Genomic DNA, 55,543 nt, shown 5'->3' on the forward strand with positions numbered 1-55,543 from the left:
GAGACAAACACCAGTATTGTTTTCGTCCAGTCAAAACAATAAGGGGGCAGCCATATTCATTATAATCGGTGCGTCGAATTAACAGTGAGTCTCCTTTTTGGGGAATTATTAATTGTCAGATTTTTGACTTTCTAAATTCGAAATATTGTTTTCACACCATTGATTTTTTTTTGTCATTATACGAGTTCTTTCATGGTCTCGACATAAATTCTTATAATTAAATCATCAAAATTTAAAAAATGACTTGTAATTTTCCTGATTCTCGCCTCTCCGCTTTTTCCTTACTAAATTGAGCTAGCATATCATTTTAGAGTTAACCTACACTGAAAATCAGCAGAATTACCCACAGTTGCCTTAATTAATGTGTTTTAACTTAAAAAATATTCTGAAGAAAAAAAAATTTCTAAGTCCGAAAGACGTCTGAAAGGAAACCAAATATCTTTTAGACTTCTTTTTCGGATGTATTTTAGACGTCTTCTGGACAGACATAGAATGTCTTAAAGAAGTCCTTTGTATGTCTTTATGATGTCTTCGAGACATTATATTTAAAGTCCCAGGATGTCCGCGGACAAAAAAGACGTCTTCAAGACGTCTTTTAAATGTCCCGGTGCCCACTGGGTCGCAATTGCTTTTATTTGTTTTAATCAACCTCTTCTTGCCGGGTTTTTATAATTACTAAAAAAATTTCTTATTTTCTAAAGGTATTATTACCAAAATATGTATGAATTATAATTTGAAAAAAGAAGTAAAAGTTGGTGATACAAAAAAATAAATCAACATTGAAAAACACTACACAAATAATCAATAAAAGGCACTTAATGATGGAGAAGGAAAATAAGTATCAACATAAGTGAATGTTTAGTTTAAAAAAATATTTATTTAAAAAAAAAATTCTCTCTTGAGGTTAAAATATGAAACCTTGAAAATTTCTTTACTCGTTTTAAAATATTTTCTATAAGCTCAGTCCTGTCGAATTTGTCAGAGAGTGCAGTTTGTGTAATGCTAAAATATTATTTCTAATATTTTAAATTGTCATTTGTCACTTTGATTTTCAATTTACGTGAAAATGTCGATAAAATTAATTATCAGTATTGTATTAATAATTTTTAATAATCCGACAATAGAAGCTGGTAATATAAAATGGATAGAGGACATTACTAAAATTATTCAGAATGATCGAAACATTTATCAGGTAATTTTTCTCATCAACGATAATACCACAATATCTAATGAAAATTTTAACAGACTAATTACAAAATTATCCAAATATACATTACTCCTAGAAATTGCTATACCAAACTATGAGAAACCTTCAAAATTGGATTTGATTAATTATAATCCTCGGATTTCGTTATTTATTCTGATGAATTCAGAAAATGATCGTGAATTTTCTCGATCATTTGATTTCTTGTCCGTACTGTCAGAATCAAAACGTCGACCAAAATGTTTACTTCTTCTTTATCATGACCTTCCAAATTATCGACAATTTTTTGAAACTCTCTGGATTCAACAATTTTTGGATGTTACTGTCATTGAAGTTGGAAAATTTATCTTCAAAATTGATTTAAATTCTCATAAGGAGAATTATTGTCCTGATTTTAAGGTCATTCATTATAATCCTTTCTTAAAATTGATTACAAATGAAAGTACTTCTGATAAAACAGTTTGGTTTCCTGACAAGCTCAAAAATATGTACGGTTATCCACTGGTAGCATCATTACTTCATGCTCCTCCGTTTGTTTTTATTCCAAATAATCCATCAGAAGAAATGTTTGGAATAGGCGTCTCAAAAATAAAGGTCCTACAAGAAATTATGAATTTTACGTTAGTGGAATCATCAATTACATCTTGGGGACAATTGACATGTTCAAAGGCAGGAAGTTCTGGACTTGGTTATGCCATCTACAGCAATGAAATTCAAATAATGGGTATGGAAGTATCTGTAGCGTTTTGTAATCAAAATCCAATTGAGCTTAGCAAAAGTTTGCGATCAAGACAAATTGGAATGGCTGTGCCCCTAATTAAAGAAAATGTCGAATCTTCTAAATTCCAATGGCATATGAAGAACATTATCATAGTAATGATTTTACCAATCTTTTTTTGGATTATTTCGCGAATTTTGGGCTTTTGTCCACAAAAATGGAAAATATTATACATGTTACAAATAACTTTGGGTAATGTCATACCAGAAGAACCGACAGCATCAGTGGAGAGAATACTTTTCCATTCATTTCTTTTTGGATGCTTCATGTTCTCTTCGGACATTTACACATCAATAACCCAAGTCCAATTGGAAACGGAATCATCCTTTAAATTTGAAAGTTTGAACGATGTTCTTGCCTCGAATATACAGATTTTAATTAATGAAAACTATTTTTACATGATGAACAATACTGACGACGTTATTCTGCAACAAGTTTTGAAGAAATCCAAGTGGATGCTTTTCTCACAAGATGAATGCGTGGAGCGCTTAATAAAATATAAGAATTTATCTTGTATTCTTGAAGTTCCAAGAGCAGAATTGATGCTTCGTAATAGAAAAGATAAATGTGGACAGCCGCTTGTAAAATTTCTTAATGAGAAATTTCCATTTGATTCAGGAGCTACTCAACTTGCTGCAGGTGTTCCTTACGCTAAACGCATCGATCAAGTGACTCAGAGAATTATTGATTCGGGCATCAAAGAGAAATGGTTGGAACCATATTCACCGAGTAAAGTTTCTTATATCCAAATGGACAAATCTTGCACTTCTGAACAGGCGGAATCTGTTATGATGATACAACAATTAGTTGCTATTCTTTACGCTGGATTCGGCTGTTCGACTTTTATTTTTATTTTGGAATTAATAATGTATTATGTTTTTAAAAAATAATAAAGTTTGATTGTAAAAACAATGTGTCGTTGATGTCAATAATATTATTGGATAATTTTGAAATTTATTACCGAAAATTTGGACATTTTATTATAAAATTTGGATTCTTGAATTATTATTATTGAAATTAAAGATGTCGACGAATAAAACTTTAAGTAGATTCTTTAATAAAAACATTAATTAGACGCTCATTGTGCTGAGTTGGACTAATTTTAACCCCCCATTTGAGATTAAAATTTCTATTAAATAAATAATTAATAATGTAGAATAAAAGAGACTATCAATTTTTTCTCACATAATTACCATATTTTCTTATAATAAATAAATACTTTGACCTCCTGTCGACTGACAAATTTTTCATAAAATTCGTTACAGACGAGGAGGCCTATTAATAAGTATCAAGAATCAGATTTTTATTTTATTATTTTTTTAAATATCAATTCTTCAAAACAATAAACATTCAATTGTTTATACATATAAATAAAAGAATCAGAGATAATAAAGGTTAAATACTCAAACTCATTGAATTCATTGAAACTAAGTATGATATAAAGTTGAAAACAAATTAAGACAGTAAGAGTAAAGTACCAATATAGACAAAAATCACCGATCATTACACGGAGAGAAATAGATGATAAAAACTTATGATCTTAAAATGGTAAAAAGTAGATGTTATCCGGTACTATTATTATGCTACTTGGTATATTATACGCACTACAATCAATATGTTACTTTGTACAATCTGGATAGTGACTGATATAATCTAGATTGCCGACTAATAGTTTTCCTGTTTTACCATCATTCGGTAATGTAGATTTCTATGTCGGTAATTTTTTATATCATCATTTTCCTGCTTTTATCATCAGTCGATAATGTTATTAATGTCTTTGTTATCAAGTACCTTAAAAACTTTGTGGGATCGATTTTTATTTAAGAAAATGTTTCGATCTTGTATTTAAAAAAAATATTACTTTTTTCGATAATATTGAAGTTTTTTTTAACATTTGTGGTCTCCCATGTTTAATATTTAAAAAGTGCCATACTGCATCAAAAAATAGACAAAATTTGCTGTAATTGTAACAATTGTTACAAACAAAAAAAAATTGTTTTGGTAGACTTTAACTAAGAAAGATTACATTTTACCTTCTGTTGCTTAGTTTTTTTTTGCGATGAACAAATAACTATACACTTTCGGTAGAGTGACTATTATAGAACTGAAAATTACTGTGCAGCTAAAGTTTACAAATGTTTCACTGTATCACAAAATTTTTATTGATTATTTTATGTTGGCAGAGTTGTTAAATGATAACTTTCTTTTACTGTTACACACTAACCAATATAATTTCAAGGACTTTTTTAAACAAAAAAAATAAAATAAAAAATAATATTGAACAAAAATAAAGAAAATAAAAACGTTAGAACATAATTAAATTTACAATTTAAAAAATATCAATTTCTCATAATTATCAAAAGGAAACTAATAATAACACAGAAAAACTCGTAAACTGAAATTAAGAATATATATTCTTGGCGCATATTTTAAGAATATTTTATACTTAAATTGGCTCCAAGAATATATTTTTAATTTCAGTTTACGGATTTTTTGGTGAAATATTTTCATTTGTCAATTTTATCTTAAAAATTGGACAATTAAAAATTTATTTTGAAATTTTTATTTAAATTATTTTTTAAAATGTTAATTATGTATATCATATTAAGTAAAATTCTAAAAAATTGACAAAATAACTTTTAAGAAAACTTAAAAATTTTATTTGCAGAAAAATTGCATTTTAGATTTTCTGAAAATTTTCCGCGTGACTTTTCAGTGAATTGTTTTTGAAAATTTGTAGAAACATTATTTAGCATTTTTGGAGAAAGTTTGCAGTGCACAATTAAAAAAGGGTGTACATATGGCTATTTGACACAATTTTGCAGCAAACATTTCTTCTATCTGGGTAATATCTATTTTCTAATATATTATTTTTGTCTAAAATAACAAACCTATACATAAGACATAAAAATTTTTGAATAAAAGATTCTTAAATTTTAAAGCAATTACATGTAACTTTTAAAGCTATCGATTATTTTTAATTAAAACTTGGGTATCATTTTTTTTGCTAAATTATATACAAAGGAACTATGTACAGTATTAGAACAAAATATTTATTTGACAATTAGTTTTATAAGTTAAAAAGTGAAAAAATGCTCAAATTTCATTTGAATTTCTTGAAAAAGTTTATATTCCTAACCTTTTTTATTTTTGCGGCGTGTAAAATATCACTTCAGCTACTATGGAAATATCTAACAGACATATTTTGTCAAAAAATTTACACTATCCCATTAGTGTGCCACTACTAAAACTAAAAATACGAAGGTTTGATTGAGTGATAGCACTTTTTTAAAAATTCAATTGAACGTCTTCTTATGAAAATATTTATTACGGCGTTGGAAAAAAATAAAAGTTCAATGCATTTCTTAAAAGGTGATAAAAAAACAAAAATTTTAAGACCTTTTTCAATGATGTGCCTCTAATTGTATTCCTGTGGCAACAATTTAAAGATGATAATAAAAATCGTGATTTCATTTAAAATTATACATTTTTGAAAGGCACAAATGCATTTTTGCTTTAAACAGGTCAATCTATGGTGTGATCGAAACATTTTCATACATATATTTGAACACAAAAACGCCGCTTAAGGATTTTAAGTGAAATAAATTTTATTAAGTTAAGAATATGCTGAAAACACTTTTTTGGAGTCTTTACCCTCTCTTTTCTCAAAATCCTGACATCCTAAGCAAATTTGGGTGCCAGAATTGTGTTCAGAGGACGAAATTACTTTGGAAACCACTCCGATATCAAAAATAATGATTTTTTGAAATTTAACGTCAACGAAGAAAGTGTGTTTTTGGAACATTTTTTAATCTATTGTACTAAGGAATTCAAAATTATGCTATATATGAAATTTGTTTATTTTTTCTCAAATTTTTCAAATATGTGCTCAAAAATAACGTACCTATAACAGAAGCAACAAAAAAGTTGAAATTAAACTTATAAAGTGAGTTTCCTTAACAGAGACACTTTCGATTTTTAATTTTTTTTTTTGCATTACAATCTCTGATGACTGAAGAATTTTTTCCCCTATCTGCGAAAGTGGTACTTTTAGTTTTTAAATTACTATTTACAATTTTTAAGCTTGACGTAACGATTTTTAGTATGTTTTTATGAAAATTAAAAAAAACAAATGAATGTTAATGTAAAAAGGTTATATTTAATAATATTATAAATAGTAATTTAAAAACTAAAAATACCACTTTAGCAGATAAGGGAAAAAATTCTCCAATCATCGGAGATTGTAATGCAAAAAAAAAAATTAAAAATCGAAAGTGTCTCTTTTAAGAAAACTCACTTTATAAGTTTAATTTCAACTTTTTTGTTGTTTCTGTTATAGGTACCTTATTTTTGAGCACATATTTGAAAAATTTGAGAAAAAATGAACAAATTTCATATATAGCATAATTTTTAATTTATTAGTACAATAGATTAAAAAAAAGTTTCAAAAACACACTTTCTTCGTTGACGTTAAATTTCAAAAAATCATAACTTCCTTCATTTTCATCAAATAAAAAAATACGTATTTTCTTATTTTTCATATAGATTTCGAAAAAAAATGTTTCGGACAAATAAAAATTTTCAGTGAAAATTTCCCATAAAATGCCCCATGTAATTTATTAACATTAAAGAGTTTAAAGAGTTAAACATTGACGGCGTGAGCTAAAAATGAATCACACATATGAATTTGTAGTTCTAAAATGTACTTGAACGTGTATACAAAGTGACATCAATGTGCCTGCAAATTAAAAAAAGAAATTTCTTTTTTTCTTGAAAGTTAAAAGTTTTGTGGATTTGCCCATATACCTTCTAAATGATATAAAAGCAAACTGCAATCTTTTATTTTTAGTATAAAAAATGTTATGGTACTATATTTCAGGTTCGTTGATAATTAAATCAGTTTCACGAAATTACAAAAAAATTGAAAAGATACTAAATATAATTTTTTGAAAACTATACATATATTTAAATAATATTTAATATGTTACTAAAATATTTAATAATATTGTTTCTGGAGATCTGCATTTTCGGGTATAAAACGTCCTAAATTGTACCTATTAACTTTTTTTTTATTTTAGTACACAATTTATTTATTTTTTTTATTTTCGGTATTAATCTTAAAAAAAGATTCTATCGGTAGAAATTTCTGTATGGAATAATCAAACATTGGATGGAATAATATAGTTGTAAAATTTTGTAAAAAAATATTTAATAACACCGTTCGACAAAATTCAACTTTTTTTTTGACCCACAAAAAAATACAACATTTTTGGAAACTAGGACCAAAAAAAAATTACCCGTGTCTGGCCGTTTTGCTAGATCAAGTTGTTTGTTGTTTTTTGGGGTGAAAACAACTCCTAAATGAAAAGTAACAAGATATCTTTTAAAAATTTTTAATTTTTTATAAAACTTGGTATCTGGGGGTTTTTGGCGTCGCTGATTATTAATCTAATGTCAGATTTTCAAAATTTAAAATGGCGGATCTAATATGGTGGTCAATTTTGAAAACATAACATCTGATTCCACATCAGCGTCCCCAAAAACCCCCAGATACCAAATTTTATAAAAAATTAATAACTTCTTAAAATTTTGACCGCCATATTGGATCCGCCATTTTGAATTTTGAAAATCTGACATCAGATTAATAATCAGCGACCTCGAAAACCCCAAGATACCATGTTTTATAAAATATTAATAATTTTTAAAATATATCTTGTCACTTTTCATTTAGGGGTTGTTAAAAAACCCCTAAAAACCACAAAAGACTTGATCTAGCAAAACGGCCAGACACGGATATTTTTTTTGGGTCCTAGTTTCCAAAAATGTTGGATTTTTTTGTGGGTCAAAAATCGTGTCGGACGGTGTAATATTTTTTCAAAGTTCGTAAAACCCTAAAAATCTTTAAAGTTTGAAAAATTAAAAATCTTTTCAAATTAAGAGTTAAACAATATAAACATTTATTTATTTATTTATCATGATACATTATTTATAATTAAAAGAAAAAGTCACTCATATATATTGCAATATATTTATTTAAAGTATGTATTTATAACCGGGGCATGTCTAATCAGTAATTGTATTGCACATTATCGTAAAAATGATTTTCCACGTGTTCTAAAAAAAATTCTATATAAATACAAATAAAAAAATTAAAAATAATTCACCGTATTCTTAATACAAATTGTTTTTAAATTTAAATTAAATTTTTATTTTTTAAATAAATTTTTATTGAATTTAATTTCAAAAATTGATTTTTTATTTAATTTGTAGTTTCATTAGAATTCAACAAAATTTCATAGTCATATAATAAATAAAATTACATTGTCATTATTTAAATCAATTTTATTTAAATGCAAATAAAATTATTTTTAATAATTTTTATCAGGAATCTAAATAAATATAATTTATTTTATTTACATGAAGCAGTTTTATTTTTTATAAATAAAATGAAACGTAATTTGACATCTAATTTTTATTGAAATTTTCGATACACCTATAAGAACTTCAACATTTTTTTTTTTTACTTTTATCTAAGAAGACCTCTAAAGAAGTACATTAAGGTGTTTGAAAATTTGTTAAATCTCTTTTATATTGAAGATACGCGATTAAAGTGTAATCTTTGTAAATAATATTTTTATTTGTTCAAATTTGTTGAAAGCTTTTTTAATTTCACAGTTTACTGAGGCTCTCAAATTGAGACCATAAACAGCATTAAAACGTTGCATTATCAACAATTTGATACACTTTATGGTCTCAATTTGATATTCTCAGAAAAACTGTGTTCATAAAGTCTTTATAATTAAATATATATACTTGATCCTTATTGGTGTTGCGAATTGAGCGTCGCAAGATAAATCCATTAGATGTAAATTTGGAGAACAAATCTTTTTTTTTCAATTTTTATTCACATGAAATATGTGTATCGATGTTGATTTTAATTTTTTTTTTAAATTAAATTTCGCATATATTATATAATATATTTAAGATTGAGCCAATCTATTATTTTAATTACGCTCGACCATTTGGTGATCTTCCTCGAGAAGGTGAAACGGACGGAGATGGTTCAGGACTTCCACCGTTACTACTTCCTCGACGACTTCCGGCTCCTCCAGTTTTTAATCTTACCATTGTATCCAAATGGCGAAACCTTGAAAATCATTGTTAAATGATAATTTTTGTTTCATTATAAAATTTGTCAAAAGTTTAAAAGGATTTTTTATTTAAATTGTTACATATATTTTATATGTATGCAAATAATTATTATTAGAATGAAAATAATAAAAAATTTCATCAATACTTTACTTTTCGAAAATCCCCCACCTGAGAGATAGTTCACTGGTATCGGCAGCATCCTTTGCTTGCATCAAATAGGCTAATGGCCAGGATATCCACGAACGTCTGAAAAATACAATCGTATCTAAACTTTTTTTTTTTAATTCTTGAATTTGGAATTGATTTTTTTACATTACACCTTCATAAAACATATTTGCTTATCACGGCACACAATTTTTTGTGATAATTAGAGATAGTGTAAAAACACTTCTGAATGTGTAATAAATTACCACATGCATAATTAAATTCGCTAATTTTATTTCCTGAACATTTTCATTTTATTACTATTTGTTTTAGTAATAATGATTTTATAATTACAGAGCCACCCAGAGTGTGTCACTGTTACTTGACTGGTAATAGAGTGTTCGTCCGAGCGTCGGTCGAGTTATTTGATCGGGACCCTCAATTAATTTCATATTATTAATCAATTATCACATATTCAGTTACTATAGATAAAGTCTAGCGTATTTTAGCTTAGAAAACAAATAACTTTATATTTAACTAGAATATTCGCTGGTTTTAGTGGAAATAGAGGACACGTGCAATTTTCGTTGAAAAAGAAGACACGTGCATTTAACTAAAACACGTGTGTTCTCTTTTTCAAAGAAAATTTCACGTGTCCTTTTTTTCTACTATAACCAGTGATTATATAAAGCAAATTTGATAGCCAATTAAAGCCGAATTTCAGCATAATTAATCAATTTGTTTCAGCATAATTTTGACCCCTCGAAAAAGCAGAAAGTTCCTATCTCTATATTGATAATTATCTTTTTCATATCTTTATAATATTATCACAGAAAATTAAAAGGCATTAAAATAAGCTGCAACGCTTCTTATTTTAATCCAATTTTGCTTATTTTAATACCAAAATGGATTAAAATAAGCAAAATTGGATTAAAATAATAAGCGTTGCAGCTTATTTTAATGCCTTTTAATTTTCTGTGATATTACTAAATAGAGAAACAATTTCCGCTCATAGATTTAAGCGTAAACACAGAGTTGAATTAAAACAAATCAAAAATACATTTATTCAATAAAACACAAAAAGATTTCAAATATTTCTCCCATAATTAACTTTTCAATAAATAAATGGTTCGACAATTTATGTGAATTGAGATTTAAATATGAAAATAGCTTTACAAGACATTTCTACAAACAAATAGAAAAAGTTAAGCTCCTTGATCGGGATCAAGTCTCACAATAATAATTCCAACCAGAAAAATGAGAATAATTATATAAAGAGAAATCTTTAATAATTATATTAAACAAGATTTTTATACCAATTACAGTATGCGAAAATTTTCAGGTGATCAAAATCAAACTGCACTGGACAATTATTTTCAAAAAATATACCTCCCCAGAAGTAAACCCCATTTTGAATTTTGTAAAAGTTAGCTCAAAAATTTTTTTTATGGTCATTTGAATTTTATGAGCATAAGACTATTTTCTGATCTTTCATATACCCAATTTTTGACCTATAGCTTGATTTTTCAGACATATATTCGATTTATATTATCATAATTATTTTGCAGAAATGTCAATATACAAATAGACTCATTTTGTGTACATCCTATATTTTAAAAACGCAATTTTTTAAACCAAATGTTTGGAACACGTCTATTTTTCAATTTTTTCACTATAATTTTTAAAGTATTTAAAATTTTTTGCTACTTCTTCTAAAAAAATTGTAATAAACTATAGACTCAAAAATGAAATTTCTAAAATAAAAACAATAAATTGAATTTAAAGTTTGCTTGTTTGTATTTTATTTGGAAACATAACGGGACATGCGCCCTTTCGTACAAAAGTACTCCTAAATCTAAAAATTACATTACTTTATTTGACTAAATCTATAGGTTGCCACTTTAGTAATAATGTTTTAGTTCGAATTAAATATAATATTTTGTAATGATGATGTGAACCTTGTGGCATTACTGTCAAAAAAATCTATTTCATTAAAAATTATATTAGCCACTTTGCTAAGCCGAACAATTAAAGAATTATTACCATAATTAGTTCTGTGGTATGCTACTGAAAACAATTTTTATCGCCTGGAAAACATTTTAGGGACAGATATAAATACAATATTTTAAAGGTTTATTAAAAAATTATAAACAAAGGTTCGATTAACGAGTACCCACATGACTTAATAATGAAAAGAAAAATTCTATCGGGGCCTGGCTCCGTATTAACATCCAAGTCCTTAATTTGTTGCCGAAAAACAAAAAATTGGACAAGTGCGAGTTACACTCGCACTGAAATCGAGGGTTCCGTACACGAAGCGAACTTATTTGGTATAAAAACATATGTTTAAAAAATATAAGTTTTATATGTCAAATAATGTAAGTGATACAAAACTTATATTTTTTAAACATACATATGTTTTTATACCAAATAAGTTCGCTTCGTGTACGGAACCCTCGATTTCAGTGCGAGTGTAACTCGCACTTGTTCGATTTTATTTTCAATTAAAATAAACATTTAAAAAAAAAAAAATGTGAAAAGAATATCGAATTAAAAAAGGAAGAATAGGAGGAAGAGAAAAAAATTGGAAAAAAATAAATAGAACAGAGAAACGAATAAAAAACTTATGGGAAAAGTACACAGAAAATTAAAAGGTATTAAAATAAGCTGCAACGTTTATTATTTTAATACAATTTTGCTTATTTTAATACCAAAATTAATTTCCAGTATATTTTATTACAATTTTTTTTTAGAAGATATAGCAGAAAATTTCAAATACTTTAAACATTCTAGTGAAAAAATTTGAAAAATTGCCATTTTTCAAACATTTGCTTTCAGAATGTAGGATGTTCACAAAATGAATTTATTTTCACATTGGCGACATTTCAGCAAAGAATTATGATGATAAGAATCGAATACACGGAGAGAAATAGATGGTACGGGGTACTATCTAGATAGTACCAGGTACCATATTTGATCTTACATATACGGACAGCTATCTAGATTATATTAGTTGCTATCCAGTTTGTAAGTTGTAACATCTTGATTGTAGTGGGTAACATAACCATACTTTCTGTAACATCTTTGATAGTACCGAGTAGCATAATGATGATACCGGATAACATCTACTTTTTATCATCTTAAGATCATAAGTTCTTACCATCTATTTCTCTCCGTGTATATATCTAAAAAATCAAGTTATATATATATATAATCCAAAAATTGATATATATGAAAAATCAGAAAATAGTCTTGTGCTCAAAAAATTCAAATGACCATTAAAAAAAAATTCCGAGCTAACTTTTAAAAAACTCAAAAACCTCCATGAATTTGGCGTCGACGCTCAGCGCCGAAAATTATTTTTCACAGGACCAAAAATGTCAAATTATTTTTTTTTAAGATTTTCGATCCAAATAATGCCTTGAGAAATACTTTTTAAGGTAATATGTGAATCCAAAACTTTTTTAAAAATGATTTGATATTTTTGGTCCCGTGAAAAATAATTTTTGACGCTGAGCGTCGACGCCAACTTCATGGACGTTATTTTAAATTGTGTGCATTGCTATTTATTTTAATCCTGCCTAAGGATATTGTAAAGAATATTATTTTTTTTTAAACATTTTAATATTTTAAAAAGAAATATACTTATGTATATTTACTTATATTTATTTATGTTCATTTTATAATTATAAAATATATCAAGGATTTCATCTGTAGTGACCCAGATCCAAGAATAAAATATGCTGCAACTTGCATAAACTTTATTTCTATATAAAGGTAGAACTTTCAATACAAAGAATTATTGATAAATTTAATAAGAAATATAAGAATAAAAATTAATGTTTGGTTAAATAGCATTTTTTAATAATCTGTAGTTTTTTTTAATAAAGAAAAACTTGTATACCCTAAAAAAAGTAATCTTGATTCTAGCGAATACCTCTTAATTTTATGCATATTTTCCTCTTATAAAGGGTGTTCCAAAAGTATGGTATCTTGCAAATATCTCGAAAAGTACGAATTTTTGTAAAAAATGTTCAAGATAAAAGTTGTTTCAAACAAAAAGATGTACATCTTTGAAACCAAAAAATTTGGCCCAGAGCCCAATGTTGGGCCCTATAATGAAAAAAGTGGTTTTCTTAAATGAGACTACTAATTTTCAGTATCGAATTCGTAATCCCCATGAAATTCTGCGTTCAGACATGTGGTATAAGTGCCCAAAATATTGGGCCCAATCCAAGATATTGGGTCTAAAATTTATCAACAGATAAATAAATTTAAAAAAATCGCATCTTGGAGGGATTTTGAGATCACAGGATTAGAATTTGAAAGCTTATTTTCAAATTGAGCATAGAGCCCAATGTAAGAGCCCACGGTAAAAAAAATTAGTTGTCTTAAATAATCCAATTCGTAATCCCCATGAATTTCTTAGGTCAGACTTGTAGTAAAAATGACAAAAATATTGGGTCCAATGTCTGGGATTAAGCCCAACATTTTTGGTTAAATAAATAAATTTAAAAAATCGCATCTTTAGGCGTTTTTGGGGTCACAAGATTGGGCCCAATTTTTTGATTTCAAAGATGTACATCTTTTTGTTTGGAACAACTTTTATCTTGAACATTTTTTACAAAAATTCGTACTTTTCGAGATATTTGCAAGTTTCCATACTTTTGGAACACCCTGTATATTGTATCAAAAGTAATAGTCTTTACTTGAGAGGATTTTCCTCTCGCATATAATTTGACAATTATGGTTATAAACTGATAAAGAAAAGCTATTATCATGCACTAAATTAAATATCTTTAATTAAATATTAAATATAATTAATGATTTATAGTTAATTACTTACATTAATTAATAGATTTGTTTATTTATTTAACTTTAATTCAATGTTTTTGGCTTCAGAACCTCAAAAAAATTGTTTTGTTTTATTATTAGTCACCAAAGAATAAAAATATTCTACATTCAAGTGGAATACTTTTGTTTTAAGAGGAAAAATTGAAAGGATATTAGAAGAGGATTTTTCCTCTAAATATGAGATTACTTTTTTCAGGGTGTAGAATATGATTCTAATAAGATTTTCACTTGTTTTACGTAATTTGTTTATTTTAGAAAAATTGATATTTTTCATTAAATTATATGAAAATCTAATAAATTTTGACATTTTGTTGGAAACAGATTTATAAGATAGAAATTTTTTAGTCTTTCGTTTTCCACTTTTCTTACAGTGAGAGTTTTAGTAAAGTGCGATCAGGTCAAGAGAGACTAACGGAAGTATTCTATATTTCTAAATATTTTCGGAAGTATTTTTATATTTAAAGTCCTACATATGACTTTCGATTCTGTTTAAGAGCATTTGAACCTTCGTGACGTCACAAATCATGGCGCATGACACGCAAACTTCTCAGGTATGTGAAAAGCACAATTTTGAATATTTTTTAAAAAAACCTTTTGGAAAATGTTCAGAGAAACATTGACTATGTCTGTTATGTGCGAAAAATTCAAAATTTTGCGTATAAAACGTTTTTTAAACAATGTTTAAGTTGGTTGTCACAAGTAAGGAAAAATACACGAATTGCTTATATGTAGGCATTGTTTAAAAAACGTTTTAAACGCAAAATTTTGAATTTTTCGCACATAACAGACAGAGTCTGTGTTATTCTGAATATTTTCCAAAAGGTTTTTTTAAAAAATATTCAAAATTGTGTTTTTCACATACTTGAGAAGTTTGCGTGTCATGCGCCATGATTTGTGACGTCACGAAGGTTCAAATGCTCTTAAAGATTTTAAAAATGAATTTAAAAATTAAGTTTCAGAAATTTCCTTCAAAAATTACATTTTTTCCTTTATAGGAGGACTATTGCTATAAACAATAGATCAAAGAACTAAAACACGACCAACATCAATGAAACTACGTCATTAAATTTTTTTTTTGGCGAAATAAAGTTCGCTCAAGCTAAAATTAATATGTACGAAATTAAGCAATCTAATTGCACAAATTAGAGTATGCGGTGCATCCAACTCACTGAATTCGAATCACGTCACTGGTTAAAAATGCAAGTTTGCATAAATGCAATTAGCAATAACAAAGTTCATTAAACTTAATATAAGTTTTCCCGCACCATTTATGTCTATTAATAAAATCAATCGACAGAGGTATTTTTGGTATAGTCTCCGCGAGTGAGACAGGTGAAACAACCCTTTAGACTAGAGGTTGTTTACCGAGTAAAATGAAGGAGTTGTTGAAGTGGTTAAAGTGATATAGTAAAGACAAAGATAAAAGTTAATTAAATTGAGAACTGATTTGATAGAAGATTAAAATAATGATTTGAAATATTGTTAATATTTGAAGATTGCAAGAATAGAAATGTAGGGGAGACACACACCGCTGAATATTTAAAAATCATCATTCGGTTAAATTTTTTGAATAGGATTGTTATTGGTGTCTATTAATGTGTAAATTTCATATAATCAACTTCATTTTATTAATATTTAACGAAATTTTCAGATAACCGCGCCACCTAACCCCGAATGTACTTTTGAAATATTTATTAATTTTTTATAAAAACTGTTAATATAAATGAAAAAGTTTTGTTTGTTTCTTAATAACAAATGTATAGAGCTCAAAACTTAATATTTGAAGTCTTCTAAAATTAATTTTTTAAAGAGATATCACAAAAAAATGAAGAGGTTAAAAAATTACTTTGGAGTGCCAAAAACAGTTATTTTAATCTATACTCCACAATAATTAATGAATATTAATGAAATTTTGTACAAACTTACAGTTCATCAAGTACTTTAAGCAGAATAAAGAGAAAAATTAATGTAACTTAACACTTTTGAATAAACTCAAGTGCACCAAGCAACCCCTGTGCCAAACAGCCTCGGTCTCCCCTATTAATGATTTTGAAAAAGAAGATAAAGATTTGTGATTGAATTAAAAAATTTTAAGACGTTTTTTTTAATTATTTGAGAATTATTTTTTTCCTTTTCCATAGTTGTACTTTCTAAATTTGAAGCAGTGAGTTTGCAATTATGAAATAGTTGGAATTTATCAATATTGCAAATAAAACAAATATACTTGTAAATAAACAATTATTTATAAATATTAAATATGAAAACAAATAATTATGTATAAAATAAATGTTAATAACAATTAATCATATAATTAATATTGTAATGTAATATAAATGAATGTTTAAACATATAATGTCAATGAATGAGAAAATCATGATTAGTTCATATAATCAATATGTAAAAAATAGATAATTTTCTTAAATTATATAAGAATGTTATATTCTTGATCGTTAATGTTGTGAAAAACAATCTTCAAATGCGGAAATTAAAATACGTGAGTCATTACTACTAAGAAGAGGGTCTTCAGCACTTTTTACGTCTGTGAGGTCCCGTCCTAGAAAAAAAAAAACCTTCATAGACTAGCTGGTACCGCCGAAAGATTCACATACAAAAAATGTTTCTATATAAAGGGAAACCTTTCACATTGAAGGCATTTCGGGACGTTCTTTGTCAACCGGACTACCCCATTTCTCCATAATTGGTTTAATTTAAAAAAATTTTATCATTTTGGAAAAATTAGCTTGGAATGTATTGAGCTGAAGAACATAACCTTAATTGTTTAACGGTTACAAAAACCAATTTATTAAAGTTTGTTCAAATTTTAATCATTACCAATCGAAAGAGCATAAAAAAATGTGTCAGAATCCATGAGTTTTAATCCAAATTTGATGTCGGAAAGATATGAAAAATCAAAATTTAATAAGCACCCGATAACGCAATCCTTAACGTTTGAGAAAGGTTAAATTAATTTTGATTTTTCATATCTTTCCGACATCAAATTTGGAATAAAACTCATGGATTCTGACACATTTTTTTATGCTCTTTCGATTGGTAATGATTAAAATGTGAACAAACTTTAATAAATTGGTTTTTGTAGCTGTTAAACAATTAACGATACGTTCTTCAGCTCAATTTGGAATGTCTACTTTATAATCCCGTTGGGCGCTTTTTGAAATTCAAAATGGCGACTTAAATATGGCGCCTAAACGACATAAAAAACACAAAAAATCCACTAATATGATCTATATTATTGTTTAAAGCTTCACATATGACGATAATAATAACCACAACATAGTTTACAAACAAACTGATAACGTATCTCCATTTAAAATTCAAAAATTCAAAATGGCGAATTAAATATGGCGGATAAAATTAAAAATTGAGCTAGACTCGTAAAAATTACTACTTGGGGGTTTTCGAGGTCGCTGGTTACAAATTTGATGTCAGTTTTTAAAAATAATAAATGGCGGATTCAAAATTGCGGACTCAAAAATTTAAAAAATTGAGCTAATTTCGTAAAAATGTCTACATAGGTATTTTTTTCGTCGCTGATTACAAATCCGATGTCAGTTTTAAAAAAATTTTAAATGGTTAATGACAAATCTCTATTTAAAATTCAAAATGGCGCATCCAATATGGTGGACCATCGAAAAAACAACTTTTACGAGCGGTCGTAAAGTTTCTATAGAAGAGCCAATCTTAGGAGACCAGGTGTTATAAGAAGATAAAATTAGAGACCCATCAATACACGTATTAAGGTAATAATACAACACCTTATAAAAAAAAGGATTATATGATTGTTCTTTTAAACAATTATTAATAAATCAAGAAAATATCATTCTTATAATAAATAAATAATCTTTTGTTTAATTATCATTTTGTTCATTCATTTAATAACATCTCCCCAACTTAGTTTCTTTAACTAAATTAAATTGAGGGATTAGAGTAGGCAATAATTATAAGTTCTAAGATTAGGGAAAATTAATAGTAATTAAAATTTTGAATTAAATAATTCGATATAACAATACAGACGTGACAATATATCGATTTTATAATAAATACTGTGTCAAGTGTTCTTCTCTGTGCGTGAAACTATATTTGTTGGACTTACAAGTAACACTACCCAAGTGCCACGTTCAGATTGATTTTTAACCATATACGTCTTAAAGATATTTTTTTAGTGACTGCGATGTTGATTTAAGGGATGAAAGTAGGGGTTGAAATATTCAATTTTTATTAATCTAATAAGACGAACTGACATGCTTAGTGGAATAATTCATGAAAATGAATTTCCAGTCGATTTTTCTGTAATTTTGGAATTTTATAGTTTTTGATATTCTGAACGACTTTTCCCCTTTGTCAATTTCGTAAAACACTGTCATTTATTTCTTCATCATCATTTTTTATTTAAAAATTTTTAAATGGTCAAACTAAAATGACGATAAAAATGTAAAGCACAAAGTTGTATTTGGTAATGTTTTAAGATGAAAAATTTGTTGGATTTGAAGTCCTAGCTGATTCTGTTTTCGAATTATTATAAAAATATACGGTTTTAAGAAGCTTATGCAATAAAATACAATATTTAATATCCTAATACACAGTGGTCTTAAAAACAGAGGCAGGTTTTATGAAAATGGATGAAAGATTTTCCAACGAAGAGTTTTCCCAGAAAAGTTCTAGATTTTCAATCTTTGAAATTTTACCTGATTCTATTTTAAAGATAGAGTGATTTTATGTAATTAAGATCTAGTTAAAAGTATTAAATTACTTATTTTGACTTTGAAGGTGCTTATGTTATTTAAGACAAAAGAGTTAAGCTAATTTTTATTAAATTATGAATAAGAAAATTTTCATAGACACTTTCATAAAGTTGTTGATTCGTTAATGACATCTATAGAAGGTCATTCAACCAATAAAAGGTCATTGTTTCAGTCAATGTAACTTTTGATAAAAAAAAACAAATGAATCAAATCTGTCAACTATTAAGTTTTTTTTATAAAGACACCCGTACTTTGTGCTGTGAAAAATTTAGTTTTTTCATACGAGTAGATTGGCACAAAAGTTTTTTTTATCATTCTTCAAATGCCATCAGCATTGTCATACGGCTATAATGTTTTTTTAATGGACAATACCAAATCTTGTTCTCACAAAAACATCAGACATTTTATGAAGCAGGTGCGAAGCAAAAAAAGTGTCACTCGTGCCTTTAAATTTCCTTAAAATAAGTAGCAAACGTAAAAAATAATCTTTATAAATTTATGTATTCGAAAGGCAAGCGAATATACATACTATAAAGTCATAAAGTACTTTTTTTCTGATTATTTAATAATGTATTTATATTTTTTAATTTTCTCACTGATACAATTGAATATGCTCTTTTTTTTCTAAAATTTGTCTTTAACATGCACAAATTGACATTTATACATTTCGTGCAGGTATGACAAGAAATAATTTACATACGTAGGAGTTTGATTAGAACCTATTCCACCAATTGTAGCCTGTGTGTCAAGTTTAGGTGTTCTATTTGGTGTTTTAGTAAATCCTGGTTGAATTGCAGGATCAGAAACCATTCGTACAAAGAAGGCTCTTCTCTGTTCTAAAGTTGCTTTCCTCTTCTTTTCTCTAATATCAGCTAATTCATCCATAACGTCCTATAAAAAAGTATAATGTTTAATATTCACAATATATTTAAATTAGAAGTTATAAAAAAAAATTTCTTCTATAAATTCGGCTAAATGGAAATTTAATTAAATAAAAAAGTTGATTCAATATAATTATAATAATCCCTTAGACCTTATAAAATTTTGATAAATTCAAACTAACTAACCCCCTTTTTTGCTAAAAGAATTCGCTTATGGATTGCATTAATTTTCTGCAATTTTTTTTAGTGGAATAAAAAAGAGAAAAATAAATATAATTAGAGTAGTATCCAAATTAAAAATATTATCCTCTTAATCCATAATGTTAAAAATTTCCATCTGTTGTTAAAAAGTTTTATTTTAATATCCTCCTCCCAAAACCAATCCGCCACCAATAATTAGTTTTCGGTTAAATGTTTACTAATCATTAAATCGCTTACCAAATTGATGTAAACGAAAAATCCAAGATCAAGAGTTGTTCAATTAGTGAACATTATGTCAGATTTACAATAAAGTTGAATTTTTAAATTGTTGAAATTATTTTATATTTATTATTTGAAATTTTAATTATAGCAATTAATTTGTAACATTATTGAATTAGCTATGTAAGTAACAATTCAATATAGTACTAAATTAATTATACCTAAACTAATTAATTTTAATTGGTTTCAATAATATTCACGGATCAAATCGAATATGAAATATTTAATCTAATATTTAAAATTAATGACTGTGAAGAATGTCAATTATATAGTTATTCTTCTTTTTAATAAAGCAGTGCTGTCAGCTTTTTAATACTAATTTAAAATTGATTTATTAATTGAAAATAGTTCAATATTTAACTTAACGATATCCTGCATTTATTACTAGATTGACGAATTCTTATATTAATTAACTACTTGATGCTTTGTCCTATTAATAATAGAAGTCTGACTGTTTCATAAATCCCCACAGATGGTTCTCTTTCATATAAAACAATATAGCGTGCCTATAAAGTAATGCAAAAAATAATAATTTTCATAAATTTCTTCGCTTTCTTCTGTTTTATTTTATTTTATTTTTTAATTTTACAGTAAACAGTCTCCTTCCTCCTAAATTTGCACAATTTTTTTTTAGTGCTTTTATATACAAAACACATTTTTTGTATTGAATTGGAATTTAAAATTGTTGAATTATGATTATAATTTAAAAGATGTGATATTGTAAAAAATAATAGTTACATAAGTAAAATTGTAAATTACCTTAGATTCTAGAAGTTCTGATAAGTAGTCCGTGATTACGCCCCACGCAATATCTATTAAAAGTAAATTCCTTTAATGACGATACAATATAATTATTTATAAAACGAAATATTATTCATTCGAGATGAATCGTTTTTTATGTACATATTTCAATAAAAAAAAAAGTTTAGATAAAAACTTTTCATTTGTAATTATTTTGATTTTTAATCAAGAATATTTCAGAATTACAATCGACTTACTGATTATCTAAAAATCATCTCCGAATGATTGTATTAATTAAAATTTATAATTTTAAATATTCTTTTGAACTGCGGACAATTTTTTTCTGCTTTGAATATGATATTTTTAAATACAGAGAATTATATTAATTATAAATTGAATCTTTAACGTTCCATGATTAGAAATTCAAAGAAAAATAATGAAACGAAAACGAGACATTTTTTGAATTCTATTATACTAATAATTGTTTGCAATTATTTAACAAATGCATTAGCAAATAATTACCAACATCCTCGTTTGTAGCATTTGGAGCAGCTAGAGCAAATCGTATCGTATATCTTTGGTTAACTTTTGCTGGAATCATGTGTATTTTTCCAGAGTCATTAATTGCACTCAATAATTTTTGATTTAATTTATCAGATCCCTTCGCTCGAAAACATACCAGACCCAACTGTAAAATATTTTAGTAATATTTCTTTTTTCGAATATGAACTTTATTACTTAATTCTGAATTTTAAATTTACTCACTACAACTTCGTTGCAAACTTCAAACCTCGAGTCTTTTTTAACATGTGACTCAAAACGTTTTGCAAGCTGAACATGATTCCGAATATACGCTTGTAATCCAGAAATTCCATAGCTTCTAATGACAAACCATAATTTTAATGATCTAAATCGCCTACTCAGTGGTATACTCCAATGCCTGTGAATAATTATTTTTTTGTTCAAATTTAGTTACTAATACAATGATTTTCAAAAAAAATTTTGATTAAAATAATAAAGGAGTCACTTTCCTTTAATTTTATTTGCTTTAATTAAAAGCGAATACTTCAATTTTTTAAACTAAATATAGAAAAATTGATTTTAATGAAATTTTTTCTGTAGAATAAGAAAAATTTTTGATTTTAAAAAAATAATTGCAGTACAATTGAATTGCAATTGAATTAATTTAAGAATTAACAACAATCTTTAATTATAATTAAATTACCTATAATCAATTGCTGTGTCAGCGTGAGTATGCTGAAGATAAAGAGGGTCTACAACTAGAGCACTTGTTAGTTTAAACCTGTCTCGAACCCAGAGACAAGAGCAATCGAAATTAGTTAGCAGGAACTTATTAGGATTGGTGTTAACTGAATCTGCGTAGTCGATACCTTCCATAAGGTATTTTAATTCAGGACAAATGAATGCATTACCAGCATAGGCTGCATCGACGTGCAACCAAATCTAGAATTTTAAATTTAAAGTCATTTTATTCTTGATAAAATTTAAAAAAAAAATAATTTTATTTTTAAATAATAAAAAAATGTTTAATTAAGAAGAAAACATTTTCTTAAAATATATACATTTTTAACCATTTCTTAGATATAGAAAATAATTTTGGCTATATTAACAACAAAAGTGAATAAATCTGAAAATTATCAAAAATTTCAAAATTTCAATTTAGTTATTTTTGCTTTAAATTTTTATTGCTCTAAACAAAAAAGTTAAAAAAAAACCTTGTAAAAAGCTTAATAAAAATTGATAGAAAACAACTCAATTCGAATATACATATTCGAGTTGTTTTCTATCTAACATAATATATTGGAGTACCTATTAAATTTAAAAACGATTCTAATTGGATTTCTCTCTTTTAAGTATGGTGTCTATAATTAAATTAATTAGGTTAATTAGGTTTCAAATATATTATACGCATATATGTCCTTTGAATATTCCTGCTAAAACTTTTTGCCTTAAGAATTCTTAAGAATGTTTCTAAATTATATTTTTAAAATAATTACAACAAGCTTTTTTGGGTTAACAGATACAAAATTAAATATAATAAATAAATTAAATAACTTTTTAAAAAAAAAAGATTTTATAATTGTTTGGGTTTATGTTCTTTTCAATATTTTGATGCTAACGACTTCGAGACCAAATTTTCAATATCAGACTTGTTGATAGTTCGTATTATGGTAAAAATAAAAGTGGGGGACCAAATTAACTTCGTGTTATGTATAAAGTGAGATTTTCGTGCTAATGAGGAGTTTATAAGAGCCCATTTCCATTCATCCATGCACTGAGAGAACAAAGTAGTTGAGGCAACGAATAAAATGGTTACGAATACCATTTTAGTTTGTAAACTATACTGCTGCTAATTCGATAGTCAAGAATACCATTTATAGTAGTAAAAAGTTAAATAGTTGTCGTTACCATTTTATTAGTAAGGAGAACTTTTTTTAGTTAGTACCAATAACTAATAAATATTGTAACAGATAACATTTAATTAGTTAACCTTACTAATCAAATAGGTAATTTGATATAATATAATACAGCCGCAATTATTTTATTTAATATTATTCACATTCAAAAAAATATGTTTATTATAAGGTTAATATAACTTTCTTGCTGTACTAAGTAAGATATAAATCTTATATTAAACATATTTTTTGTATGATCCGAATAATAATAAATAAATTTTATAGGTTAGGTTTCTTGGTTAAATTGTCACTTACATTCAAAACGATCTACATAAACTTTGAACCCCTTTGAGATTAATAACTCTCGCAAATCCACGGCACTTTTTTAACACTTAATAAAAGAATTTAGAAATTATATATAAAAAATGTATAAGAACACAAACACAAATTACCACTTTTTCTCACGACATTGCTTCACGAGCATGAGTGTGCTTCATAGTGTTGCCAACCGAATTGCTAACCGCGTTTACTAAAAAAAAAAAAAATGGTAAACCCAACTACTCTGTTAGTTAAACTTTTTCATGGAATTATTTTTGTAGGTGTGGTTATTATTTCTTGTTTACCAATTCTAAATAGTTGCGCTTGACATCGAAAATATTAAAATTCACTAAAAGCGTTACTGAATTTTACTAACTAAATAAACAGGAGAATAAATACCTCCTTTACTAATAAAAAAGTAGTAGTCCCAACCATTCATTTTTCTCAGTGTGTAAATTTAGGATGGATCAAAACAAGCAAATAGTAAGAATTATTTTTTATTTATCGAGTGCACGTTTTCATGTGTGCAGTCTCTTAAGTGCAAGCTACAGCGTTAGTGCTGTAAGCCTAGTGACATCAGACATAGACACAAAAGTGATAAACAAAAGGCTCGAAAGCTCCGTTAAGTAGAGAGCAGAGGATGTAGCAATACTGCTCTCTAAATTTGAATCAGTGAAAAAGTCACTGGTCTCAAATCAGTCGCTAAATTCTAGTTATTTGAATCAGTGGTTTTCTACTGACAGTTAATGATATTTCACTGGAGAATCAATTACTTTGACTGAAAATCAGTGAAATGTTAGGATGGAGGAAGACGTTCTGAAGATGTTTAAAAATTTAGACATTTACAAGAACGTGAACCTAACGATAAAGTATAGGTTAAAAGCCCTTAAAGCCATGATTGAGGCGGCAAAAACTAAACATCAAGAAGCAGATTACAAGAAAAGACGAAGGCTCAAAAGAAGAAGAAAAAAAACACCTCCAGAAAAGAAAAACACAAAGGTAACATAGGCACAGAAGCTACACTGAAAAAAGGGTTTAGTATTAATAATCAAACGTTTTGTTGGTATTTAAGCAACCAAAATTTTTTTGTTCAATCAACAAAATTTTGGTTGTCCCAATCAAACTTTAGTTAGGACAACAAAAATCCTTTTTTCTAATTTTAGTTGTGTCAAACAAATTTTGATTGAGAAAATTAAAATTTTGTTGATTCAACAAAAAAATTTTGGTTGCTTAAATACCAACCAAACGTTTGGTTGTCAATACCAAACCCTTTTTTCAGTGTACAACATTCTGTACAAAAGAAGTAAAAATGCGGCAGCAACGATGATTATCCGAGTAGCATAAGGATTTTTGTATGCTGACGTTTCGGGTTAGCTTCGTAAAGACGTCATTCTGAACATCAATTACAATAGCTGCTAGAGCTACGGAAAAGGAAAGAATTTTCTCCAAATTTCAAATGGCCTAACACCTTATAAACCTAAATTCAATTGGTCTAAAAGTCATACGAACTAATTATTACTTTGCCTAACCTGTATATGAAATAATTCTTATTTGGCCTAATCTTGTTTCAGTCTAATTGTAATTTAAACTAATCATCATTTTTGCTAATTCTCATTATTTGGTCTAATTTTAATGTAAACTAATTCTTATTTGACATAATATTTACATGCTCTAATTCTACCTTGGTCTAAATTTTCTGTAACCTAATACTTTTTTTGCCTCATCTTTATCTGACATAATTATTGGTTGGTCTAAACATTATTTGCTATAATTCATATTTGAAATAACTTTCAACTAGCCTAATTATCATTTGGACTAAACGCTGCTTAAGGTAGTTTTTATTTGATCTATTCTTTACATCACCTAATTCTCATTTGGTATAAACATTTTATAACCTAATTGTTCTTTGTTCTAATATTTAAGTGACCTAATTTTTATCTGTTCCATTCTTTTTTTGTCCTAATTCTTATGAGGTCTAAATTTAATATCGCCTAATTCTTATTTGGCCTAATCTTACTATATCCTAATTGTTACTTGTTCTAATATTAATCTAACTTATTCCCAATTGGCCTAATTATTGACATGGTTAATTTTATTAGTGATGCCTTCAACATTTTGTTTGATTACTTATTCGATTTTTGACAAACATTAGGTATTTTTGGATTTAAATTTTATTTAATTTTTAAACTCACTCCAGGATATTTTTTACAAACAGGTCCTATTTCCTTTAAATTATCAAATGAAACACATGCCGTTGTGCCAAGAGTTGTGGAAACGAAAAATGGCACATATCCTTCTGCGACGTCAGCTTCGATTGCCTAAAATAAAAACAACAATAAAAACTGATAATTTATAATATAAATATTTGAAAATCTATTTTCTGTAATTGTTACTAAATTTTGGCAAAGGCTCACGTCATCAACAACTGCTTATAATTATATTCAAAAATAATTGATGGTAAATGAACTGATTAAAAAGAAAATTTACTTTTATTTAAATATCCCTAATTGTAAAAGTTTTAGAAATCACTTTAAAATTGTCGAAGCGTGGTATATTATATATAGTGGGGAATAAAATTTAATTCGTTTTAAAAGGGGGTAATTTTATTTTTTTTTATAACCTGTCGTAAAGTTTCACCCCTTAGCACACTTTTTTCATCGGGTTCCAAAATTCTTAATTTTACGAAGCATATCATTGCGTCTTTTTCAACACAACTATGACTCTCACGACTACAGTAGGCCATTAACTTTCCAAGTAGAGCAGTTTCATCTAAATGTGAATGAGCTGGAGATTCCTTAAGCCTAGCAATCGCCTGTGCTCTTGCAGCCAACATACAAACTAATATACACTCTGATGCTGAACCCTGAAAGAATAATTTATGTTCTTTATTTTATGGATATTTTGTTTATAAATATATTAAATTTAAAAACATAAACCCAATTTCTATTGGAAATATTAATACTCGTATTAATATATAGTTGGCAATTTTCTTTAATCCCTAGGAACTTAAATGCAACACCGTCCGACACCATTTGTACACATAAAAAAATCTATAATTTTCTTAAAGTAGGGATAAAAAGAAATACCCGTGTCTTGCTAGATCAAGTTGTTTACGGGTTTTAGCGGAAAACAGAACCCATAAATGGAAGGTGATAGAATATTTTTTTTTAAAATTGTTGATTTTTTATTAAATTTGGTACATAGAGGTTTTCAAGGGCGTCGATTACGAATCTGATGTTAGATTTTCAAAATTCAAAATGGCGGACCCAAAAATGAGGTCAAGAGTTTTTCAATTTTTTATAAAACTCGGTTTATGGAGGTTTTTTGGTTCGCTAATTACGTACCTGATTATCGGCTACTTTTGGATCTCGGCACATGCGGTCTTCACACGTTACACAACGCATTTAAAACATGAGTAAAGGCTACAGATTGGAAAATTGTTGAATTCTTAAGAACCATATATAATGTTTTTAAAAACTCGACATCTCGAAAGGCTGATTTCACTTACTATACAAGTTCAACTTCTTTTCCACTGAAATTTTGTTCCGTTCGCTGGTTAAGCAATGGACCAGCTGCAAGCAGAGCTCAAGAAGTTTTACCGAAGCTTCAAACGTTCGTAGAAGAGTATGCCAAAGACAAGAAGAAAAATATTTCTTCTGCTAGTTTTAAGAAAATGTCTTCATTCATTACTGATAAATTAATAGGCCCTAAATTGGCATTTTTACAAGCCATCGCTAATGAAATCGAACCATTTTTAAACAGACTATCCGATGGCTCCTTTTCTGCATATACAGATTTAAAAATAATTCTAATAAATTTAATGGAAAAATTTATTAAAAAATAAATTCTTGAAGCAAAATCATTGACTGAAATTGATGTAATGAAATCTGAGAATACTGTTGGAGCTAAAAATCTAAATCTTGGTTACGGAACATGAGAAGCTTTGCGAAAAAGTAAAAATTTCAGAGAAAGAAATGTTGATGTTTAAGCAAGAATGCTTAAGTTTATTGCAAAATATGACAAGTAAACTTTTAGTAAAATCACCTCTAAAATACAAATTTGCCAAAGTCATAACATTCTGTGATCTCTTTATTATTGTAACAAATAAAAAGGCTAGTCTTTTTAGAATTAAGACTCATTTAGAAACTCTCGTCATAAGAAAACGACTCAGCGCAATGAGTGCTGATAAAGCTGAAAAGCAGTTTCAAAATATTATTTCTCAGCCAGTTGCTGTAGATATGATGAAAACTTTTTCAAAAAAGACTGATCGTATAGACACATTTTGGTGTTGCGTTTTGGAAAGGTGCAAAATACAGTAGAATCGGATGTTCTTCTGCAATGTTTAAAAATAATTTTTGTCCTCTTCCATGGAAATGCTAGTGTTGAACATGGATTTTCTCTGAATAAGGAATGTATCGTGGAAAATCAAAATGATGCATCTTTAGTTGCTCAAAGACGTATATATGGGATGCAGTGCAAAATGTGGGAGGAATCGAAAAAGTGCAAATTGATAAGAATATGCTTCATGCTGCTAAAAATGCGCGTTCGAAATATGTTGAATGTCTTAAAAAGAAGAGAATCGAAAATAGCGAAAAGCTTGAGAAACAATTAGAAAAGAAGAGAATGACTGAAATGTTACAAGAATTGGAAGAAAAGAAAAGAAGACTGTTAGAAAAAGCAAATTTATTAGATGACCAAATGAAAAATATTAAGTAATTATTGCATTGGTTAAAATATAGTTTTTATGTGAAAGTTTTATGTATCTAATATGTATTTAAAATGTGTTTTAAAATGTATTCAAATTGTTTAGTTATTGGTAAATAACAATTGTACTTTTAAAAACCTGGAAAAATACACTTTTTGACCTGGAAAAGTCATTGAATTTTGAGATAGCAAAAGCGTGGCAACCCTGTTACGAATCTGATGGCAAATTTTCAAAATTCAAAATAGCGGCTCCAATATGGCGTCAAAAAAATTTTAAAAATTGGTTATTTCTTTTGTTATTTCGTATCTGGAGATTTTCTGGTTCGGAAATTTCAAGTATGATGTCAGATTTTCAAAATTCAAAATGGCGGATTCAATATGGCGTCAAAAAAAAATTTTAATTGTTTATTTTTTTTTGTTATTTAGTATCTAGGGGTTTTCGGGGTTGCTGATTACGAATCTGATGTCTGATTTTTAAAATTCAAAATGGCAAATACAAAATGGGGGTCAAAATTTTTAAAAATTGTTTATTTTTCATAAAACTCGGTATATATAGAAGTTTTCGGGGTCGCTGATTACGAATTTGATGTCAGATTTTTGAAATTCAAAATTTTTCAAAAATATTGTTGTTTTTTTCATTTATGCAAAAAAAGTTTAATTTTGTCGGACGGTGATAATAAATAAATATAAGAGTGTCTCAATTATGTTATTAAAATTTTTCTTGTATTTTACCCTATATAAATTTTGTTTTAAAAAAAGAACAAAAGAAAACTTTTCTTTAATAGTAATTTTTTTTTTCTTTTGCATTATTCGATGATTATAATTTGTTGATAAGAATTTAAATTGTGCTTATATAAATAATATTAGATAATTTAAAATAAAGTCACCTGTATTACACCACCGCCTCTACTTCCTTCACTAAAATACAGGAAGTCGTTGGGTAGACCAATTGCCTTTCCTTTAAATTGAGAAAATGATTGAAGTATTCAACTGCGTTAATTTAATATAGAATAATTAATAGTTAATAAAAAAATTGAACAAAATTTTAGAATTATTTAAGACAAAGAAATATTTATTTGATATAAATATTTCCAATACATATAAATATTTATTTACTTCTAAGATAAATATACTTTGTCTCTATATGTAGAGTGAATAGGAAATTTTTTTTTTTAAAAAGAGGGTTAATCTTACCGAACCAATCACAAACTATCGTCTCCAATTCTGTGCAAGCTGGACTGGCAGCCTAAAATAAATTCAATGAAGATTAAAGCAAATAATTTTTTCCAAATCCATCATTTTTTGGACGTTTCTTATTTACTTCCCCAATTGTCATTGTTATGAAATATTTGATAAAGTGTTACCAAAAAACAAAAATCTAATTTAAAATCATTTAATTTGAATTAATAATAAGTTATGGATAATCAATAATTTTGATTGATATTATATTTATATTTATTCATTAAAAATTTTTTCTTTCAATCAAGCATGCAGGAAAAAAAACTTTTTTTTGTTTTTCTAAAATAATTGTTTGGAAATCAAAAATATAATGAAATTTCTCTTACCCATGAAAATCCGATACATCCAATTGCATCTGATAACATATCACCAAGAATGGAAGGAAAGGAATTTCCAGCAGGAAAATACGCGTGAAATCTGGGATGCTGCCAGTGCGTAATCTGATGGGACATTTTACAACTGAACTATTTCTATACTTGTATACATATACATATATAGTTCTAAAGTAGTAGTAGTAGTAGTAGTAATGAAATTGTACGAGTTTCTTGAAATAACAGTTGTACTTGATTGTTTTTGATTACTTTTTTCTTTATTTTTATTTGCTCTAATAATAAAACTTTCTTCACTATTCGGAGCAATAAAAAGTATGAAAAAAATGAATAGATACTTTTGTCATTATTAAATTTAAAACTTTCTTTTTTTTATCTATCTTTTATTTGATTAAATGAGGTCATAATTGAAAAATTAAATTTTTCCCCCCAAAAAACTAAGAATTTGCAATTTTAATTTTTTTTTTCTGCAAAATACTACAATTCGGTACATTTAAAAAATTTTGAATTAGTGATTTGTGTATAATATTTTTAAAATTTGTCTTTCAGTCAATATCAAGTCGAAGAAATATTTGATAATTAAAAATGCTTCAATTCTGCTTCTGAATTAAATTTTCAAAAATTTATTAAATAAATTTAAATTTAATTTAGGTAGATATTTAATAAATTTATTTATTTTGTGTGATGAGAAAAATGTAATCACATTTGCGTGTAAAATGGTATTTCTTATTTTTAAAATAAAATATTTTTTCAATCTGTTAAACCATAGTCAATTTTTGAAAATTTTTTACAAATATTTCTTTTTAACATACACTACTGGAAAAATTGATTATTTGTTATTTGAATATTATGAAAAAATAAATATTTATTTGGAACAAATTAATATTTTATTTGAATCAAATAAACTGTATAATCAAATAACTAAATAAATTAAAATAAATATACCTTTTTTATTTGACTCAATTAATAATATTTTGATACAAATAAATATTTTTTTTGATAATAGTCAAGTAATCTATTATTATTTATTATTTGAATTAAATAAATTTTTTCAGTGAAAATTTTTCCAATTGAAATTAAAAAATTATAAATTGAACAAAAATTTTTTTTCATTTTTTTTTTAAATTGACAAATTTTTAATAAATTTTAAAACTTACACTATCAATTCAATAATAATACAAGTGAAATATTTAAAAAAAAATCATTTAAAGAAAAATGAATTATTTGAAAAATTCACTTAAAAAATTTAACTTTCATTACAAATCATATATAATAAATATTTTCAATTCAATTAATTAAAAATTAAATTATTTGATAATTTAATCATTTTTAAATTCAATTATTTTAATAAATAAAAACTTTTAAATAAAAATTTTAATTAATTTAAAAAGTTTTATTTTTTTAAAGTTATTTATTGTAAAATTTAATTGTTTAAATCTAATTATTTTTAAGTTATTTAATTTTTCTACATTAAATTATTTTTTTTTTTATTAAATATTCAATTATTTTCTTAATTCAATTGTATTTTTATATTTATGTATCTCATTAATATGTACGGTCATTCGACCTTTTACATTACCCTTTCCCATGAGTATTCAATTGTATATTACGTTCAAGATTTTTCGCTGATAAAATTGTTTGTAATTTTTAATATTACTTTATTTATATTTTTTAAAAATATATTTATATTATATTATATTATAATAAAATAGAAAATTATAATATAATAATTACCAAAATAATAATAATAATAATAATAATAATAATAATAATAATAATAATAATAATAATAATAATAATAACAATAACAATAGTAATAATAATAATAATAAGTTTAATGAATTAACTTCAATTTTATATATTTTTGTCAGTATCTTACATAGAAAATATTTGTTTAAAACACAGATTTATTTAAACAATTTTTTAGTTTAAAACAACAATTTTAAACAAATTTCAAAATAAAATAAAAATAATTTAATGTATGAAAATAATTGAGTTTATAAAACAATATGGTTTAAAAAATTTTTTGAATTTTAAAATAATTTAGATAAGATTTAATAAACTTAAATAATCTTGAATGAAAAAGAACATTTTTTTAAATAACAATAAAAAAATTTTAAATTCTTATTCTTTAATTAATTTCTTTTAAAAAATTGAAAAAAAATTCCTTTTTTTTGCATCGAAATAATATTCTCATTTAAAGAAGAAATTTAGTAGGTAGTATTTCACTTGTAAATTTCTTTTTTCCCCTCTCAATTTTGTAGAATAAATAATTCTTTTTTCTTTTTAAATTCATATATTTATAAATGTGAAAAAAAATTTCAATGAAAGAAGAAAAATTGCATTTTATTATAATTATACTAACCCCTGGCATAATTTTCGCCTCTACATCATTCATAATGTCATCCCATGATTCTGGCTCGTGGGGTGGTTCCGATGGTAGAAGAGGACGAAGATATCCTGGTCCAACGTCAGGAGTCACTCTTCGATTATGTATATTGCTCATAAATTCACAAATATACTCCACCATTTGTTTTCCACGCGTACGAAACTCCTCCACTTCCATTCCTGATGTATTCGGTGAATTTTTCATTTTTAAAAATCCTTTTTTATAATTTTCCCCCTTATAGAGAGAGATAAAATTTATTTTCGTCTCCAAAAAAAAAAAATTAATTTTTTTCTAAACTTTCTCTAAACACACTTTTAAAATTACAATAAAGTCATAAATAATATACTTTTCAGATATAACTGCAACTTCACCTTTTACACAAACATTATAAACTTATTATTTTTTTTTTCAACACTTTCCGCATATTCACAAAATAAATAACAATACACGAAAACAAAAAAATCTTCATAAAAAGTGTTCTGGACTTAATATTTCTATTATACTTTTTCAACAAATAATTTTCTATATACTTTTAAAGAAAATTTTGACAAAAATTTTGAAAATTCAATTTTGTTTTATAATTTATTTTTTTAAACAAAAATTTATAGTAAAACAATTTATAAGTTTCAAATAAATGAAAAGTGAAAATTAATTTCTTTAAACAAAAAAAAAAAAAAAAAGAAAATTAATTTTTAAATAAAAATAAAATTATATCTAAACGGAAGAATTTGAAATTTATCAACACAGTAGGTGAAGACTGAAACGTGCGTGAAAGAAGTAGAAATATTTTTTTTTTAATTTTTGTAATTATTTTTTTATTTTTCTTGTCTCCCGAGTGTCTTCTCCTACCTGTTGCAGTGCGGATTGTGGAGTAGGACGTGTACGTATGTTAAAAGAAGGAGCGGACACGTAGAGGGTTTGACGAAGACTCGTTGGATGCCATGAAAGCTTGACAATCCGTAGTGTTAGGATTCAAACTAGAAGGAAAATTTCTTGACGATTCTGCGCATTCGCAAGGATCACAATTTATGTCTTTCGCGCTCTTCAAGAAGACATATACTATATATATATATATAGAATATAAGAATCGAGATCGAAAAAAATATATTTATATATAGGACATAGCAATTTCTGTCGATCGTGAACAAAAATAAAACTTCTCCACTATTCTCAACAAGTCGCGAACAAAAGATGCGATCCACACCCATCCTGATTTTTATTCCTTCTCGTCAAGTATTTCAAAATTGCCAAGGACAATTTATATATATATATATATATATATATATACTTTTTGCGCGGCCCCTCGACCAAGTCCTCAATGCAAATTTTCCACACGAAACTTCACAGCGTGTGTGAAAAAAAAAAAATTTCTCTCCTTTATATAAAAGAAAAAAAATAAGTCATAAGAGAGACTTCATAAAAATGTTTCTATGATGATGAAGAAAGAAAAATAGCTTTAATCAATTATACTCGAGGTTTCTTAAAGTTGAGGATATTTCGTGAAATTTTTATATATTGAGTGATTCTTAAAAAACAAGGCGTTTTTACTTCTCCACTTAATAATTTAAAAATTTTAATTAAAAAAAAATTGTGAAACTTTTTTCTCGTATGTTTTATGCTAATCGGCGAAAACATAATGGAATAAAGCTTTAGATAATTTTTTTGGACAAAGATAATGTGAAGTGGGGAAAATGCAAGATTTATCTTTCTAAAGATATTTCAAATATAAAAATAATTAAAATGACGGTAAATAATACTACCAGCCTAAAACGTTATCTTCAAAAATCGCATCCGAAGGATTTTAAGGAAATCTATTTCTTAGAAAATGAGAGGGTATTTTTAAAAATTTATTGAATTTAAACTAAAGTAAAATAATTAACTTTTAAGTTCTTCCTTTTTTTTAATCATTATTTTTACTATTATTTCATTGATTTTTTTCTATTTTAGATTTCTTTCAGGATTATATTATTATAATACTTATATCTCAGGTGAAACGATTCTACGGAAACTACTCCACGGAATTCCGTAAAAATTATATACGGAATTCCGCAAAAATTTCTGAAAAATTTTTGAAAGAAGTTCTTTTGTAATTTTGCGAATTTTTTATAAGAATTACACACATAATCTCTAGATACAGAATTGCACAAATTTTTTGTTGGAATTGCACAAAATTTTTGTTAGAATTTCACAACTGTACACTGAAAAAAATTTAGCCGAAATCCTCAACTACCTTTAGTTAACTGACTTGAAAGTAGTAAAAGAAACTACTTTTTTGGTTATTTTAACTATGTGCGTGTAGTCAATTTAACTATTTTTTATGGAGTTAAGAATTAGTAGTTAATTGTACTTAACAAAAGTAGTTAAATCAACTTCAAAAATTAGAACAATTACAAAATCTCCTTAACCCAACTAAATTCTTAGTTCTTTTAACTACTTTTTAATAGTCCATACAACTTTTTAAATTCAGTTAAGGACCTATTGAACTATGCAGGGTAGTTAAAAAGTAGTCAAATCTACTAGTTTTTTTATTGAGTGTATTTTTTACTGATTTTTTTGTAATTTTAAAATAACTGCTGGTGGATACACTGAAAAAAATTAGTCGAGAAATTCAACTACCGTTAGTTAGTTGACTGAAAAATAGTAAATTTCTTTTGGAAAACGTTTTATTGACCTCTCAAATAAGTTCGACTAGATATTAATTAATCTATCATAAATTCTATATTATATCCACCAGGAACATCATCGTCGACTAGTTTTCGTTATAGTAGCAGCAGTTATTTTAAAATCACAAAAAAATCAGCAAAAAATAAAGTTGTGGAATTTTATTGAAAATTTTGTGCAATTCTTTATGGAATTCTTCCAAAAAAATTCGCAAAATTACGAAAGGAATACTTTCAAAATTTTGCGGAATTCCGTATGGAATTTCCGCGGACTGATTTCCGTAGAATCGTTTCACCTGGGATATATTTATAAGGTTATAAATAACCAAATTTTAAGTCCTCATGTAACATGTTTTTAATTTTTCTATCAATGCCTTATCTAAGTCTCGCACAGAAAAAGTGAACTTAATTGAAATCCGATTAGAATTGGTTAATTAAATAATATACACTGAGAAAAATGTTTAGTCAGAGCAACTAAAATTTGGTTGGGTTAACAAAAAAATTTTGTTGGTATATTTAAGCAACCAAACTAACTGTTCTCTTAAGCTATGAGCTGAGAACGAATCAAATTATTTTGTTGTCGTAACCAAATTTTCGTTAGAACAACAAACGATCATTTAGTTTTTTAGACCAAACTATTTTGTTGTGTTAACCAAATTATTTTGTTGTCGTAATCAAATAATAAAGCGGTGATCTATAATTTTTTACTTTTTAGATTTTCTTCTTTAAAACGCGTCATATATTTTTATATTCTGAAAAATTTTAAATACAGTAAAATTTGTTTTAAACATTATGTAAAGTTCTTGAAAATTTGTTATCTTTGTTGTAGTTGCTATCTTGAAGGTATTATAATAGTTTAATACTTATAGCGGTAATATTATCAAAATATATAAAGTTTGATAGTAAAAGATTTAATTACTATAATCTACAAATTTCTCAATGAAAATGATATAGGATAATTCACAATAATGAAAGTTTCTTATCTATTGCATTATATTGTTAATTCGACATTGACTTTCAGGCTGATAAAATTTTATTACCCGTGTGGAAAAGTGATGTGGGCCCCCAGCGGGGGCCCTTATGGATCGCCCTCATGCCATGAGGGCCGCATATGGATGATCCATAGGGGCCCCTCATGGAAACGACATGCTCATCGATGAGGGCGCCCGCATGGGCGATCCATGAGGGTGCCCCTACGGGCGCCCTTATGGGCCCTCACGTTTGCCCTCATCTTGCCCTCAAGTTTGCCATAATGTTTTTTAATCAATAATATTAATAATAAAAGTTAATTAATAATAAATAAGCTTAAGTTATGAATAAATAACATATTTATTTAATAATTATTCAATTTTAAATTAAATTCTTACTCAAATTCAATTTATTAATTAACGTTCTAATTAATTAACTGTCGGATATAATTAAAAGTAATAATAAATTAATTAATTAAAAAATTAAAAAATATTTAATTTATGCATACTATTAACGGATATTTTCATTTTTCAATTAATTCATACATAGAATTAATGATTAAACGCAAACCTGAGAAATAAATAAATCTAACGCATGGGGAGAATCGAACCTACGACCTACGGACTATGAGTCTAACGCTTTACCAACTACGCTACGTACGCTACTTCAAAACGAATGCTAACTTCTTGATGCTATTTAAACTTCAAAAATACCTAACAAAGAAAAGTGCTTAACATCATTTAGTTAAAGTTAAGATATTAAATTATATTTTCCAATCAAATGCAATTTATAAAATATAATTAATTATATGCTTTATGATTATTATCATGAATCATCTCAGGCGAATTTTCAAAAAAGTGTAAATATATTTTTATTAAAAACGCGTTTTTCGTTGTTTTAAATCATTGGAAACATTCATTTTTTGTTGATAAAAAAATATTTGATTTTTGGACTTAGAAAATTTTGCTAATCGATCATGAGGGCGATCCATGCGGGCCCCTACGGTGGCCCTCATCTATTTTGCCATAAGTGTGAGTGTTATTTTCAAAAAAGTGTAAATATATTTTTATTAAAAACGCGTTTTTCGTGGTTCTGAATCATTATAAACATTAATTTTTTGGTGATAAAAAAATATTTGATTTTTGGACTTAGAAAATTTTGCTAATCGATCATGAGGGCGATCCATGCGGGGCCCCTACGGTGCCCCTCATGGATTCGCCATAAGTGTGAGTGTTATTTTCAAAAAAAGTGAAAATATATTTTAATTAAAAACGCGTTTTTCATTGTTGTGAATCATTATAAACATTAATTTTTTGGTGATAAAAAAATATTTGATTTTTGGACTTAGAAAATTTTGCTAATCGATCATGAGGGCGATCCATGCGGGGCCCCTACGGTGCCCCTCATGGATTCGCCATATGGATCAGCCCTCATGGGCCCCCGCCGGGGGCCCCGAACTCTTGAGGGCAAGATCGTGGCTTTTTCCACACGGGTATATTTATTATTATTATTATTTATTTTATTATATTTGTTATTGTTATTATTATTTTTATTACTATTGTTAATGTTATTATAATTATTATAATATTTATTATTATAATTACTATCATAATAATTATTATTTCTATTATTATTTTTTATTATTAATCATGAATTTTAAAATGCTTAAAAAAAGTGCAATATAAAAGACATTTTTAAATGATCAGAAACGCACGTTTTCACATGTGTTGTTTATAAAAAATCTGCATATTTGTCGAATCTGTATTTATAAGTCGCGTCATAATTTTATAATTATATTTAATCTTTCATTTTCGTAATAAATACGTTCTCTTTACGTGATAATTAATAAATTCTTCGAATTAAAAAAAAAAATGTAAAATTCAACTTTTTTTCTAAAAAAAATTGTTTCAGATATAATTATGTAAAGATAAGTTACTAATTATTAATACTCATATAATTTTCTATATATGATGTATTCCACGCTTAAGTGTAAGTCTATCTGCAATTGCATCTCCGAATTTTTTGAGTTTTTTTTTTCTTTTAGTACTAATTGAGACTAGCTTCCATGAATTTTTTCAAATTTTTTTTAGCAAGCCGTTTTCGAGTTATGGAATTTCGAAAATTGTGGAGAATTTTCATGACTTTTAATTTTTGAATGCTCATAACTTCCTTAAAAATGCATCAATTTTAAGTCTTTTTTTTCAAAATGTAATCGAAATTTTTTTTAAACGATATTACTATCAAATTTTTGAGTTTTAATGATAAAAAGTCATTTTTCTCATTTGACGTACTGATCGATTTTTTTCAAAATTTTTCAAAAAAACCTACTTTTTTTACGAAATTTTAAAGCCTAACCCGATAATGGACAAACAATTTTTACAATATTTTCGAAACTTTTCAAAAATTTTTGAGTCTTGAATTTAAAAAAAAAAAAATTGTTTGTTTTTTTTATTTTACGTACTTTCATAGAAAAAACCTGAACTCAAAATGAATAGCATACGCTACTCATTTTGATATGCAGCAAAAATGAGTCAGGTTGGTGGCGCCACTGTCTATGTAGTTTAGCATTGACTCATTTTGAACTGTAGCAAAAATGAGACTATATGTTTTTTCTGTGTTTATGTATTTTGATGCGCTGATTACGAAAATCATAGTGACAATACCCAAAAATTTGATTTTTATGGCGAAAACCATAAAAAAGTCCCAAAATTTATGGTTTTTTTCGTTTATTGGGTAAAATGTGCAAAATGCATTTGGCGTGGAATACAATATTGGCAATATTGCGCGGAAAGCTTGCGCAAGCTTACGTGCTATATGGGAATTTACGAAAAATTAAAAATTTAAGAATCCTCAAGTTTTTTTTTATTATAGCAATGTATATTTATTTATATTATTTACCCATTTATATTCATGAAAAATAATTTTTTTTTCAGTATTCAGAGGTTGAGAAATCACATTCTTGTTGGAGATTATTTTGAGTCTAGGTTTTTTCTGCATGTTATTAAATTTCTTTTTAAAAAAAGTTTGTTATTCTCTTTTGTAAGAGTTATAGAGTTGTCTTACTTATACTCTAATTCATGCACTTTTTAAAACCTTGTTTATGTAATAATTATTGTAGACAATATTTATATGTATTTTCTTTGTTTCTTTGCAGACACTAAAAAAAATAATACAATAAAATAATATACTAAAAAAAAATTCTTTGAAATAAAGAAATCGTTTTTTTAAAATCACATTTTCAATTAAAGATGAAATTTGTTTGAATTAAAAAAAGTTTTCTTTGCTTTTAAAAAAAAGAATATTTTTTCTATCAAAATGATGTTTCACTGCAAAAACTGGTAACTCACAAATATTTCATAATGAGATAAACTTCAGTGTTTCAAATCATTGAGATAGGAAATGTGTTTTAAAAAAAGATATTTGATTTCACTTCGTGTTTCATTTTAAAACATTAAAGGTGACTGTAAATTGAAAACACTTAAAACGTTTTATTGTACATGTAAGAGTTTTAAAATAAGACACATATTCGTTTCAAATATACACGCATAGAAAAAGTTTGCTGTGGCAGCTAACTATTTGGTGTCACATCAAATTACGTTAGCTAATAATGACAGCAAACAAATTTGCTGTGGGGTCAAAAAAGTTTGACAGTGACAGTAACTATTTAAAAATTAAGACTGATATTGTTTATATCACAGCAAACTTTTTCGTTGCCAGAGCAAAAAATTTAGCTGTGCTTACTAATTTCGATAGATTCGATAGCAAACATCAGTTAGCATCTGTAAGCAATTCCTATTTGCTTCCTCGTGGAGGAAGCTTTGTACACTGAAAAAAACTAGTAGGTTTTACTACTTTTTAACTACTCTGAGTAGTACAATAGGTCATCAACTGAATTTAAACGGTTCTATTAACTATATAAAATTAGTTAAACCAATTAAAAATGTAATTGGTAGAATGACATTTTCTGATTGTATTAACTCAATTTAAAAATGTTAAAACAACTCAAGATGTAAGTAGTAGATTTTACTATACTTGAAGTGGTTCAATCGGCTTAAAGAACATTTTTTGGTACATTTAATAAATATTTTGCAATTGAAACTACTACTTTAAGTAGTAAACTTTACTACTGAAAGTGGTTTAATAGGCTTTAAGAACATTTTTTTGTAGAATTAATAAATCTTTTGCAATTAAAACTACTACTTTAAGTAGTAGATTTCACTACTTAAAATAGGAAAATAAAATTATTTTTTATTTATAATTGTTTATTATCAGTAGAATTGACTTTTTCATCCTCTCTCCTATATTGACGCTTATTTTATGCCCTAATGATTATGTACCTAACAGAGAAAATTTCTAACCGACGGGAATTGAACCCTCGACCCTAACGCTCGCAATCCGATACCTTAACCGACTAACCACGCACGCTCGCTACGACAATCGGCAAACTACGCGAAGACTACTTTCTTCTTGTCCAATTGGTAATTTAACTATTTAAAGTAGTCATTTTTACTACTTTTATTAGTTGCTATAACTATCCTTTTTTAATTTTGACTTGTGAATTTTTCATCTTTTAATTATATTATAAGTTGTTTAATTGCATAGTGCAGTAAAATCTGCTACTTAAAGTGATAGTTTTAATTGCAAAGGATTTTTTAATTTTTTTTTTTTAACAGTTTATTGATAAAAAATAAATATTTACATTTATAACATTGAATGCAACAAACTTAATAATAAAACATTCTTAGCACACTTGGAAATACATTAACAATTTTTTATTGAACGTCCCGCGGCACAGTGGTCCGAAATGGAAAATTACTGTTCACGAGGGGCTACAGCCTTCAATTTTTGATGGATTTGGACATTTTTTTTTTGAAATCTTCAGGGATAAATTCTCTAGGTCTCAGCTTCGCCTGATTTTTGAATTTCATTTTGCAAATTTTTTTATTTAAACAATTGTAATGAAAAATCACCCTACGTTGACATAATTTCTTGTATATTTTTGAAAAAACAGTTTAAATAAACTATTTAACTATCTTTTCAGTTGCATATGTGGACAAGGATAAAAAATGCACCATAAAAGAATTTTTTTTAATTGTTATTAACAATTTTTATAAACAAATTGCGGACTTTTTTAAAAATTCACCGGATTCGCTCGAAAATCTTCACTTGGGGGTTTTTGGGGTCGCTGATCACGAATCCGAAGTTAGTTTTTCAAAATTCAAAATGGCGGATCCAATATGGCGGACAACTTTTTTAAAAAGTGATCGGATTCGCTCGAAACTTGTTTCTCGGGGGTTTTCTAGGTCGCTGATAACGAATTTGACATCACTTCTTTAAAATTTACAATTGTTATCATCAATTGTTATAAACAAATACATATAAATAATCAGAAAGTAGAAAAAATTGCTTTTTTGATACAAAAATCAAAATAGTAGTTTATACATAGGTCATAATAGAACGTTTTAATGTTAGTAACCATTATTATTATTATTATTATTGTTGTTATTATTATTATTATTATTATTGTTATTATTTATAAATAGAATCTATCCCTCGGTGAATATTTAATAATAAATGATACGTTATCGATCTTTCCGAGTCAAGTAAGTTTTCAAAAAACTTACTTGCACACGTATATTGACTTACTTTGTCTAAGGTGCTAATAATTGTCACTCTCTTTTGTCTTCATCGTATTTCGTCTCAGTCTTGTCGAGATCTTCATCAGTAACTAATATAGCTTTGTATAAATCCATCGTGTATATAATTTGACATGTCATAATTTGACATGAAAAAATTTTGTTGCGGTAATTGTCTTTTATTTCTTCTGTTGTATATAACTTTGTAAAAATTTATTTTAATTTATTTTGTAAAAAATTAATTTCTTATTAATAAAATTGTAGTTCTGAAGAGGACAGCGGAGCTGTCGAAACGTCAACAAAATTTGTTGTTTTTTTGAAAACTTACTTGACTCGGAAAGATCGATAACGTATCATTTATTATTAAATATTCACCGAGGGATAGATTCTATTTATAAATAATAATAATAATAATAATAATAATAATAATAATAATAACAATAATAATAATAATAATAATAATAATAATGGTTACTAACATTAAAATGTTCTATTATGACCTATGTATAAACTACTATTTTGATTGTTGTATCAAAAAAGCAATTTTTTCTACTTTCTGATTATTTATATGTATTTGTTTATAACAATTGATGATAACAATTGTAAATTTTAAAGAAGTGATGTCAAATTCGTTATCAGCGACCTAGAAAACCCCCGAGAAACAAGTTTCGAGCGAATCCGATCACTTTTTAAAAAAGTTGTCCGCCATATTGGATCCGCCATTTTGAATTTTGAAAAACTAACTTCGGATTCGTGATCAGCGACCCCAAAAACCCCCAAGTGAAGATTTTCGAGCGAATCCGGTGAATTTTTAAAAAAGTCCGCAATTTGTTTATAAAAATTGTTAATAACAATTAAAAAAAATTCTTTTATGGTGCATTTTTTATCCTTGTCCACATATGCAACTGAAAAGATAGTTAAATAGTTTATTTAAACTGTTTTTTCAAAAATATACAAGAAATTATGTCAACGTAGGGTGATTTTTCATTACAATTGTTTAAATAAAAAAATTTGCAAAATGAAATTCAAAAATCAGGCGAAGCTGAGACCTAGAGAATTTATCCCTGAAGATTTCAAAAAAAAAATGTCCAAATCCATCAAAAATTGAAGGCTGTAGCCCCTCGTGAACAGTAATTTTCCATTTCGGACCACTGTGCGCGGGCGTCTCGTCAACTCACTCCTTCGCACATGATTAATTATTTTTGGTGGACTTTTTAGCGTTTATTTATTTATTTAATCCAAATATTTAGAAAAATAAAAATTTTTTTTTTTATATAACCTATTTTTGTTTTTTATTTTTTTTATTATGTAGACATACCTTTCTTGAAAAAAAAAATCCACCTGAGTAGTGCAGACAAACCCTGCACTTACACCAGCGTAAAACGAAAACCGAACCTGTAAGTCATACTCTTCTCTCAAATTGACTCATTCTTCTTTTCATTCCATCTTTCGCATCTTTTAGATGTATGGCGATAACATTCTTTTTTTTTTTTTTTTTTTTATTACATTTTAAATTGATACATATTTCAAAAATTTTTAATTTAAGTAAGGGAAAGGGAAAAGGAACATTCTCACAATTTCCATTATTTTTTTTTCTTCTCTCCTTCTTTTTTTTCTTTTTTTTTATTCACTCTGTTAGCAGCCAAAAGGGAGCCAGATACCCACTCGAAATGAGCTTCTTCAGGTCTTCTTCTTCCTTTGCAAAGGGATACGACACTAGCGGATTTATGTTCTCCTTTTGGGCTCTCGTGATATGGTTGCGTATTCGGCCCAAAACGAATACATCAAATCTTGAGATTTTTGCCATGTCGTATATCTTTGAATTGGAAATGTACCTCTCGAAACATGTTTTCGGATCTCTGTACTTCCCCAGACATGCACGCAAGCAGTACCTTTCAAATGCTCTCATTTTCTCCATTGTCGAGGGGGATATCCCAAACCACACTTGGCACCCATACGAGAGAATCGGTCTTATTAATAAAATGTAACATAATATTTTTACCTTTGGATTTAATTTTGTTGTAAAGAATAATTTTTTATAGTTAAAAAATGCATTTCTGGCTTTAGTGAGGGTTAAATTTATATATGATTTAAAAATTTTAATCGGTCATCTATATGTATGCCGAGGTATTTTACTATTCTTTTGTGTGTAATACATTGATTTTCTACATATTTTATTTGAAAGTTTCTCCATACTACTTTGTATTTTTTATTTATTTCATCCACCAGCGGCCTGAAAAGGACAGTTTCACATTTCGCATAATTACACTTTAATCTCCATGCCGCGAAAAAATTGCAAGTGTTTTCGAATACAGTCTGCAATTCAGTTTGCGCTTCAAATAAACATTTGTTTATTATATAGATTATGAGGTCATCGGCAAAACCTATTCCCAATCTACTGTCCGACTTGTTTAACCCATATGCGGCTAAAAGGTCGCTCATATAGATGTTAAACAAAATCGGTGAATTTACTGTACCCTGTTGTAAACCGTTTCGGATCGTGTATTTTTTACTTACAAACTCTTCCTCAATAGAGACAAACATTTTTCTATTTGTAATCATGTTCCATATTATTTTAAGCAAATGCGTAGGGAATCCTTTTTTAATTAATTTGAATAATAAGCCCTCCAGCCAAGTGGAGTCGAAGGCTTTCTCAAGATCAATCAAGCACGCAGCAACAAATTTTAGGATTTTTTAATTCTACGACATAAATGTTCTTAAAGCCTATTGAACCACTTTAAGAAGTAAAAGCTACTACTGAAAGTTGTAGTTTTAATTGAAAACGATTTGTAAATTTTACATCAAAAACGTTTTTCAAGCTTATTAAATTAATTAAAATAGTAAAAAATTACTACTTAAAGTAGTAGTTTTAATCACAAAGAATTTATTAATTCTACAACAAAAATGTTCTTAAAGCCTATTGTACCACTTTGAGTAGTAAAATCTACTACTTAAAGTAGTAGTTTTAACTGGAAACGATTTGCAAGTTCTACACCAAAAGTCTTCTTTAAGTTTATCGAATTAATTAAAATAGTAAAAATGTACTACTTAAAGTAGTAGTTTTAATTACAGACGACTTGTTAATTCTACAACAAGAATTTTATTGAAGCCTATAAAATCATAGAAATTAATAAAAAATGTACTACTCAAAAAGCAGTTTTATTAATTAAAGAAAATAATTCCTTTTACTACATTTCATATAACTGGTGAATAGTAGTTGGATTTACTACTCATCAAATTTTGAGTTGACTACAATTCCACTTGTTTTTACTACCTTAAGAAAGTTAATTTTACTACCGACCGGTAGTTGTACTTTAACTACATATTTACGTAAAAACAACTATTACTTATTAACTTCTTAAAAATAGTTACATTAACTACATGAACATGATTAGATTAACTAAAAAAGTAGTTATTTTAACTACTTTCTAGTCAACTACCCAATGGTAGTTGAATTTCTCGGCAACATTTTTTTCAGTGTAGTCCTTTCGTTTTAAAAAAAAACATGTTATATGAGATCCTGACCAATTGTCCGGATGTATATGGGGCATTTCATTTGAAAACGATCAGTCATGACTTAGATTTTTTTAATATTTCGTTTTTTTGTATTGTTTGGGGACTTAAATAAGTGTGAAAAATTTTAATTAAAAATCTTAAGTTTTTTTCAAGTTATTTACATTAACAAATTTAAGATACTTTTTTTCCTTTTCGCTATAACTTTTTCATTTTTCTTTGTACAGAAAAGTGTTTTAAATGTTTTTTCTTCAAAAATTATTGAATTTTAAGAAAATGATTTTTATTTTTAATATTTTATAATTTTTATATTATTTATTTAAAAAAAATTTTTTTTTATTAATGTTTAAACCTGTTATCGGGCTAATTTCGATCTAAAAAAAATCATGAATATTCTTCAATATTATACAAATTACGTATTAAAATTTGGTGAATGCATTATGTTTTGTTCTCGAGAAAAAAATTTTTTGAAATTTACCGTGCATGGCTCTAGCGGTCGCATCGGTCAGCGCTTGGGTTAGATCCCATGCTACGCGCCGATAGAGCCATGCACAGTAAATTTATTTTCACTATAACTTTTTCATTTTTCTTTGTACAGAAAAGTGTTTTAAATGTTTTTTCTTCAAAAATTGTTGAATTTTAAGAAAATGATTTTTATTTTTAATATTTTATAATTTTTATATTATTTATTTTAAAAAAAATTTTTTTTATTAATGTTTAAACCTGTTATCGGGCTAATTTCGATTTAAAAAAAATCATGAATACCCGTGTGGAAAAAGCCACGATCTTGCCCTCAAGAGTTCGGGGCCCCCGGCGGGGGCCCATGAGGGCTGATCCATATGGCGAATCCATGAGGGGCACCGTAGGGGCCCCGCATGGATCGCCCTCATGATCGATTAGCAAAATTTTCTAAGTCCAAAAATCAAATATTTTTTTATCACCAAAAAATTAATGTTTATAATGATTCACAACAATGAAAAACGCGTTTTTAATTAAAATATATTTTCACTTTTTTTGAAAATAACACTCACACTTATGGCGAATCCATGAGGGGCACCGTAGGGGCACGCATGGATCGCCCTCATGATCGATTAGCAAAATTTTCTAAGTCCAAAAATCAAATATTTTTTTATCAACAAAAAATGAATGTTTCCAATGATTTAAAACAACGAAAAACGCGTTTTTAATAAAAATATATTTACACTTTTTTGAAAATTCGCCTGAGATGATTCATGATAATAATCATAAAGCATATAATTAATTATATTTTATAAATTGCATTTGATTGGAAAATATAATTTAATATCTTAACTTTAACTAAATGATGTTAAGCACTTTTCTTTGTTAGGTATTTTTGAAGTTTAAATAGCATCAAGAAGTTAGCATTCGTTTTGAAGTAGCGTGCGTAGCGTAGTTGGTAAAGCGTTAGACTCATAGTCCGTAGGTCGTATGTTCGATTCCCCCCATGCGTTAGATTTATTTATTTCTCAGGTTTGCGTTTAATCATTAATTCTATGTATGAATTAATTGAAAAATGAAAATATCCGTTAATAGTATGCATAAATTAAATATTTTTTAATTTTTTAATTAATTAATTTATTATTACTTTTAATTATATCCGACAGTTAATTAATTAGAACGTTAATTAATAAATTGAATTTGAGTAAGAATTTAATTTAAAATTGAATAATTATTAAATAAATATGTTATTTATTCATAACTTAAGCTTATTTATTATTAATTAACTTTTATTATTAATATTATTGATTAAAAAACATTATGGCAAACTTGAGGGCAAGATGAGGGCAAACGTGAGGGCCCATAAGGGCGCCCGTAGGGGCACCCTCATGGATCGCCCATGCGGGCGCCCTCATCGATGAGCATGTCGTTTCCATGAGGGGCCCCTATGGATCATCCATATGCGGCCCTCATGGCATGAGGGCGATCCATAAGGGCCCCCGCTGGGGGCCCACATCACTTTTCCACACGGGTATTCTTCAATATTATACAAATTACATATTAAAATTTGGTGAATGCATTATGTTTAGTTCTCGAGAAAATTTTTTTTGAAATTTACCGTGCATGGCTCTATCGGCGCGCAGCATGGGATCTAACCCAAGCGTTGACCGATGCGACCGCTAGAGCCATGCACGGTAAATTTCAAAAAAATTTTTCTCGAGAACAAAACATAATGCATTCACCAAATTTTAATATGTAATTTGTATAATATTGAAGAATATTCATGATTTTTTTTAGATCGAAATTAGCCCGATAACAGGTTTAAACATTAATAAAAAAAATTTTTTTTAAAATAAATAATATAAAAATTATAAAATATTAAAAATAAAAATCATTTTCTTAAAATTCAATAATTTTTGAAGAAAAAACATTTAAAACACTTTTCTGTACAAAGAAAAATGAAAAAGTTATAGCGAAAAGGAAAAAAAGTATCTTAAATTTGTTAATGTAAATAACTTGAAAAAAACTTAAGATTTTTAATTAAAATTTTTCACACTTATTTAAGTCCCCAAACAATACAAAAAAACGAAATATTAAAAAAATCTAAGTCATGACTGATCGTTTTCAAATGAAATGCCCCATATATGTGTGTGTATGAGTGTGTGGATCCCTTTTTTCAGTTTATACGATAACTTTAACAGGTTTTAATGGATTTAGATAAAATTTGGTATGCTTATTTATCATATTAATATCTCAAAATTGACAAAATTTTAAAAAATACAAAAAAAAAATTTTTATCGTCTTTTTTCTAAAAATTGTTTTTTAATCGAAAAAATTTTTAAACAGCAAAATTTAAGGTAATATATAGGTAATAAAATCGTCTTCCTTACATCAAGACAAATCGATTGGTATATATATATAAAGTATAGTTTTGATTTAAATTTAAAGAATTAATGAAAGTTAAAAAATCAAAAATTCACATTTTGGCTATAAAATTTTGTGATTATTTTAATTTAAGTTTATATATGAAATAATTGTATTCCTTCCATTAAAACGAATCGATTGGTATACATAAAGTATACATTAGAGTTAACTTTAATAAATTAATGAAAGTTAAAAAATTAAAAATTTACATTTTAGCTGAAAAATTTTGTATTTATTTAAATTCAAGTTTAAATATAAAATACACAGAAAATTAAAGGGCATTAAAATAAGCTGCAACGCTTATTATTTTAATCCAATTTTGCTTATTTTAATCCATTTTGGTATTAAAATAAGCAAAATTTGATTAAAATAATAAGCGTTGCAGCTTATTTTAATGCCTTTTAATTTTCTGTGTAATTGTGTTCCTTGCATTGAAACGAATCGATTGGTATATATAAAGTATACATTTGAGTATAAAATTAAAAAAAGTAATGAAAGTTAAAAAAACCAATAATTCACATTTTGGCCATAAAATTTTGCGTTTTAATTCAATTTAAATCATTTAAATTACCCAAATGAGTTAAAGAAATTTATTGCTTTCTCCGCGAAGAAGCAAATTTTTTGCTTCACACAATGAGGAAGCAAAATTTTCATGAAATGAACACACCCTAAAAAAAGTAATCTTGATTCTAGAGAATTCCTCTTAATTTGATGCATATTTTCCTCTTATATATTGTTTCAAAAGTAATAGTCTTCACTTGAGAGGATTTTCCTCTCGCATATAATTTGATAATTATGGTTATAAACTGATAAAGAAAAGCTATTACCATGCACTAAATTAAATATCTTTAATTAAATATTAAATATAATTAATGATTTATAGTTACACAGAAAATTAAAAGGCATTAAAATAAGTTGCAACGCTTATTATTTTAATCCAATTTTGCTTATTTTAATACCAAAATGGATTAAAATAAGCAAAATTGGATTAAAATAATAAGCGTTGCAGCTTATTTTAATGCCTTTTAATTTTCTGTGTAATTACTTACATTAATTTATAGATTTGTTTATTTATTTAACTTTAATTCAATGTTTTTGACATCAGAACGTCAAAAAAATTGTTTTGTTTTATTATTAGTCACCAAAGAATAAAAATATTCTACATTCAAGTGGAATACTTTTGTTTTAAGAGGAAAAATTGAGAGGATATTAGAAGAGAATTTTTCTTCTAAATATGAGATTACTTTTTTCATGGTGCATAAAGGACCCCCTACTTGTTTTCCGTGTAAGTGGACACGAAACATCTTACATGTTTCAGATATTGGAACAAAACGTTTTAAAATGAAACACGTGTGTTTGCAGTGTTGTTCAGGGTAAAAGCATTTCAGGGTTATACATATATATTATACACTGCTATCAACCCTTTATTTACATTAGTAATAATTGTTCTCTATAAAAATAATTGAATAATTATCATAGTGATGATTTATTATTTAGTGTGAATTTCGAATGAATTAAATTAGGGCATGGAGGAATTGGAGTATACATATATACATATATATATATATATATATATATATATGGTGAATAGGAAAACGCAGGTAGCTCTCAAGTAAATTGAATGTTGAATCAGTAGGTGTGGTTATAGGAAGAAGTATGGGCATTATAAGAACGTGTCAACCGCAGAGTCAGTAGACGTTCTTCTAATTATTGTTATCGATAGACCGGGGGATGCTGTAGATTCCTTCGAAGACGTCTTCAAGATTTCATCTTGACCCTTGACTCTTGCCTCCATCGATTAAACGAATCGAGCAGAAGTAATGATGGTTCAACTTTATTTATAAATTATAAAGAATTTTTCCATATCACAGAAAATTATAATTACCACATTTTTATATTGTAGTTTTTTTTTAATTTCTTAATTTTTCTAAAACAATTTAACACTTTAAAGCCCTAATTTTTTAAATTAATGTAAATTTTCCCATTTTTCTCATTTAATAGTTTTTTTTTTTAAATATTAATTATGAATAGTTCTATTCTTAAATTTTGTTTTTGGATCCGCCATTTTAAATTTTGAAAAATTGACATCAGATTCGTAATCATTGACCTCAAAAAATCAAATATACCAAATTTTACGTTAATCTAACAATTTTTTAAAAATTCATCTGCCATATTGGATTTATCATTTTGAAATTTTTATTTCAGACTCGCAATGACCTTGAACCGTTTTAACCTAAAAATATTAAATATTTTGCAACTAATAAAGACCTAAGGCCTCTAAGGTCCCTTTTTTCATGAAACATATGATTGTAATTATTTTTTAAAAAAAAATTTTGTTTCGAATGACTCCTTAAGAATTTTGTTCACTTTAAGTGTTACAATGTCACTCACATAAACTGGTGCAGATACCCAGTTTCTTCATCAGGACAGTGTAATGAGGTTAAAGTCAAGGATATATCCCACGCAACTGCATAAAAATTCTTGAAAACTTTTTTAATTGCAAAATATCTCAGTTTTATATATACGTAATTACGTATATATACTTGAAGACAGTACTGTGGGTAGAGTTTAAAGGTTTAAAAGAGGGAGGATAGAAGAAAGAGTCGAATAATTATTTTGCACTGTTGGAATCTCATTGGCATAGAGTGATATATATATATATATATATATATGTATATAAATATATAAGCGATCCTAAAGTCTTTAGAGACTACGTAAAACGTGTAAAGATCAAGGGGTACTCTTTGGGGATAAAAACCTTCATAATGCTGGAATGCAAGGGGAAGGTGGAGGTGGGGTGCTTAATAATGCAATATGGCGTCGAGGCGTCGCGGCGCTATGCCGGCTATGCCGCACACTACCACCATATACGCCTACGCCAACACCATTGGACCCTTATTCGCGAACTATATTGTGCAATCGAATGCTGATTGGAAAATATTGATGGGTTCCCCCTTATCCCTTTTTCCACCCCCTCCGAGTCCTGGAATTTATATATAGAACGTATGTTAGAAAGAGAGTTCGCACTGCACATATATATTATATATATATATCCTATCATAGGTTTTTCGTATCTATTTTTGACCTCTCCTCTCTGATATATATGCATTTTGATTCACTGAAAAAAGGGTTTGGTATTGACAACCAAACGTTTGGTTGGTATTTAAGCAACCAAAATTTTATTGTTGAATCAACAAAATTTTAATTGTCTCAATCAAAATTTGTTTGATACAATCAACATTAGAAAAAAACGATTTTTGTTGTCCTAACTAAAGTTTTATTGGGACAACCAAAATTTTGGTTGCTTAAATACCAACAAAACGTTTGGTTGTTAATACCAAACCTTTTTTTCAGTGTTGATTTGTTTTTATATTATATGTATAACCGCATTTGTTTAAAGAATTTTTATCTCTAACATAACCTCAAACTGAAAAAAAACTGTTACAACATGTGTTCTAAAATCAAAATTGTCTATTTTTGTGCTTTCTTCAAAACTAAATAATGGACCACAAGAAGCATGTATTATTACCTTAATGTGAAGGTAATATTACATATAAGATTTGTAATTAATTTTACATCATATTTTGTTAAAAGTCTAATCGTAAAATTGCATTATTGGTCTGTTGGTTAAGACTCTCGACTGACGTGCATTGGGTTAGGAGTTCGATTCCCACTTCGTGAACTTTTTTTCATCAAAAAAAAAAAGTCTCTCAGTGCAGCATGTAACATTATACTTGAATATTATCTTAATTCAGGAAAGTTTCGCGCTAAACATTTTTTCAATCTTTACATATAACTTTCAATAAACATTGCAATTAAATATTCCAAATATTGCAAGTAATAAATATTTACTAAATTTTCAGGAAACTTTCGGTGCTGTGGGGGTAACCATTTTTTTATATCTCTTTAATTTTAAGACTCAAAAATCCTTAGGCAATATTGATACTGCCCCACCATATGCTAAAAATTATATTGTTTTTAATTAATTTATTTTTATTAAAGTATTTTAATTTGTTTTTTTTTCATTTTGAGGTTATGTGCTACGAATTATTGTTTTTAATTAATTTAGTTTTATTAAAGTATTTTATTAATTCTGAGGTTATGTCAATGGGTTAAACATCGCCTCAAGTATATAATAAACCACCCACGGAAAAAAGTTTATTAAATGCGATGAATGCCTTAGAAAATCAGTATTTTAAGAATATGTGGGTTGATGATTGACATTCACAGGCGGGATATGACATTTTGCGAAAAATCAATTTTTGCAAAAAAAAAAAACTGTTTTTTCTTTAAAAGTCCATATCTTAAAAATACCTATCGCGATTTAGTTCAAATTTTTAGGAAAGAAAGTTGAAAGTCCATACTTTAAAATGGTCATAAAACAAAATTGGAGTTTTTAGTTTGTTGACTATATTTTTACAAAAAAGTGCGATAAATCAATATTTTTTTTAGTAATTTGCTACAGTTTTTTTCGTTTTTGTACGCATACGACGCTATAGAGAAAAAGTCTGAAACCAAATTCGAGATCCTTGGAAAATTTTCGATCGATTTGGTATTTTAACACTTCAATTTTTTTTTTTTATTTAACAACTTTATTAACTATAACTGTTCAATTGATTAATTGATCTTTTTGTAATTAAAATAAACATTATTAATAAGGATTTATTTATTTAATTTAAGGGGTTTAGTCGCAGTTAGAAGAGGGAAAAAACCCGTGTTTTTTTTCTCTGATATATATGTATATTTTTTTCTAAACTTTTATGAATTCAAAAATGTACAGTTTTATAAAAATTTTCTTAAAATTTTTTAAAAAAATATTATAATAATTATAAAACAGTGACCACTTTTCTCTTCCTCAGGGAGTTACCTAAAATCAAAAATTATTTCTTTAGTTTATTCGTTTTTTACGCTGCCCACACAGTACCCAAAATTCCTTGAATCTTGACAAAGCCTCACACGGCAAGGTTAGAAAACTTCAGTGGCAAGGTTCATACAAGTTTGTTACGATGTTTAAGTGTCCACATGAAAAGAATATTCACACGAAACTTTGAGGAAATATTACACTATAAATATTCACTTGCAATGTTCAGTCAATGTTGTGTCAATATTGACATTACATTTTCGCCTAGTTATAAAAATTTCGTTTACTAATATAATAAGTATAGGTGAATATTGACACAACATTGACTGAACATTGCACGTGAATATTTATAGTGTAATATTCCCTCAAAGTTTCGTGTAAATATTCTTTTCATGTGGATATTTAAACATCGACACAAACTTGTATGAATCTTGTCACTGAAGTTTCCTAAGCTCGCTGTGTGAGGCTCTGTCAAGTTTCAGGGAATTTTGGATGCTGTGTGGGTGCTTAATCGTAGCTTATTGAAGAAAAATTATTTTTGACAAAATGGCTGACTGTTCAAAGTTATAGATTTCGATTTTCGACATAAAAATTATCCGCTTTTTATTGACATAAAAAAAGTTTTGAATGAAAATAAAAAATCTACGATCAAGCAGTGCGTTTTGTTATATTAAATAAGAAGCCTGCATAACATATATAGAGTAATTCGGTTAAGCTGTTCTCGAGTAATCGTGATCATCGCTTTCAAAAACATGGTTTCGAGAAAAACGCGTTTAAAGTTTATAAATTGCAATTTATATATAAATAAAATTTTTCTGTTATTACCTCTGAAGCCTAAAAAAAGTCCATTCGCTCTTACATTTTTCTTAACCGTTAGACCTCAAGACCGTCTGGCTGAACGCTGATCGTATCACTTGATCCAGACCTCTTCCAGACGCTTAATTTTGCTCGGATCAACTTAAAAATTTGAGAAAAGACTTTTAAGATGTTATAGTATGAGAATATGCAAAAACCTAAAATTCAATTTTTCTAACATTTTTGACTGCGACTAACCCCTTAATTTAAGGGGGTTAAATTAAAATTTTCATGAAACTTTACAACCCTAGACTTTATAGAGGCAAAAATTTTTAGGTTATATTTTTGATATTTGGGTTGAAAATACACAAAGAGGATCAACTCTTAATACAAACCATTGATGTTTATGTCTTCATTAGAATGAAAATAAAAACTGATATTTATAAAAATTAATATATATATATATACCCTAATAACACAAGATATTAATAATATCCCGCAGATATTCTAGGGATGTCTTATGGATATCAAAAGGATCTCTTAAGGATATCCAAAAAATCGGTGGTTTGGATATCCTTTGGATATCCCATGGATATCTTCTGGATATCTCTATAGACTTTCATAAATGTCCTCCAGATATCTCATAGATATCGTCAGGATATCCCACAGATATTTTCAGGATATTCTCAGTATATCTTCTGGATGTCAAGAAGATATTCTCAGGATACTGTTTTTAAAGTCATTATGAGACTACGAGTGAGAATATTCTGTGAATTAAATTTTACATAAATAAAATAAAATGCAACTTGTTTATCGAGAAAGTTGTTTAATTTGAAAAATTATTAACTAACTTTTTTCTCATTCGTGATTCATTCCTTTATTCATATGCTTAATATTGTCAGAAAATAAATTGGCTTTAAACAATATAAATTCTTCCCCGCAAATAACGAATAACTATTAATATTAATTATACATTAAGTGCATGAGTTTATTTAAAAACTTTGAAAAATGCGTTTCAAATCTTCATTTAATATAAATTAGAAGCTCATAAGATTTTTGTTTTTATTATATTATTATTCATTATATTAGCTTAACAATTTTAACCTTTAAAAATATATGTTGAGATATTAAATATCCTGTGAATATCCTAAGAATATCCCACGGACATCCTGAGGATATTCCATAGATATCCTGCGATATAATATCCAATTGATATTTTGTGGATGTCTTAGGGATATCCTGTGGATATCCTATGGATGTCCTGTTGGTGTCCCACAGACCGGCGGTTTGGATGTCCTAGGGATTAATTAATTATTCACTCCCCACTCTCCATTAATTGCGTAATTAATTTATATAATTTTTTTTATTTCTTTATTTAATATTTTCAATTATTTTTATTTCTTCATTTACATTTTTGGAATGTAAATTATTTATGGTGGTTTAGATGTTGAAAGTAAGTTTTATATATATATAGGTGAAGAGCAAAGAAAGTGAAGGGAAATAATTTAAAGTCTCATGTATGATTTATATGTAAAATGCGGGTTGGAAAGAATTAAAAGTGAGTTAAAGTATATTATGGTGAAAGGGAAGAGAGAGAGAGAGAGAGAGAGAGAGAGAGAGAGAGAGAGAGAGAGAGAGAGAGAGAGAGAGAGAGAGAGAGAGAGAGAGAGAGAGAGAGAGAGAGAGAGAGAGAGAGAGAGAGAGAGAAGAGAGAGAGAGAGAGAGAGAGAGAGAGAGAGAAGAGAGAGAGAGAGAGAGAGAGAGAGAGAGAGAGAGAGAGAGAGAGAGAGAGAGAGAGAGAGAGAGAGAGGAGAGAGAGAGAGAGAGAAGAGAGAG

At 27.1% G+C, this 55,543-nt stretch overlaps 1 protein-coding gene across 4 annotated transcripts; it reads right to left on the bottom strand.

Moving 5' to 3' along the window:
- Positions 1-8,423: 8,423 nt before the first annotated feature.
- On the bottom strand, positions 8,424-33,334 carry LOC127278913 (tyrosine decarboxylase-like). 4 transcript variants are annotated; one of them, XM_051300861.1, is made up of 14 exons: positions 33,240-33,334; positions 32,367-32,761; positions 29,999-30,112; positions 29,628-29,679; positions 29,321-29,391; positions 26,350-26,592; positions 25,922-26,047; positions 22,220-22,458; positions 21,760-21,934; positions 21,517-21,682; positions 21,013-21,065; positions 19,593-19,783; positions 9,303-9,380; positions 8,424-9,129 (listed from the first exon to the last, which is right to left on the bottom strand). In XM_051300861.1, exons 2-14 carry the CDS (start codon positions 32,592-32,594, stop codon positions 8,991-8,993), a joined length of 1,875 nt encoding a protein of 624 aa, XP_051156818.1. In that variant the 5' UTR covers positions 32,595-32,761; positions 33,240-33,334; the 3' UTR covers positions 8,424-8,990. The 4 variants fall into 4 exon arrangements, with proteins under 4 accessions (XP_051156818.1, XP_051156815.1, XP_051156816.1 ...); XM_051300858.1 differs by having other exon boundaries at positions 9,285-9,380; XM_051300859.1 differs by having other exon boundaries at positions 9,285-9,380; positions 32,367-32,692; positions 33,240-33,324.
- Between the last annotated feature and the right edge of the window lie 22,209 nt (positions 33,335-55,543).

This window comes from Leptopilina boulardi, unplaced genomic scaffold, assembly GCF_019393585.1.
Source record: "Leptopilina boulardi isolate dan_hultmark-lab unplaced genomic scaffold, ZJU_Lbou_2.1 LbouV2_213, whole genome shotgun sequence".
NCBI classification, from domain to species: Eukaryota; Metazoa; Arthropoda; class Insecta; order Hymenoptera; family Figitidae; genus Leptopilina; species Leptopilina boulardi.

What these genes read in the sequence shown, in the direction of transcription:
- LOC127278913 (XM_051300858.1), bottom strand. Translation starts at nt 32,594, where the DNA reads ATGAAAAATTCACCGAATACATCAGGAATGGAAGTGGAGGAGTTTCGT. An exon ending in GGGGTGAAACTTTACGACAG is followed by an intron (nt 26,048 to 26,349) that starts GTTATAAAAAAA and finishes TTTTTATTTTAG; the next exon opens with GCAATCGAAGCTGACGTCGC. An exon ending in TGCTACAAACGAGGATGTTG is followed by an intron (nt 21,066 to 21,516) that starts GTAATTATTTGC and finishes TACTTTTAATAG; the next exon opens with ATATTGCGTGGGGCGTAATC.